Source organism: Sturnus vulgaris, chromosome 2, assembly GCF_052056855.1.
Source record: "Sturnus vulgaris isolate bStuVul1 chromosome 2, bStuVul1.hap1, whole genome shotgun sequence".
Lineage (NCBI taxonomy): Eukaryota > Metazoa > Chordata > Aves > Passeriformes > Sturnidae > Sturnus > Sturnus vulgaris.
The window spans coordinates 114,299,922-114,370,521 of record NC_142244.1 but is presented as its reverse complement, the minus strand read 5'-3'; the positions used below and the strand labels follow the sequence as shown (position 1 = coordinate 114,370,521).

General features: G+C 42.7%; 3 protein-coding genes across 11 annotated transcripts in view; 1 reads left to right on the top strand and 2 right to left on the bottom strand.

Moving 5' to 3' along the window:
• The first annotated feature begins 13,813 nt into the window (after positions 1-13,813).
• PKNOX1 (PBX/knotted 1 homeobox 1) lies at positions 13,814-52,579 on the top strand. Of its 9 annotated transcripts, none has more exons than XM_088160447.1 (13): positions 13,814-13,977; positions 24,566-24,643; positions 25,645-26,052; positions 28,810-28,911; positions 30,969-31,096; positions 32,279-32,450; positions 39,685-39,855; positions 41,203-41,302; positions 42,141-42,238; positions 44,240-44,368; positions 45,441-45,517; positions 47,047-47,219; positions 48,148-52,579. In XM_088160447.1, exons 4-13 carry the CDS (start codon positions 28,861-28,863, stop codon positions 48,357-48,359), a joined length of 1,311 nt encoding a protein of 436 aa, XP_088016573.1. In that variant the 5' UTR covers positions 13,814-13,977; positions 24,566-24,643; positions 25,645-26,052; positions 28,810-28,860; the 3' UTR covers positions 48,360-52,579. The 9 variants fall into 9 exon arrangements, with proteins under 9 accessions (XP_088016573.1, XP_014732303.1, XP_088016574.1 ...); XM_088160448.1 differs by having other exon boundaries at positions 13,882-13,977; positions 25,708-26,052; XM_088160450.1 differs by lacking the exon at positions 25,645-26,052 and adding an exon at positions 29,754-29,880 and having other exon boundaries at positions 13,885-13,977.
• Positions 52,580-60,077: 7,498 nt separating this feature from the next.
• Positions 60,078-60,584, bottom strand: LOC148224981 (fibulin-2-like). Its single transcript, XM_088159357.1, has one exon. The coding sequence runs from the start codon at positions 60,582-60,584 to the stop codon at positions 60,078-60,080; it is 507 nt and encodes a 168-aa protein (XP_088015483.1).
• Positions 60,585-65,175: 4,591 nt separating this feature from the next.
• The window catches only part of LOC106853516 (cystathionine beta-synthase-like), a 20,267-nt gene continuing 14,842 nt past the window's right edge, over positions 65,176-70,600 (bottom strand). The window contains exons 11-16 of the mRNA XM_088159356.1: positions 70,228-70,333; positions 69,636-69,707; positions 68,340-68,474; positions 67,681-67,789; positions 67,270-67,354; positions 65,176-65,466 (exon numbers count right to left, since the gene is read on the bottom strand). Coding sequence (XP_088015482.1) covers positions 65,252-65,466; positions 67,270-67,354; positions 67,681-67,789; positions 68,340-68,474; positions 69,636-69,707; positions 70,228-70,333 — 722 coding nt within the window. The 3' untranslated portion in view covers positions 65,176-65,251. The remainder of the gene's footprint in view (positions 65,467-67,269; positions 67,355-67,680; positions 67,790-68,339; positions 68,475-69,635; positions 69,708-70,227; positions 70,334-70,600) is intronic.

The window sequence follows — 70,600 nt, the reverse complement described above, 5'->3', positions numbered from 1 at the left end:
TCACCACAAGAGATGCCATTGCTTGTCTGTTCCAAACAGTTTGAATTCCTAGTGGGTCCAGTCAGTGGCTGAAGTGCAGTGAGTGAGCAGAACACACACTCCCAGTATCCTGTGTAGCATCATAACATCAGAATTGTGCAAACTGAGGGTGGCAGTCCTGAGATGGTCACTCCTCTGCTCTGCAGCAGCTGCAATTAGATCAGGTTTTCTGGACCTTGTCCAGTTGAGTCCTGAATATACCCAAGGATGGAGATCCTACAGGCTCTCTGGTCACCTTCTCCAGCATTTGGACATCCTTGTGATATAAAAGACAAACAAAACCCCTTTACCTGTTGTCTAATTGGAATTTTTTGTTTCCTGATGCTGATCCTTACTCCACATTTCTGACAAGCCTGGCTTTGTCCTTTCTGCACCCTCCAAGGAGGTGATTAAAGGTAGGAATCCCCTTCATTGTGCCCTTCAGACCAGGTTACTTCTCTATCACCCCAGTGATTGACTCCATAACCAGAGGACCTCTCAACTCTGAGTAACATTAATTAAACTCTTGGGGTATTAAACAAAATATCCCACCAAGTTTTCAGATTGTCCTTCTCCTCTCATGTGGCTCTTTTTAATGGAATTGTAAATATTTTTTTCTATAATTCTATGGTTTCAATGCTTAGATATTATCCTCAGTGTTCAGTTCAGGATCACTCCTAATACAATCGACAAATATTTTTCAGCTCGTCTTTTGTTTTTTGTTTTTACCTACACACATTCAATTATACTTGGAAATTCATACCCACCTCTGGAAATCTTGAATATGTGGCAGTTTTGGAGTAGAATGTATTAATGCATATTAGAGACATAAGTTTAAGTACATGTATTTATAATGAAATATCCCAAACACTTGGGCTCAGTGTGTGGAGTCAGTGGGTCAACTCTCAAAATTTATTTTGGTCTCTCCTGCCCTCTTTACAAACCTTTAACTGCAAAATAGATTGAGAGGAACATGTTTCTTTGAATCTGTAGCATCACATTAACTTATATCACTTCACAGAGCCCATGCCACATGTCTTTATTAAAATCAACACCTACAATTCTTAGTGGGGTTTTGTTACTCCAGTCTGAAATGTGGTTCAAATGTGGTTCAAATGGCAGTGCCCTTTCCCAAACAGACACTTCCTAAAGCAGCAATGTAAAAAATGAGCTAATGTAGATTTATTTACGCTTGCCTTTTTTTCTTTTGTTGGTTGAGATTTTGCTTCATTTTCTGTTTCTCTCTCATGTTTGTCCATGATAGTGAGGTACTCTTGCTATTCCATTTGGCCATGGTGGTGCATTTGGTTTCTAAAATGTGTGACAGCATCTCTCTGGCAGGGGAGAGGGAATGTGCAAGCCAACACACCTTGTGCTACACAAATGCTCGTGTCGTGCCTCAAAAAAGGGAGCAAGATTTACTCTTCCCTGGAAGCTTGTTAAGGGACATGAGAGCACCACCCCTCCATGCTTCCATTGCTCATTTCCAGGTGCTCCTTTTCCAAAAGGCATCTTCCATGCTTTTTTATTTAGCTTAAAATCATGCCAGACAAGGCCATTCTGATGTTTCCCAAACTCTCCTGGGTATTCCTAAAAGTGAGCGGCATCCTATAGTTTGAGGACTGGGAGAAATGTGAGGGGAGCTGGAAAGAAACTGAGAATACAGGAGGAAAATGCAGGAACTGAGTGCAAGGATGGTCCTTATGAGTCAGGCATTGGACTGGATCATTTGTGAGACCTCTGGCTGCCTGGCAAGTTGCATAATTCCTTAGGTTCTCATCCTTACTTTATAGATGAGGAGTTAGTGGTCCCAACTTTCTCTTTGTACATCACATGTATTTAGCGAGCAACTCAGAATAAAAATGAGTAAAAAATGGGAAAGTTTTTTTTTCCTTACAACTTCTGTCTTGGGGCACACATACTTTAAGAGCTCTGAGCTAGCTGAGGTTCTCCCAGGAGATGCAGTGCTTATTAACAGTGTGACAAAAATACACTTCAGATAGGCTGGGCAGAAAATGCCAGAGATTTTGAAACTGCATTCAGGCAATGGCAAGGCCGTTGAGATACAAAAAAAGCTTTACAACTGTTCCAAATACTTACTAGGGGAAGACTGTTAACAGACAGGAAAAAATGGGGAGGTGTCCAAAACCAGCAATCCACCCTGGTGAGAAATCCAGCTGCTGGGAAGTGGAATGGTGCTGGAATTCATACCAGGTTGTTGTCTCTGGACACCAGTCAATGGACTCCATCTTTTATATCACCCTCCCGTTAGCCATAAGAAATCGGTGTTTTTCAACTTCTTTTCTCTTGGCAGCTGGATGTGGAGAAGGAGCTTTTTCTCTCAAGTCCTTGCTGAAGAACCATTTCAAAGCTGTTAGATTTTGGAGTTCAGGGAAGGAACTTCACTACTCTGCCCCACTCCTGCCTCTTGAAGGTCACCATTGGACTGAGAAAAATCGACCAGTCTGCCCTTCCTGCAGCTACTCAGCTCCTGCTGTTGGGGTTTTACTGCTGGGCCCAGAGCTGCTTATCTTCATATCTCCCCTCTGAATAACTTCAGTATTTATCTCTAGAATCAATGGCTGCTTTCTTCTGCACAGTCATGGAAAACCAGCATCTTTAGAGATCTCCAAAAGGACACCCCATTCCTCCCCCCTCTGCTTCCATTGCTGCAAATTCGAGATGACTATAAAAAAAGAGAAGCGAAGAAAGAAATAATTGCGGGCTCTTTCCTTGGTGTTGGCTGCACTTTTATGATTGTGTTTTTTGAGATTTTCCATGTAGCCTCGAGGAATGGGGAAGCTGTTTATTCGGACCTTAGGATTCCAGGTAACAGCTACAGGATTCCAGCTGCTGCTCGGGCCTCAGGCTCCGTGATCCTCGCCGATTTATGTGCGCTAATGTTAAGAGATTTGGCAGCACTTCAAGCGAGCGGGTGAAAACAACGTGTTTATTCTAAGCTTTGCTCTTGCCCTTTGACTTGACAGCGGCTGTGCAAGTGGCCTGGCTGCTCCAGAGCATGGGAAAAGCAGGAGCAGCAGCAGGGAGACAGCTGGCTGGCTGCTGACTTAGAAAGGCATCATTGCGTCACGTCGCGCTGGGTAAGTTGTCTTTGCCATCACCAGAGCCAGGATTTGCCCTTTTTTTCCCCCTTTTTAAAAAAAATTTTGTAGGAGGTAGGTGCTCCACAAATTGATGGTGGGGATTTGGTCACGTCGAGTAAAGTGTCCCATCTGTCAGAGGTAAAGCGGATTTTCATCCTTGAAATGTAATGCTTTTCTGACCCTTAAAAAAATGAATTTTGCTGGGCTCCCTTTGAATCCCCTTTTAAATGAATGGTTTGTGAACTTATTAGGATTTTAGGATATTAGGCCTTTCTCATATTTAATGTGTGGATTGTCTGAATGGAAACATTAAAGCCAACACAAGCAATAAAGATGGATTGGCAGTAAAATAAACAGTTTGGCCTCTGACTGCACAGAGGAAGCAGATCAAGTCAAGAAAACATTTCCTAAAAGTCACTTTTCTAACTGTAAGGCAATTCTAATGGCTAATTCTTACTTAAACCTACACTGTTCTCCAGTTTATTAATCCACACATTTAACTTGGTGTGAAAGTGGAAGTTAATTGACATTCTGCTTCCAAAGCAATCCTAGTGTTATGATGGGCACCAAACTGCCACATGAAATACAGAGTAAAAGTGAATGGGAAGCAGAAGGGGTGTATTTGTGAGAATCCAAAGAGTTTGCAAATGATACAAATGAACAAACATGAAATCATATTGACATGCATATGGATTGCTAGGCTCTGGATGAACTTCATGGAGAATTTATGGTCATTTCTGTCATGCCGGACTTTCACCTTGTCTCTTTAAAACTCTTATGGTGAAACTCAGGCACAGGTATGTCTTGCCCAGTTTGCATTTAGTGCTGTAAAATGTACATATGTAGAGGACTCAGTGGTAGGGAATCACATATGGGGCTCCATTCCTGAAGTCACCCAGCCGGTGAGTGCATTTTATACCTCTTTATGTGGAGCGGGCTCAGCAGGTTGCATGAGGAATGCAATGTCCTGGAGGGCTGACTTCATAATTTGTGGCCATGGATATATTTCCTTCATGAAACCACATTTATGTTTCTTTATTGTCATTATTATTTTAAAGGATTTTAACTACTTGCAACTCCAGTTTCTTTTTCCGTAAGCCTTGCTCCCCTGTCTTTGGTATTCTGATTTTTTAGATTTCAAATGGCTTGGCTGCAGTGTTGAGGATCAGGTTGCTGGCTGGAGACATCTGGATGGGTCTGAGAACTGTGCATATCATAATCAGATCTCTTCACTATACATTTTGAGTCCATGTTCTCATTATTCTTCTGCATCCTCTCTGTTTGTATGCAGTCTCATGTAATTATACAAAAATGGTTTCCTTATGCATGGTATGAGTTTTTACTGCTTTGCATTCACTTTCTTTCTTTCTTTCCATCATTTCATGGTTAAATAGGAGAAAAGTTAGGTAATATGTACACAGGGACTGCTCCACCAGACTGGAGCTCTGAGTATCTCTGTTACCATGTGCTGCAGCCAAAGAAGTTTACAGCATGCAGAGGGAAAAGGTTATTGTTAGTGTAACTGAATAAGTATTAGGGTTAATATATAATGTATAGGTCTATGTAATGGATAGTTTTTATTCATCATAAAATGTTCAAATGACTTGCAGATGTCTGACTGCTGCAGCTGTTGCAGACCTTGTAATGGCATTAGGCTCTGACTCAGAGAGCAGCTCTTTGCCAAGAGATTCTGGCAGTGGCTGCAGCTGTGATATTCCCATTGAAAAAAGGACTGTCAGCAGTGGAGGTGGTGATACAAAATGGAACTGGAGGATGAGAAAGGGGCAAGGCTGACTCTAGGTATGACAGGAAAATGGAGGTTCTGAAAGCTTTCATTTTTCCATGTTTAACTGCCTCGGTAGTGTCCTACCACTGCACTGACCAGGGAAGCAGCTGGAATTTACAGTCACCACAGTTTCTGGCTACATGCAGCTTGTGTTACACTAATTGGGAGGAAAAACCACAGAACACCAAACCTTTGATAATGTAAGACTTTTTACCCCAAGTTTTGAAAAAGAAAGAATTTCCCTAAAAGCAGACAGGACTGAATTTCACTGTGCAAACGCAGTCTGTTGCACAAACTGTGCAGCAGGGAGCTCGGCTGCTTGCTGCCTGTGGAGACTGTGGAGTCAGGGAATATCTTCCTTGGCAGCCAAAGGAATGCCAGCATCTTGAAAAAGCACTGAGGGAAAAAAAAATCCTCTAAGTGTCTCATGATTGTTTTCCTGTATCTGTAAAGAAAATAATGAAGACTGACATGCAAAGTAGGCACACATTTTATACGTGGGATGTTGTACTGAGACAAACACGCTGGGTTTGAAACAGCTTTTTGATTACTGAGTGACTGGAAAAGCAAAAGCATGACCATTTTTAGAAGAGATTTGGAGAAGGCAGTGCAAAACAAAAGCGCAATTTTGACTGGGTTTGGTGATAGTTGTCAGAAAGTAGAACTGAGGGAAGCAAACCCTGGAGGCAGCTGAACTGTAAATCCCTGAAATGGGGAGGGAGCAGAGCAAGAGTCACCTCTCAATGAAGAGTGGATTTCATTGCTGCCTTTTCTTTCACTTCAACTACTTATAGAGAGCAGTGTTTAGTCATGAAATGGACTGCAGTGCTGGTCCTGCTCCATGAACCCACAAAGCCAGAAGCAGTATTGTTTCTGGCACCTTTTGGAAGGGTCTCTGCTGATTCCAGTGTGTTCTCTCTGCCCATGATCAATGCTGTATTTATGACAGTAAAGCTGTCAGAATACGCTGGGTGACCTAATTGTGGCTTTCCAATACCTGAAGGGAGCCTACAAGAGAGATGGAGAGGGATTTCTTACAAGGACCTGGAGTGACAGGACAAGGGGGAATGGCTTCAAACTGAAGAGAGTTGGTTTAGACTGGATATTAGGAAGAAAATCTTCCCTCTGAGGATGGTGAGGCCCTGGCACAAGTTGCCCAGGGAAGCTGTGTCTGCCCCATCTCTGGAAGTGTTCAAGACCAGATTCGATGGAGCTCTGAGCAATCTGGGATAGTGGAAGGTGTCCCTGTCCACAGCAGAGGAGTGAAACCAGAGATCTTTGAGGTCCCTACCAACCCACACAATTCTAGGATTCTTTGTTACTTTGAAAAAATACATATTATTAGAAAAGAGATGCAGTCTACATGAACTTCTCTTACTAGATTTAAAAAAGAAAAATCTTACTGATGTGACTTATTCCTTACATGAGTAAAAGGAAATGAGTTGCTAACAGGCTTCTTGAGCTCTGTCAGGCTTGGAGCTTGATCACTGCCCAGAGGAGTCTGTTCCTGTGCCCAACCACTCTCTGGGTGAAAAGCCTTTTCCTGATATCCAACTTAAACCTCCCCCTACAGAGCACTGCTCCATTGTTTTCTGTGCTGATCAATGAATAAATATTGTGTGTGATGAGGAAGAATCTCAGTGCTGGATGGGCACAGCCCCTGTCCCAGGAGGCTCTACAGTAATGGTATGGGCTGTGGGGTTTCATGCACCCCTTCTGTGGGAGGGGGCTCAAGTCTCTCCCTGGGAATCTGCACCTGCTCTGGGAAATAAACAGGATGTTGCAAACTGAAAAGGGCTGAAAAGTCACTGCCCAGCTTGGTGGTCCATGGGGGAGGTGGGTGTGTAGCTGCAGGCATTGCAGAGCTTTGGGAGAATGCCATGCATAAAGCATCTCTGTGCTGCCCATCCTCAGCCCCGGGCTGAATGGGCCAGTCTTCCTCAGAGGAAGAAGCAGAGCTTGGCAGGGATACAAGCCTGGATCCCAGAAGCAGCACTGCCTTGCTAGCACAGAGCATTCAGTCTCAAGCCAATTTGCCTCACAGCCCACCAGCTAACCCAGGCACAGCGTGAGGTTGGTATTTCTTCTGTTGCTTCCAGATCCAAAGCTATTTCATGCAGAGCCAGCATGGGGATCTCTGTACCTTACTGCTCTGCAAGGTGTTGACACAGCTTTTCTTTCCTAGAATGCTTTCTTATCAGTAAATCTTAGAAAAACTGCCTAGAAAGTCTCTTGTATCTCCTCTTTCTTGTGACGAAAGGCTGACTTGGGTAATCTGACTCCAGGAGACTTACTGGCAAGCAAAAGGACATTATAGAATTGCAATCTGTTAAAAAATGGGAATAAAGGAATTAATGGAGGCGAAGTCTGCCAGTGGCCATTGAATATGATGGTCTGATTGCAATTTCTGATTCAGAGAAGAATTTCTTCATGGAAAGGGCTGCCAAGCATTGCAAGGTGCTACCCAGGGAGGTGTTCAAGAAACATCTGGATGTGGCACTCAGTGCTTTGGTCTGGCTGACAAGATGGAGATCCTTAAAGGTGGAACTTGATGATCTTGGAGGTCTTTTCCAACCTAAATGCATGCGCTGTCCTTGTACTCAGATGACAGCAGCCCTTCATGTTGAGGAAGAGCCTGAAAGCATTAATGGGAATGCTGCCCCAAACACAACCCATCAGATGATGCAGAGCCTGGTGCAGAGGCCTGGCTGCTCCAAAGATCTGGACTTCAGCCAGATGTGCTGGTAGGAATGTGTGCCAGCTCTGGGATGTCAGTGTGGATGTGGGCCTGCAGGAGATGCTGCAGTGTGGACCATCAGAGATGGGCTTGGCTACCTTCACCCCTGGGGTGGAGGTGTGTGGTAGTTTCCACAAATCCCACCTTGGCAAAGACAAGAAGGGGAATGTTAGTGGAAGGCTTCTGCCCTTGGCATTTCCTATTTGCTTTTAGCTCTGTGCAGACGTCTGTGTGGAGCTCAGCTTTGCTTCTGCTTTGTGCTGGGAGCTCAGGTGCCTGGCTAGACAGTTGTATTAGGCAGCAAAGCACCTAATCCTCACTGAAGGCCACTTAATCCTCTCAGCTTAGTAGCCTTCTGCTCCTTCAGATAGTCCCTTCTTTATTCCTTCCCAATTTGCTCAGCAATTGAATTCTTTCCTCTTCCATCTCCAAAAGAACCAGCTCTGCTGGCCAGCCATCCTCATTCCTGGTTACCAACACCTCCCAGTCCTTCAGGGCTCCAAAATGCAGAAACCCATAAAAGCAGCTGGAAGTCAATGACTAATGGAGAGGGAAGTCACGTCTCTATGGACTGAAGAAAGTGTTCTGTAGACCAGTGTTTGAGAACCTTTCATTAGTGCTTCCTGGTTATTTTTTCTGCATTTCACTCTGCTGGATCCAAATCCTGCTCAAGCCAGTGGGAATTGTTCCACCGACTTCTGCGAGAGTTGGATCTAACCCCTGGTCTGAAAAGTAAAACTAGTCTCGCTGGTTTTATTTTATTTCAGTTGGTTTCACTTTCTGCTTCTCAACTCCCAGAGTAACAGGAATGCATTCATAGTCCTCCATGGTGACATTCACACAAAATATTATCTTTTTATGTTTTTCATAAAATAAAATGTGTATCAGCAATTCCATCTCTGTCCTTCTGACTCTGTTTTTCAACCCTGTTTTTTGCCCCCTTCCACCCTCCTGACCTTCTGCACAGAAGTAAATAAACATTTCTTTTTACATATAGCACATTTTTGAAGAAACTTTGAACAGTAAAATACCCTCAGTTTTCTACATCATTAAAACCAGACAGTTTGCCCTCAGAAAATAACCTGTTTGAAGTATCTCAAGTGGGAAAAAAGATATGCTGGGTTGTGAAAGATGTTTGTTCCAGCACCATGGAACTCCTTGCACAGTTCCTAGGGCAAGACAGGGAGGTGACAGTGGATTTCTACATCACAGCTCGATCTTCAGCTTTTATTCCTAAAATAGCCATTTGTTCCAATTAACATCTTCCTGGTAGCAGAAAGGGAGCAATGAGTGGAGTATGGTGCTACAGAACACAGAGAAGGGAACATTATCTTACAGAGCTCTGGGGGGTTGTCCTCCAGATCGCCCAAAATTCTTTCCAAGTAGCGTGTTAAAATATTGGTAATGCAGTGACTCAACCATATAAACAGATGGAGTGAGTAGTGTGCAGCCAGTGATTCAGCTAATGTACAGCTCTGGAAAACTCCAATTCAATTTAACATGAGGAGAAATACTGAATAAGAAATTTCTAACTTTTCCTTTTGTTTAAGGAGGCTTTAAGTAGGTTGGTTTTTCTACTGAACAGAGAGGGTGGAAAAACATAAGCCAGTAACAGCTGATTCAAAGGATGACATGCTTGGTCCCTGCACAGGAACTCCTTGCAGTAGTGCTGCACTGCAGTGCCAGTTCTTGGTCTGAGCCCAAGTCCTGCTGTGGGACACGAGCTCCTAATTTCTCCAGAGGGAGTGTTCCCAGCCGAGTCACCCAGGTCTCCATGATCTAGTTCAAGCTAAGCTTCACGTTTATTTAGACTGAGTTAACTCATTAATTTCGGCTTTTAAATCTTAAAAAGCTGTATCCACTATAAAGTAAATCACACGTTCTTTCCAGGCTCCTCCTATGCTATGGAAAGTTGTGGCTGCAGATGTGAATGTGCTGTGCCTGCAAACAGGGCACACCAAGGCTGTTCTTGGGGATGCTCTCCAAACAGCCAGAGGACATCTAAGTTGTTGACATATCTTACTACATCCTTTTTATTCCCTCCGAGTGACGAAAGGAGAAACTGGTTTTCTGCAGAGGCCTCCCATTATCAGGAGATCAGCACTTAAAAACTCACCTGGTTTTTATGGAAATCTGGGGGAAAACCTGTTCTCTTTAGATTATTCCAGTCTTATCACTGCAATTACAGGCCTTATTCCACAAGTTATAACTACAGATTACTGCCACCTGCATGGAAGCCCATCCCTTCACCTCTATGAAAATGTTGCCTTTGAAAGCTGAATTATGAAAGAGTTGCCACATACACAGTCGAGAGGCATGAGAAGTGATCTGAACAGGTTAAATGCAGGTGAATGTTATGTTTTGCACACAGCTGTAATATTCATAATGTGGTAATTGCTGAAGGATGTCAGAGTAGGCTTAATTCCTCTAGCAGCTGTATGTAGGATAGACTTTTGTCCCCCAATACACTTACACAATCCTACTGTGCCTAAATTGATACTGAAAGTGGATTTCAGAGAAGAGATTTGGGAAAGTGCTTGTCTCATTTGATGAGGCAGGACCTCAACAGTTCAGTGTGTGCAATTATTTGTGCTGGCTGTGAGGAGTGCTCTTATATACTGGAGACTGTTCTGAGTAGTCAGGTAAGGTCCTGACCCCACAAATCTATCTGGGCATGCTTTAAATAATGAGCTATACTTAATAATTTTATTTAATATGCACATGTGAATAAGGTAACAGAAGTGAGAGGATCTGAGTGTTCTGTTATTTGCCTGAATATTGCCAAACCCCATTTTTATGTATTTGTAATTTGCTATTACAAAGTATTAAAGTGATATTTCATTCACCCTGGCATGTGGGTTTTGCTTTTTAGAAAGAAAAGCAGCCCTCTCACCACTGCATTGAAGTGAATGCACCCATACCAATGGGAGCTCAGAGCATAAAACCTCATCAGCTGTGTAATAATCCTTGTAAGATTTGTAGTATGGAGAATTTCCTCAGGAGTGCTGTCTTCCATCCTATGGATTGGATCCTTGTCCTTTTGCAGAACTGATGAGGGACAATACTTTGTTTGGACAACCAAAAACAGAAAGTAAAGCCATCTGTCCTTTCTCTTTCTGTTTCGTTTTGTTGGGATTTTTTGTTGTTTGCCTTTGAATCACTCATCTCAGTTACTTCTTCATTCTTTTCCCCTGCTCCTCCTGTTTTCCAAGTTGCTGGCTTCTCCTGTAATTTTTAGGGCTTCTCTTAAGTCCTCATCTCCTGGAGCCATTCCAGCTGTGATATTTTAAAAATTAAGCTTAAGTTTTAAAAATTAAGCCTGCAGAAGCTGTATCAGAGATGGCTGAAGACAAATCGAAAAGCAGAGAGTGAGCTGGAAGTCACGAGTTTGATCGAGAATGATTTTCAGGTTACTTTCTTGTGGGAATGAGGTTTATGTGGTCATGTCATGGAGGTAGAGGTATATCTGACAGTGCATCCATGTTGTTTAATAATGTTTGAATTTACTGACTTACTCCAGGATTAAAGCTGACAGAATAATTTAGTTCCTGTGACTTTGATGAAAATAAGTTTTTGAGTAGGGAGGATGTATCATGTTCTCCTCAAATCATGGAAAATCTGCAGTGGGAACTTTTGGGCAACAGCATGCACTGACTAAAGAGAAATCTTAAATAAATCACAACTTTGGAAGAGATTTCAGTTAAAACTTGAACCTTACACCCTAAAGTTAACAAACCACGAGGCACAGACGTGTGGGAAACCAGGCTTTCCTCATTCAGATCACAAGCTTTAAGATCGAGGGAGTTAAAACATCTACTGAAATCACAAAAAGAGCAAGAGGCTGAGGAGAGTAATGGATGGAGTAACTTTAACTACAAAGGCAACCAAAATATGGGATTACTGGGGTGAGGGCGAAACAGCAGGTGAGGAATTTCTACACCTGTTGTGCATGGAGGGGGGGGGGGGGGGGGCTCAGGAATAGAAAGTGGCAGCCAGGAAGGGAAGGAAAAGCAAAGGGAAGCAGGATGAGAAAAGAAAATTCAACTTGGGAAAGGCATCAAGAAAGGCTTTGAAGATCACCGGGAGGAGAGATTAAACAGAAACTAAATTAGTTTTAATTTAATCTGTTCGTTCTCAGAAGAAATCAGTGAACTCCTATCCAAAGAAGTGCAGGCGAGGCAGAAGGAGAACAAAGGGGTTGCAGGGAGAATCAAATTTGAAGAAGAGGCAGGTCTGGACATGGGAAGCAGTTAATTTTAAGCACTGTTTAGTGAATGTGTCACTAATGAATGTGTCAGGGATAATGAGAGCTGAAACTTGTGAGAGAAGCAGCCAACCTGGCCACAGGAACTGTATGAGAGGTATTGCACAGCACAGGAGCGGAAACAGGGAAAGAAGCTCTTGTGAATGAGACAAACTAAGAGGTGTTAGGGTTTTTTCCCCCTCATCTTATTTAAATAAATCATTCCCATTAACACTGAGCCATGATTTACCCTTCTGAGCGCTCTGGATTATCACAGCTCAGTTCCACCCTCTCTGCTTGGTGTAGAAGTTCCCTCTCTGCTCACAAGCCCTATGTCCATGTGGTTGTGACTGTGCAGGAAAAATGGCTGGAAAAGGAACTCCTATGAAGGCTCCAGGCGGTCTGGAGGGGACGGAGCAACTGTTTTGTCAGTGGACAAATGGTGGCAGTGTGCACAGGGTGACAAGATTCCTAAAGCAACTGTGTTGGCTGAGCAGGGTCTGGACACAGCAGTGACGCACAGGACTGGGGGCACACCTGGCTTGCAGGAGCATTTAAGGAGCTGATTCTATTGCCAGACTATTAGCCAGATCTTTAAAAAGTGGCCTGGCCCAGGAAAGTGTTATATAAAACCAAAAGAAAAAAAGCTGATTGCTGCTGTTAAACCAGGAAGAGAGACATGGACCATGAAAAAATGTAGGGTATTCCCAGTTTATTGGCTTCAGGATGATGAAGTAGATTCCCAGTGGCAGCTTTGCAGAGGGACTACAAGACCTGAAAGTAAAGCTGCTTTGGGTTTAAACTGAGCTTCCTAAAATGAGATTTGCTTTTTATGTGTCACCTTCTTCCTCCCCTTACAAACCTTTGCTCTCAAAGCCAGGGAGGGGTTGTGGGGATGATCTTTCAAAAGCCTCGAGAATGAGGAACAAGGTGGAGACGGCAGATCGATCACCTGTGACATGCATGACTCAAAGGCATTCCAGCCCTTTTGCACAGCAGAGACACTTTTTAAATATCCCAACAGCAAAACGGACAAGCCACAAGGCACCCGTCAGAAAGCACATTCCTGACACTTTCCTGCCCCTTATATAGGAATGGTTTGGGAAAAGGGGGAATAGTTAACAGTGGTAACTCATAGGGGAAGAAGCTGTGACAGCACTAGTTCCTCCCAAGTGGAGTTTCAGTACAAAAGAACCATGTGTGGTCAGCATCTTTATTTCAGGACATGGCAGGATCCTGAGCAGCCCCTGATCCCTGGGCAGGATCCTGATCCATGGGCACCATTCTGAGCAGCCCCGGATCCACGGGCAGGATCCTGATCCAGGGGCAGGAACCTGAGCAGCCCCTGATCCATGGGCACCATCCTGAGGGACAGAGGTCTGCCCCCACTCAGATCCAGCAGTTTGGGGCTTTGAGGAGAGCAGGGGGCGCAGGTTTGGGGCTGGAAGCGTCACAAGGATCAGCCGGGCACTTTCACCCCACACAGGCTGGAGCAGAAGTTCCTGGCACAGCCTGTGAGGAGCCTCCAGCGCGGCTCCCGCACTCGGGGCTCGCCGGAGCAACCCCCGCCCGCCCCAGGCAGCTCCCGAGGCCACCCCACAAGGCGCGGAGACTCGCAGCTCCAACAACCGAGGCAAAGGACTCCCCCAAGCCCGGGGAGCAGCGCCCTAGAGGCGATCCCAGAGCGAGCATCAAGCGCTGCCGAAGGGACCGCGGCACGAACCCGCCATAGCGGCCTCCGCCTCTCCCCTCATGGCGGAGCCATTTGGTACCTCCCTCCTCCCCCCACCCCCAGCAGTGGTTTCACCCCGCCGCCTCACACACGGCGAGGGGCGTGGCCTCACCCTCCCGGCTTTCCCCGCCCCTCTTATCCATATTCATGAGGCAGAGACGGGCGGCCCCAATGCGGAGGGGCGGTGCGCTAAAGCCCCGCCCCCGAGCGATGAATATTGATGAGGCGCGCCGTGGCGTCGGGGGCGGCGCGGGCGGCGATTGGCCGGGCGCGGCGGCGCGCGGTGACGCGCGCGGCGGCGGTGCGGGTCCCGATTGCTGCAGCCGCTTGTCAGTGTGACGAAGATTGGCACCCGAGGTAAGCGCTGTCACTCAAACCCCGCTCCAGCCCCGCCGTCCATCACGGCGCGCCCGCCGCCCGGGCACGGCCGCACCGGGGAAGCGGGAGAGCGGCTGGGGAAGGGGCGAGCGGGGCGGCGGCGGCCAGGGGAGAAAGGGGCACCCGCGCTCCGCCGCCGCTCGCACGGACCGGGGGGTTTAAGGGGCGGTGGCGGGCGCGGGGAGGGGAAGGAGGAGAAGGAGGGGAAAAGCGGGGAGGGGTGGGGGGGGGGGGGGGAGCGAGGCGAGGAAGGTTCTGGAACGGCCGCCGTGCGCCCGTTGTGTCCCGGCGGGGGCGCGCGCGGGGAGGGGACGCGGGAGCGCGCGCGGGTCCGCGCGGAGGAGGAGGAAGAAGAAGAGGAGGAGGAAGGAGATGGGGGCGATGGGATGGGGGGGGGAAGGAGGGAGGGAGAGGAGAGGAGGCGACGCGGTGCTTAAAGGGGCAGCGCCGTGCTGGCCGCTCCTCGGAGGCGGGGGGGGGGGAAATCGGGGGGCGCCCCGGGGGGCTCCAGGCTCCGCCACCGCGGGGCCCGGGGCCGGACCGCGGGCTCGCCCCGCCGCGGCAGCTGCACCGCGCTGTCCTGCGGTCCCTCCTGCCGTGCCTCTGCCCCTCCACACCTGCCCTGCCCCGGGGGCACAGCGGGGAGGGGATGCGGAGATGCCCCCCGGCCGCTGCCCCGCTTTGGGGGATGCTCCCCCCGCGGTCACAGCAAGCGGAGCCCGGCCGGGGCAGTGCGCGCTGGGCCGCTTTGGGATTTTCCCTCGTTGCCGTCTCTTTTTCGGTGTGACCCCGTGGTCTCCCGGCTGGGTTGTGAGCAGACACCTTCCCCACAGCCAGGCCCGGGGTTGCCGGGTGTTTTTACGCGGCCGCAATTAGGAGCTGAGACTTGACACTGCCCAGAGGCCCTGCTGGGGATGTGTGTAAACAATAATAAATCAAGCGCTGGTTTTATCCCCGAGTGTTGCCTCAGTGAGCCACATGTCCCAGGTCTCATGGAGCAGTCCATGGCTTTCCCTCGCTCCCACCACGCCGGAGTTCGTCAATTAATAGTATAGCAATATAAGTAGTTAACACGTTCATGTGATAATTCTCTGTATAACTTACTGCTATTTTTAAAAATACAATTTACTAAATATTTTCTTTAGTCTTAAATGGTGATATGTAGTGTAATTTTAGAGGCAGGTCACAGTATTTGCTTATTTTTTTTAATCTGCTGCTGAAGTTTTTTAGTCCTTTTTTGCAGTTTTGTCTGAGTAAATGACTGGTGTGGTTTAGGGAGGGAGATTCACAGAATGGTTTAGGTTGGAAGGAACTTCAAAGATCTTCTTGTTCCAACCCCCTGCCACGCGTAGGGACACCTTCCACTATCCCAGGCTGCTCCCAGCCTCATCCAGCCTGGCCTTGGACTCTGCCAGGGATCCAGGGACAGCCACAGCTTCTCTGGGCACCTTGTTCCAGTACCTCAGCAGTCTCACAGTAAATAATTTCTTCCTAATACGAGACGCTATTATCTGGTATTAAACCCTTAAAATTGAATGAATTACGGTTTTGTTGGCTTTTTATTTTTTCCCAATTCTTTTTTAAATTTTATTCTTGCACTTGAAAGCTGCCCAGGCAAGATGCATTTTTTTTGTCCTTGCTCCTCTTTGGAATAGGTTGTGTGCATTCCATTAAACAGATCCCAGGAACAGGGAACATGAGCATTATGTTCTGGATGTTGGAAAACGCTTGGGCCAAGATCCTGTGGAGGAGAGCAAGAAGCTGTAGGTCACTCTCAAAGTATGCTAAATATCTCAATTTTTATTTTTTTTTAAACTAAAAAAATCCTTTCTCAGTTTTTACAAAAAGTACGCACTTCTGGTCCCTATTTTATTCTCAAGTGTGCTCTTGCACAAAATTTTACTAGTGTAGATTGTTTAATGAGAATTGTAATAACTATGGCTTAGGATATCCACATATATTGCTGTTTTCCATACTGTGAATGCACTCCCAGGTTGTTCCCTGTCCTGTATGGGATTTAATCTGTTTATGGGCTGCCTGTGCTATGGGGTTATGTCCCTTCAGCTGGATTTGTATGTGTGGTTGAAGCGAGATGGCTTCTGCAGCTGGATGGAGTCCTGGTCAGTCCCTGTTAGCTGCATGTGTGAATTTTATGGATTATACTGAACCAGGAAACAAGTTGTGATTGTATCAGAAACCCATCCTTCCGTGTATTTCCAGGCTCTGGCATTGCTACAGTATCAAGCAACAACAAATGCATTTTGAGTGCATTTTTTATTAAGTAAAATTGCCGATTTATCCTTTTCCAAGTCTCTGTGTAATCACATATAGAACCATTACATTCAAGTTTTCGAATCCCCCAAACATTTCACATAATCTATTCAAAATAATTTGAGTTACTTTTCTCATGTATGTTCTATTTTCAGTTTGTTTTATGAACTGTACAGTACATTTTTACTCTTGACTGTCACCACTTGACATATTTTTTTGTCATCTCATAATTAAAGTGTCCACAGGAAAACTTCATTGTAGGTTTTGCTGTTTTCATACTCCAGTTCAGTGGTGAAAGGCAGAGCTCAGTGTGCTTCAGTCACAGGATGAATATGGGAAGTCACAGAGTAAAGCAGGGGCTGTTGTGCTGCACTGGGATTTTGGAGGCTCAGATAATTTCTCATGGATCTCCCCAGTGGCTTTGGGCCATGCTTTTTTTTTTTTTTTTTTAATTTGTGCTTATGTGTTTTGCTAGGCTGAAATTTTTTAGGGTTGGTGGGGATTTGATTTTGTATTTGGAAATTTCACTTTGGCGTGTAAAAAGTCAAGCTGGTATTAAGTACTTACAGTTTGAGTTCTACTTTTAATACATTTTGTAATATTTGGGTTAAATAAAAATAGTATTTTAAAACTGAGTCCTTGCAGTCTTCCATGATAGGACTGAAAGGAGTTTAGAATGAATGAAATACAAATTTAATTTCTTTAAAATGGTTAGTCTTCTGGAAGCTGTTATTTCTTCTTCAGAATTTTGCTTTCCAGCTGTATTTTTCTGTGCTGTAAATGCAGTGCTCTAATAAAGCCCTAATAATTCTGATTGTTACCAAGTTTGGGAGTGTGCAGGAGCAATTCAATTTCCTGGAAAACAGTAACTCTTTGGTGAAATTAAGCCGTGTGTTAGTGGCCGAGGGTGAATAATCACAGAACCACCACTGTGGCAGTGGAACTGCCTGTTCTAATGGCCATGTTAATGTCCTGAATGAAGCAGTCCAAATTGTATTTCAGAATATTATGTCATGGTCTGGGAGCCAAATGTTGCCTCTGCAAAACTGGCACATATGTGAAAGCTTACAGTAAAGCAGATTAATATTTTTATTTTGGTCTAAGTAAGACCAAATGCAATTTTTTGTGCGAAATTAAAAATGTTGCAAATGTTACTTCCCTTGCAGCAGCAGCAGCTGGTTACTTCACTTCTCACCTGTTCAAAGAGTCTGTAGGTTTAAAAATGAGAAGTCTCAGAGGGGTTTGTTTTGCCACAGCTCAGTGCTGTACAAAATATAAAACAACTTACTGCTTTTCTGAGCAAGAGGATTCCAAGAGCAAGGAGGAAAAGCTGCTGATGGAGTTCTTTAATTTGCTTATTTGATGCCAGATGTTGCCAAAATCTCTTACCCAGACCATTTTATGTCTCCCCAAGGGAATTGAACACTGAAATATTCACACTTGTAGCAGGTTCTTCACTTTGTGCACTGAGGTGAATTCATGCCAGAGCTGTGGAACACGGGGTTCATTGGCTAGAACTGGGGGTGGGATAGAAAATAAAATAATGGCACCACGGATCTGGAAATGCCAGTTTTGTTGTTGTGGAGCCGTGGCACCTTTTTATGAAGTTGGTAACTTGGCAGTGACTTGGTTCCCCTGCCAGCAGCAAGGGGATACCACATCATGTATGGCACTGAGAGGGAAACAAAACTCAGAAATTGTTCTCCCATGGTTGGTTCTCATCCATCACAGGATCACATTGTTTGGAGTTTGATGTGGCAGCTGCTCCAGGCCGTGGTGTTCTCATTTTTTAATACTTAGGTGTACAAAAGAGGTATTTGCTGTTAAACCTGAGGGCTGTTTAAGTACACAGAGTCAGAAGGTGATTTTTGAAAATGGGAGCTGAGTGTGATGATCACAGACTGTCCCTTGCCCTGCTGTGCCCAGGGATCTGCAGCTCTCTCTTCTGCAGCTGATGGGAAATTCAGGCAAAAAAGTAGAATATGGCAGCTTACTTCTGGAATACTGAAAGGGGGATCCATTTCTTTTAAACCTCCAAATTCCAACTTTTGTTTTATTGGTGAGGTTTGGAAATTGTCAGTGTTTTTTCTTGAGGGCAGAAGAAGCTAGGAAGTGTGGCTGTACTTCACATCCTGCTTGGCTTTTTATGAGTTACACAGCAAACAAAGGGAAAAGGATATTATCATACTTGCTGAAAAATAAGGTCCAAGCCTTTTATATTCCAAGGAAACAGAGGCAATTAGGGAACAGAAATTGGATCTTTACATGTGCTTAACATGCCTAGAGAACAGGGGAATGAAAATGTGTGTGCTGTATTGTGTGTTTTTGTATCTACAGAATTAATGAGTCAGTCTGTGATCACTTAATTTATGTTTTCTAGCCCATTTTTATGTGATCTAGGCTATGATAGTAGCAATACCGAAAGGGAGATTACCTGGTTGTCTTTTTTATTATTATTATTATTATTTTGAGGTGTTGATTTCAGTAGCCTAATTCTTAATCCTACTGAAATTTGCCATGATGAATATGTTTGAGCAGGGTTATTCTGCCAACTTTAAAATTACTCAGCATCTTGAGAATGACTTAAGAGAAAATAAATATGTTAATTTATAAGAGAGGCAGGATTCTTCTTATTTAGGAGCATATCAGCAGCTGAGTTGTGGATTTTAGTGTTGCAGAGGGGAAAGGAGCATAAGCATTCACGTGGAGCATATGGCTGTTCCTTGAGAAACTTCAACAGATCTTAACCTCTTGAAAAACCTGGTTTATATGGTTCTGGGCAAATATTTATTATCTAAGTTACCTGAATATTCTGTGTAACACGAGTGTCTTCCTGTCTGTTGGTCCTTGCATGTCACCTGCCTGTGCAGTCATCACCTGGACCAAGTAGTTCAGCATGATGCAGCCCACAGCAGTAGGTGATGGGTAAGTTTAATCCTAAATAGTCTTTCTTTACCTCAGAACATTTAGGCAGCAGTCATAACTCCTGGAAGGATGGAGACTTGTGTTTGGGAGAGGTGGGGAGCAAGAATGGAGCAGGAAAGGAAGAGTTTTTATTTAATCCTTATTTAAAAAAGAAAATAACAATTACTTAAGTTGATTTTAAGACCTAAACTTAGTAGCAAAACATAGTTAATTGTTCAGGTTTGACCAAATTTTAGAGTCAAAACAGGGAAGATTTTGGGAAAGTTAGTGATGTATTAGAATTGGATTTCACAGAGGGTTGCAGGACCAGGATTTTGTGTCACTTTCAGGTTTTTTTGGCTAGTCCAAGTTAATGCTTGATTCATTAATGGGGTTGTTATTCCAGAAATCATAAAATATATAAAAATGAAATAATTGATAAGGGAACATCTTGATCTTAATGAATTGTTTAAATGCCAGAAATGTGGAGAGGGCATTTTCTTACCCATTCAACATCCAAAGTCCGTCTTAAATGCATTTATTATTTAAATAAAATTCCCATTCACCTTTCAACTGTACTTCAATAGCATCAGGAACTCATGCCTTCTTAGAATAATTGGAAACTTTTATGGTTTTATAATAAAAATGTTGGAAAACATAACATATGCTTACACAAACTGCTCACATTGTAAAATATTCAATAGCAATAAAGGCAGAGAGACTGGTGGTTATTCTGTGTCTTCTTTATGAAACCACAAAGTATAAACACAAAACAAGATTCATTTCAATCATAGTTTATTGGGTGCTGATGCAAATCATGATTAAAATAGGATTTCCTGTTGCTTTGGTTTAATTTGCCTGGAAGGAGATGGTTCCATGAGTGGTTCTCCAAAAGTAAGAAATTTGGGATGTGCTTGTGTGGATATTCCAAGGGCTTCAGTGGCAGGGGGATGGGTTTGTGTTTAGGACATAAACATCCCTGCTTATCCATGTGGGGAATGCCAGGGAAATGGGGAGGGTGGTGGAATTGTCGCTTTTTTCTGTTTACTGATTTTATTTATTTTTTTTTAACGAAATTGAGTTTGAAAAAGTAATTAAATATCAGTAAGTTGTACAGGATCAGTTCCAGCTGTGGAAGTGCTGATAAACATCCTGTGGGATGTAAGGAGTGTTCCAATGCCACCCTCTTGCCACGAGAGCAGCAAGGCAGATGTGACACCATCTTCCTGATTTTTGGGTCCAACATGTTCTGAAAGCACATTGGGTAAAAACTGAGGGCAAAAAAATCCTTCTCTGTCCTGTAACAGTAAATATGTTGTGAGGATTCTCATGCTGGACCTATAAAGTCCTTCTGTGTGTCATATTAAGAATACAGGAAAAAAAGCAATCTTCATTTCTACTGTGGTGGATGAGGGAGTGATGGGAAATATTTTTGTTCCCTAATACCCTAATCCCTCAAGAGTCTTGGAACAATTAAAGAGGGAGGTTTCCTTTCCCCCAAGTTTTGTTTTTCTCTTGCCAAAATTGCTGTTTAGTCCCCTAAATTCCTTACTATTACTTTATGGGGCTAATAAAGCAGGGTCCAATTACAGTGTGAATTGGGTAGGAGAAATGAGATGCTGCAGGAAGTTCCTTGAATTTGAAGATCTTTCTGTAGTCAGAAGAATGAAGATTCTATTTTGCAGAAGGTAGGAGAACAACCTGAGGATTTCCTTCTGGAATTCCAAGAGCTACCTGGAGGCAGGATACCTGGCATACATCCTTTTATGGCTGGATTGGGTAGAATTCCTCACCTTTCTCATCCTTGTTAAGAAGGACTGTGGTAAATTGATGACGACGTGGAATCAGGAATGTGTCCATGATTATGCACCTTTCCCTAGAAATATGCTGGTGTACACACCAAGGATGTGTGCAGAATTAGGAGCTGGAGTTCTTCACAAGACCCAGATTCCCTCAGTTTTATTTCTCTTGTTGTGCTTAGAAGAATTCCTATGATCTATGCATCCTTAATATTCATTTTATCAGTTAACTGCATATGCAATTTTAGCTTATAAAGTGCCACGTTTTTTATTCTTTTTTTTTTTTTTTTTAATTTGGTACTTGCAAATAGGAGAATTTATAGAATTAAATGTGCCGAAAGCAGAGTTTAAACAAAGAGTGAGTTGCTAAAGGAACACAAATCTTTCAATGAGATGGTTTGTTGTTGGTCATGCTGTGTGACAATGTGTGGTGGTGCTTGGGAGGTGGCCTGTGGTATGAATACTTTGTATGGATTGTTAAGATCTGAGATGGAGGAATATAAAAAGAGGATGCTGTGAAAGATTAATGGGACAACAAAGCAGTAGATACACTGTTGGAGAGCTCTTGCTGAATAAAGTCACTATTACATAGTATGTATGTTCAAAATCCTACATGTAAAGAAAGGTTGATGGTGGCTTGGAGTGCAGTCTGTATTTCTGCAGAAATTCAACTTTCGTTGTGAATTTTAATTTATTTTTAATTTTCAGTTTCTTAAAGTATAATTTGCATTCATTTTTTTAATGTCATCTCATATTCATCAAGATTAACATATAAATAACTCTATTGCACCACCAAACAATAAAGGGAACAAAGTGACACAAAATAAATCTCATTTTACTGCAGCCAGAAATTGGTTTTGTGGCTTTTTAGGGCTTGACTCCCAGGGCAATTGACAGCATAGCTGTTGTAGAGTAACTGAGTGGCTGTATCTGTGTGATGGAAATCCCTGAGGCTGGTGTTATGTTCCTAACAGGAGCACTGTCTTTCTTAAAAGCATAATATTCTAAATAATGGCTGTACTTTTTAAGTACATGAGACAGAGGAAATGAAAGCCACCTTGGTGCTGAATGAGGAGAACATTCTCACTGAGCACAGTTTTAATAAACTTATCTGCATCAACTTCATATTGATTTGTTTGTCTTAATTTCTGTGAATGACTCTGCGTGGGCAGGTCAGTGGAGATGGAGATGGACTGCAGCAAAGGTGGAATGAATCCTGGATGTTGGCATGTGTGCTCTGCTTACTGCTTCATTATTTGAAGCAATTACTATTATCATTATTTGAATCTATAAAAATACATGGATCTTAATGTCTGCTCATATTTGTAGGCTTTTGCTTCCTGCAATCTGAAATGCAGAATGAGAGGATGACTCAAACGAGGCTTCTTCAGTGCTTGAATGAACAAGTTCCTATTTTACTTTGTAGTTAAAACCTCAGTGGTGATTCACTTTCTGAGAGACAAAGCAAGTTGCCCTTTGTTTTGGTTTCACAGTTAGGTATTTTTATTACATATTACAATTTTTATTGTTGTTATTGATGGCATTACTTTAAAGCTTGTCTGCCAGAGGAATAAAAGGAAAAGAAAAATTGGCAATAGCAAGTCCAGGTTATGACTCCACAGTGCCTTGGTGTTGTTTCCACCTTGTAACAGGTGCATCTGCTCCCTCTTCTTGCCCCCACTGAAGTGTGCAAGAAGACATCATCATCTGCAAGCTCAGATCTCTCTTGTCTGATATGTTTTAGGGTAGACAGAAGTATTAAATGTTGTCCAGTGTCTCTTTGAAGAGGGCAAAATCAATGCAATATCCTCTGGCTCCTTCTCAGCCACATCCTTCCCTCTGCAGCATCTTTCACCCAAGCCTGCATTTCTTTAGCACCTCTTTGTTCCTGCCCTCATATCTCATAAGCTCTCTAGAAATTTGCTATTTCCATAGTTTGAGCTGAAGGCTTTGCAGGCAAGGGCTACTTCTTCATACATTGAATATTTGACCAACCAGATCTGGCAGCAGTGGCCCCATCAGTTCTTGGCTGCAGTTATTTCTGGGATTTTCCGTTTTGCAGTAGTTCTCCTTCTGTCTGACCAGAGATAAGGAATGGATAATTTATCTATTTATCAATCCTAGTTTATCTGTCAGTGACGTCTGTTCTGAAGATGCCATAAATAGTGAGAAGTCGTTTATTTGAAGGTAGCCCAGAAAATGGAAGTGAGAATGAATACCAAAATGCATGGTGTGTGAAGAAGGGAGAAAAGAGGGTTACACTGTTCTCAGAATTAAGAAGCTGCAGAAATGAGAGGAGCCCATTTTCTGAAGACACAGATATTTGACAGTTTAAGGAGAAGTGGTAAGAACTTCTAATGTGCCATCTGTTCCTTGAACCTACAAGACCAGGTGTATCACTTTGGACTGAAACTCCTTCTTGCTCAGTGTTCAGTCTCTAACCAATGTCTGAAATTTAAATTGCCTTACAACTCCTCAGATACCTTCCCTGCTCTGTTTAGAACCAGGTTTCATGAACCAGAGGTGGCATCTAGATTGAGTGGCCCTTCATATTTTGTTTTTCTGTGAACTTGTCTGAAAACCATCACTTCTTGGAAAACAGCACATACATAGATTTTAATAAGTTTAAAAATCAGTTCAAAGACCAATTTCATCTTGCTTTCAAAACTGTTGGACTTACTTTCTCTCTGGTTCTTATTGTGAATTTTGTCTATGTGAGAAATAGAGATAATCAGATTCAAGATCTCAGCTGTGTTTTAGCCATAATTTAATTTCTGGTGGCCTTTATGCAACCTTAGTGTCTGGAACTTCCCCTGAGATGGTTCTTTAATGCTTTTCAGCAGTTGTGTTTTCTAAGTATGTTTTCACAGTCTTTGCTACTTTGCTTTCACAATCCTTGCTACTTTTTAAAAGTACCTTCAGTGTATCAAATGGGTGCTATTAAATGTCATTAAGGTAATTTTAAGTGGTAATTTTTGGAAAGCTTTTTAAAATTGACGAATAATCCTATAGCAGAACCTGTCTTCACAGAACGCAGGATCCTAACAATGGCTCATTTCTAGCATCATGCTTTGATTTTACCACGGATTGTAGTCAAATTATTATGAAGGAGATTTAAATGGGGGGAAAATTCTCTCACCTTTCTTGATTTCATGCTTAATTTTCACAACAGTGGTGAGTTATTCCTATTTGCATTTCATGGTTTTATTTTTGGGATGTGTCATGTCTAGTCTTGGCAGACAGACACCAAGCTAAGGAGTAAAATATGAAGGTTGAACAGTGAGGGAGTTATTATCCAAATGGAGCCTTCTGTTAGAGGTGTCAGCAGAGACAAAGGTGAATGTAAAGAATGAATGGAATAAGATGAGAGAAAGATCAAATAATGGGATAAGAAGTTCAAGCGTGGGATAATGGGTATGATTAGAGATTATTAACAATACAAAATTTGCAAAACGTGCAAAGAAATTCCTGTCTGTTCATTAAAACTTGATGAGGGAACCACATAATAAAACAATTTTTTAAAAAATCATGTTGAGTCTCAGAATGTGTGTTCTATGGTGTTTTCTTCTGACTATTTCTCTGTTTGTTTTTAGGTTTTTGTCTTCCACGTTGAACATCGGTGGGATCTCTGCTGGAACAAGATAATGTCTTCAACTCACTGAAGGAAAGGGGTGAGCAGCTTTCTCACGGCCAATATTTTATCTTTAGAAAAGAGTGTGCCCTGGAAATAAATATCATCCTGTATTGTGTTGAAAAGGAAGCCAGTTCTAGTTGCTTTTCATGTGTCAAAGGGAACTGATTTTTGTTTCTTTTTAACTTGGTGTGTGGATGTAAGTATCTAACGTTACACAGTGAGTGCCAGGACTAAAGTTAAACAAGAATGAACAAAGAGCCATGCCAAATCTGCCAGTCATGCATTTCTCTCTGAAGGACTTCAAAGAAACATGTTTGAGGGAAAATTAGAAGGAATGATTACTTGTTAACAAGTCTGTTAGGTAGTTCCTTCACAACCCTGAGAGGGTTGGTGGTTAGCATGTAGCCTGAAGCATAACTATTTATATCTCTTACAAACATCTGTTGTAGCTTGTGTATGTTAAAAATGATACCACTGATCTCCAGCAGCTCACTTGCACCTTCTGTTAAAGTTACTGGGTGGTCCCTGTGCCCTTAATTATAAAGGAGTAAGTGGAACAAGGGAGGAGTGGAGTGATGAATGTGAAGTGATCACTTTGTGTGTATATTTCAGCTCACATTTAATCTCCTCTCTTACATGCTCAGCTCGCACAAAGTCTCCACATTTCTAATTATGATTACCCTGCTTCATTTAGCTTCCTTTCTGCTTTACATTTTCCTTTCATACCTCATTTTATAAAAGGCTTCTCTTTCTTTTCCCTTTTGCTTTGTAGACCATGATATTTTATGAATTCCCTTTTGCCCCAGGTATCAGTGGAGTTTCTGACTGCAGGTCGTGCATGAGCTTCCAGTTACATGACCTTAAGTTTTTCCTTGGGTTTTCCACACGCTTTGCTTTCAAAATAAATAGAATGAGAGTTACTTCTGTTCCATGTGAAGCAGACTGGCAGACTCACCCTCCGGTTATTTTTGTTATTTGTAAGTCTTTGAATGTAACACAAACACACAGTTTTCCCTCTGCTCTCGATTTCTTTCACAGAGAATAATTGGCATTTTGAAAGCTGAGATGTCCAGAAGTCATATATTCTTGTGTTCACCTCAGATACCCAAATACTCTGTGTCCTGAGGTAGAGTGTGCTGCTTGGAGATGGTCCTGCTGTGAGCTGAGAATCGACACACATGAGCCAGAAATTACCACACCAGTAGGTCAGCCAAGAGCAGGGGCTGTCCGAGTGCACTCCAGACCAAGTCAGCTGCTTTCCATCACAGCCACCTTTAGCAGGGAGAGGCCTGAACCAGCCTGGATGTAAAAAGGATCAGAAACCATCCACGTGTGGAGGAGCTGTGGAAGTAATTGTCTGTGGCAGTGATAAACATCTGGGAGCGATAGCAGCATCTGCTGAGGCTCTGCCTGCTAACGAGCCCTGGGTGCTGCATCCCCAGCCAGGTTAGAAAAGCCAAATCTGTTCATTCCTCCTCAGTCACTTTTCCTAAAGTTTAGTGTAGTTTGTTTCTTGCCTCTACTGAGCAATGAGGAAATGTTTCTTTTTAGTGAACAGAAGTAATTCCTCAGTTAATTGCCTCAATTTAAGCGTGTGATTAGCTCAATTTGTTCTTCTTGATTTGCAGTGGTTGTCTTCACTAAATCTCATCAGTTCCTATCTTGCCTAATAGCTTAATCTTTTTCTACTGTAATTATAAGTCAGAGGGGAAGCTCTTGTGGGAAATAAAGGATATACCCATATAGAATTCTTTCCAGTCATTCCCCTGGGAGAATATATGGCAAAAGTCCGTCTAGATGAAATAATCTAGCTCAAAGCTGTGCACCTCCTTTCTTCTCTTGTGTGGCCTGAGGGCCTTCCAGATGTGGAACATCTCTTCATTATGGAAAGCTGGAAGGAGGGGTTAGTCCAGCTTGTCGTGTTCTCCAAAAATTCTTGCCATGTCCTACTGTCTTTACCAGTTTACATGTGTTATCTTTGTGGCCTCCCTCTGCAGGTTTTTCTTCGTGCCACAAATATGATCTTATGTCCCTGTGAACTCTTAAGACTTTCTTCCTCTTCTATAACTGTTTTACTTTTATTTTCTCATTTTTGCCTAAGAATTTCAACTTTCTCTCACAGTCAAACAATTTCTTTAGCAGAGTTTTCTGTGGGATTAGATTTAAAATAATAATTAAATAGTGTTTGCTCTTTCTTTGTTTATCTTTTCAACTGTTCTGCTTTTGTTTTGAGGGTAGTCTGGTCCATGCTTTGGATGTCACAGTCATAAATTAAATGTATGTCTTTTGAGAAGGAAGAAAAGCAGCATTTTCTATATGCCTGTTCACTCTATCAATACAGACAGGCACTTGCACTGGCTGTCAGCTGCCATTTATGAAAGAAAATAAATGTTTAAACATCAGGCAAATGCTTACAGGGCTGATGCTTTAGAATGTGTTCTCTTAAAGTATTTTGAGAGGTATTTCACTTATTTGTGGCAGATGCTAACTTAACTTTTAACACTAAATGACTTATAACTGTAAAAAAAAATTAAATCTGAGGTACTTCTATCAGTAAGTGCACTTAGGTTGTTCTTGTATTTTTAATTTTGGTGGAGAAATCAGTAATGTTTTTGGAGTTTCAAAGAAAGAATACTGATATTCTGTAAAAACAGGTGTAACCTAGTTTGTAGAGGAAGCCATGCTTACATCATCTTGGTGGACTTCTCTGGTCTTTGAGCTGTTTAAAAAAAGATTTTAAGAATTGCACTCACACTTAGGAATTACATTGAATGAATTTGATGCAAAGTAAGGCTTGAGGTTTCTCCTGAGGAGTTTGGTTTGTCTCTGTGCCTGAAACTGTTGTCAAAGAAAGGAACCTTGAAATTTGTCCTGTGTCTGCAAAATGAAACACTCACTTGAGACTGTTATAGTCTGTAGGGGAAAATATCCAGAAATGTAAAAATTGCTCTTAAAAATGGTCATATGCAGTAGTAGTATGCAATAAGAAAAGGACTTAAAAATAGTTGCAAAATGTGTAGTGATTGAACACATTGCAAAAAAAATTCTGTTTCAGATCTTCAACTGGTGAAAATTTTAAAGCTTAGTTCTTCAATACTGATATAAGTGAAAAAGAGCAGAAAACCTGGAATTATTAGCTGGATGTAATGATTTTCAAGATGTGAGCTCTGACTTCTTTTTTAATATGGATTTTTTGAATATTAGCTAAATATTAGGACTTCTATGTGTCAAGGAAAATTGACTTCTGTGTTAATAGTTACTGGTAATGGCTTAATGAGTTACATGATTTCAGTTGTAATGGCTGCAAATCTGACAAGAAAATGAAATGTGAACTGATAATTAGTTGGGTACCCTGTATCTGGTGGTGGTGGTTTGCTAATTTATTATTTTTTAATTATGGTATGTCTTAACTTAAAAATATTTAACTCATCTGGGCACCAAGCTCCGGCTAATGCCTAGAGAGAATAACATGATGCATTTAGTTGTGTTTAAATCCTATTGTAATTAGTATTTCCCAAAGTTTCAAACGTGTCTGAAATTGAGACTTCTCAATTCCTAGGTCCCTTTTGAAACTTTATAATCACGTGGGCCTACTTGCTTAAAAATTGTTAAATGTTGTTCCCTTCTTTGTTGAATCTTAAATGACTTGGATCAGGCAAATTCCTGATGTCAGAAGTGATTTGAGGCTTGGTCTCTGGAAGTAGTTTCAGACCCTACTTTAGTATCTGGGATTCCCACCCAAATGTGAACAGGATATTCCTTAACATTTTGCATTTGATTCACCATTTTAACTATTATTATTTCAATTAACAGTGATGCTCAGTGGGTTGGGAGCCTTTTCAAAACATAGAAACACAAACCTGCCCCTTTCTAGATTTCATCTATTACCTTAGAATGTCAGTTAAGTAGTGCAGAAATGAATGCTAAAGTTCACGTGAATCTTGTGAGTGCAATAAACCTCAGCCTCTTATTAAAAATTTTACTTTAAAATATAAAAAGATACAATAAACTTTTTGCTGATAAAACCTGTTCTATTTCCAAACTGAATTTATTTCTTGTTTGAATTTGGACGTGGCTGTTGTTGTCAATAAACTCTCTGAGAAGTGTGCATAAATCTGAATTTCTACCTTTATTTTTTCTTCCCCCTCTAGAAATGGATTCTAAGTGGCCACTTTTTAACTGACTTTTTTTTTTTCTTTAAAGAATATTTGTTCACACTTATGATGATTTGACACGATTAATGTCTTAATAACCATGATGGCAACACAGACATTAAGTATAGACAACTATCAAGATGGACAACAGGTAGGTGTGTTTTCCTTTCTCTAGGAACTAAATATAATTAGGAAGAGGGGAAAAAAACACTAGTGACTTTATCCTTAGTGCCTGCTTTGGCATTGTTTAAGCTGGAATAATGAAACACAGCCATATGTATTTGGTCATGATGTTTCTTTTTTTGTACAACAGGCTGTGTAGTTTTACACTTTAAATTGCTGAATTAAAATGCTGGTAACTGGAGGCAAGTTGTGAGGTGGCCTCTACTCTGAAGATCCATTTTTCTCTTACTCTGTGTCAGCCCTAAGCAAAAGTACTTCTGTCAGCAGATGGCAACAATGGGGAAAAAAACAGCAACTTTCCACATCTCCTGAAAATGTTCATCTGAAGGCAGTCAGATTTTTGATTTTTAGTGTTTGGTTTTTTAATTTCAATTCTAATTTCTCTCTCTCCTCTCACCTACTTCACATATTTGACTTTATTCCCCCAGCAAATACATACCATCCTATGGCAGTGAAACTAAAATATGGGGTTTTTTTCTAAATAACAGATTGGGAGAGAGCATTTTTATCGTATTTGTGTGTAATTCAAGCTCTCAGTGTCCAAGGTAGACAGGTAATTCAGCTGCTTGCTGTTTTTCTAGTTTGCAAATGGCCCACAGAAAAAAAACTTGCAGTTTTAAGTGAGCTGTTTCTTCCTCCTAGGGAGATAGAACCCTCACTGAACACACTCCCTCCTTTCAAACCCTGCAGATGTATGGCCAACATTTATAATCACTTGTCTGAGTCATCCCTTTTTAATTTGCTCCTCCTTCCTGTCATTAGCCAAGAAATTAGTCCATTAGTTACATCTTTGGTTTTTTTTTTTTTAAGCATTCTGGCTTGAAAATCATCTCTGCTTGCTGAGGGAGCTCTCTGCAAGGCAGGCTGCTCTGTTGGGTGGGAGATGCTGAATTTTCTGCGTTTCTGATTTTTCTAGGAGATGGCTTGGCCCCAAAAGGTAATAAAGCACAAACCTTTTGGTTCTCCCAGACTGTTAAGAATACTACAAATTTCTCTGCTGCTGTTACATGGAAATAAATTAAATTCTGTTAAAGTCAGGTTCTCTAATAGTTTCTGAAGGCCTTTGTCTCTGCAGCTAGGAGATACCTAGAGCACTGTCTGTCTTCTACCCGAGATAAAAGAGAATTAAGAGAAAAGACTGCAGTGGTTTCATGTCCTTGTGCAGATGCTCAAATGGGAGAAAACCAAAGAGTTTGGGCTGAGGGGTGGAAACTGTGACTTTCACAGTACAGGTTCCTGGAAGACCTTTCAGTCCAAAAGATATTTAGCTGGAGGTGGTGGAAAAAAAACACTTGGAACACCTTCAAAGCACCCCACAGGTGTGCCCAGCCTCCTAAGGCAATTTAGGAGGTGCTCAGGTGAAGCTGTGGCTCCGTGTCACTTCTCCATGGTATAAATGTATATTAAATGGATGTGCAGAAGGAGTTACTGCTGTTCTCCTGTAGTTTGATAGCCCTAAAATACTTGGTTCTTACAATATGTTAAAATGGAGTGCTAAAGGTCATGGGAGGTTATGCTCCTATAATTGAAGAACTGGAGGGACACAGAATATTTCAGATCTTCTTACGCAAATGTGCATTTTAAGGCACAAGAAAACCTAGAAGATCCTTTTCCTTCAGTACCCTTATACAATGCACAGTAAAAAATAAGAAAGAAAACATGGAGAATAAACTTTTCTTTATTGATTTAATACTAAAGGATTTTTATGCACATTCCCATGAACTTCTTGGAGCAATGCACCGTAGGCTATTCCAAAAACAGCCATTTCAGAGACAAAACGCTTCAACAATTTACTAATATGTCATTCCCATTTTAAAGGCAAATGCTAAAACTTGGAAGTGACCTTTATCCATCAAAAAGTGTCAGGGATTAAAAGAGGGGTTTTGTTGCTTGTACAACTTCTTGTGTCACTGCCAAGTCACACCAACCTCCTGGCAATAGAGGAGCCCTTTGCACTGCTCTTCCCTTAGAACACAGCATCCTTATTTTACGTCAGGGCTACAGATTTACTCTTCTCTTCTACAGATGCAAGTGGTAACAGAGTTAAAAACTGAACAAGATCCCAACTGCTCTGAAACTGATGCCGAAGGGGTGAGTCCTGCCCCTGTAGAATCTCAGACTCCAATGGATGCAGACAAGCAGGCCATTTACAGGTAGTGATGGACTCGTGTTCTGTCTTTGGAAGGGGGAAGGATAGGGTAGAGGATTTGGGGTTTTTTAATAAATAAATAATGAGGAGCTTCAAATCAGGTGATCTCTTGGCTGTCTCCATGGTTTTTAAGGGAAAGAATGAGACCAAATAGGCTTCACTGTCAGTCATCAGCCAAGGAAAAACCTCCTGAGCTGGTGAGATTTTTCAATTTCAGCAATTTTAAAGCTGCCAAATCTAGAAAGCTACCTTAGACTTTAAACTGTGGTCACTATTTGTCATATTGTAGTGTTTATCTTTAATAAGAGCTTTTACTTTTATTGTAATTAGGTCAATCTTTACTCCGTTTTCTTTAGGGTTAACAATCTATTCCCCAGTAATTAGCTCAAAATAGATTAAATATTGATGTATGAGCACACTAATTTGAGATTTTTTCAGTGAAGTGCTGTGCTAAGCAGTTTGCTCAGTTTTCATGGGGTTAAATGTCCTTTTATTTCAAGTACTTTATAAAGACACACATTACTGGTTTTCAGGTTAAAAAAAACAAACAAGAAAAAAAAACAAATAAAAAAAAAAAAACAAACAAAAAAAAAAAAAAAAAAAAAAAAAAAAAAAAAAAAAAACCACCAAAACAGGAAAAAGCCAAACAAAATACAAAAAACCCCTCAACCTGAAGCAGAAAGATGTATCCATTCATTTACAGACTTGAGCTAACAAAATCTTCTCTCAGAGCATGATTTCACAGGAGGCCTCTAAGCCTGAATACTCTTCTCAATTTTTTAAAGTTATTTCGTGGTGTCTAAGTATGGCCCACATTGAAGAATAAATCAATTTTATCAGGCTTCATTTAAATCTGCATTCATCCTCTTTGTAAATCCTAAATCTCATTTCTAGTGCACTGTATTAATCTGTCTCAGTGCCACTCAATTACAGTGCATTAAACAGTCTGAGCTTTTTTGCTTGTGATTGTTTTCTTTAATTAAATATATACATATTTTACTATTGCATTTGCCTCTGGAGTGTGGTAAATCAAAATGAAAACAAACTTTTATCTTATTTTTCTCTAGCCAGTGGTGTTACATGCAGTCTCTTCCAGAACTTGTCACACTCACATGAGTGACTGTGAGCTTTTCTGAGCTGGATGTCTTAACTTACTTATTCATGTATTTAAACTTTTTTTTTCTAGGCACCCACTATTTCCCTTGTTAGCACTATTATTTGAAAAATGTGAACAATCTACACAAGGCTCAGAAGGCACAACTTCTGCCAGTTTTGATGTAGATATTGAAAACTTTGTAAGGAAGCAGGAGAAAGAAGGAAAACCTTTTTTCTGTGAAGATCCAGAAACTGATAATTTGGTAAGTATTAGCTGTTTCTTTCATTTCTGAAACAATCATCACATTTGCAGCTTCTTCCTAATTTCTGATCTCAACTGGTCCTTATAGTTTCTCTTCACATTTTTCTGCCTGTGAGAGATTCTTCTTTATGTTAATGATTAAAAATATATTTAAAAATTCCTTCTGACCCCCCTTTCCCTTTTATCTCTAAATTTACATTGGGCTCTTCACATTTGTTTCCTGTTCTCATCTGATATGAGTGTATTAGAGACAAACAGAAGCAAATCCTTTCCATAGCCAGATTGACTCTGAAAATTAATTTTAGAGTGTCAGATGTTATCAAAAACATGTCATGGACGTAATTTTTTTCCAATTTTATTTAAATCACGCTTCATCTCGTTAATGTGAGAGAAGGGCTGTTATAAGATGATCTTAGTCTTTAATATACACCATTTTTTCTTTCATGTCATTGACTCCTTTAGGCTTTCTGAAAGTCATTCCTGTGATGAAGCTATGATTTCCCTATTTTGAATAGAGCTGCCATCAATATTTTACTCAAAAATGAGAGTTAGTTGTGTTCTGCACGAAGCAGGTCTGCTGACTTGTTAAGCCTCAGGTTACATTCTTCATTTGTGGCTCTCTGAATCCAACACAAAAACACTGTTTTCCTGTATCTCTTTAATCCCAATTTCTTTTCAGAAGCACATCTGAAATCTAATCGTTGGAATGCAGTGGCTGTATGGCTCAGTGGATGAGAAAAGAGCAGTGGTTGTGGTTTACCTTGACTTTTGATGTCTCTTACAATGTTCTCATAGACAAACTGATGAGATAAAGGAGCAGTGAGGTGGACTGAAAAATGGGTGAACCCTGGGCTGAAGGGATTCTGGTCAGCAGCATGAAGTCCACTTGAGGGCTGTTCTCCAGGGACTGATGGTGAAAGCAGAGCTGTTCAACATCTCCAATAGTGACTGGGGTGATGGGGCAGACTGAACCCCCAGCAGGTTTGCAGGTGTTAAAAACTGGGAGGAGGGGCTGATCCTGATCCACTCATGGCTCTGCCACCATTCAGAGGTTCTCCATTGCTTTTGGAGAAGCAGAAAAATGGGAATCTCATGGAATTCAGCAAAGGGAAATGCCAAGTCCTAATAAGGGAAAAGGACAGACTGACTCTTCTCAGTGGTGCTCGGTAAAATGGGCAAGAGGAAATGGACATGAACTGAGACACGGGAGGTTCCATTAAACCTTTTTACTCTGAGGGTGATTGAATACTGCAGGGAGTTGAGGAGTGTCCATCCTTGGAAAAACTCTAACTCAGCTGGACATGACCCCAAGGAACCTGCCCTACCTGACCTTGCTTTGAGCAGGGGGTTGGATTAAACAACCTCCAGGGATCCCTTCCAACCTCAGCTATTCTGTGGTTTCTGTGAGCCTCCAAAGATCCTGCTTGCCTTGGCCTGTTCCCTGTGCTGTTGGTCATACATAAACACTCTCTCAGATCCAGCTTGCTTTGGTTGTAGTCGGGTCTGGTATGTTCCAATAGTCCTTCCTGTCATTGACCTGTTTACAGTTTTAGTTTGTGGTTCCAGTGACAAAGTCTCTTGGTTTATGTGGTGTTCCCCTTTGCTGATGGGCTGCACAAATCTGGCTGATTGTGCTTGAGGTGGGTAAGGAATTATTTTTTTATGTCCTGGATTCCATGGCTGCTGAGGTCAGTAGTGGCTTAAACTGGAACCACGTTGCAAAATCAAAAATCCTTGGCATTGAACTCCTGTCCTGTGGTCGTATTGTTAGCTGTGACTTTCTGTTACTGGATACCAAATGAAACCTGAGTGCAGCTTGTCCTCTGCCTGTCCTGGAGGCTGGGAGCTCTGAACAGCTGACCTCCTGACAGGCTCTTCATTTGGTATGGAGCAGTGAGCACAAGTTTCTGTCAAGTTGTGAACTGGCTAGCATGGCTTTCAGCCTCTTTTCAGCTTGAAATATTGGTGCTTAGCACAGAGAAGGCTGCAGACAGGCAGTTTTTTCTGCCTCGTGTCATATATATTTTTTTAATAGAGATAAAAATAAAAAGTCTGTCTTTAGAAGCAAGAAACACCATTGTGCGCCTTTGTTCCATCTTCTGCTCATGCTGTCCTTCCCTTTTTAACTCCAATGTTAATTCAACCATTCATCTGAAAGGAGAAGCTATTAAGACTGATAATTAGACTGGGCTAGAAGGGTGGAGCAGAGTCAAACAAATAAGGTGTAAATGTTTGCTCAGTAGGATCAACTCAGAGCCAGAGCTAAACTGAGATGAACTGAGCATCACAACACTAAAGAGCCGAATTCAAGTCCTACCTGAGAGTCACAGGCCTGTTACAGTAAGAAAATTGGTCAGCTGTTTCTTTTTTTTTACCTTTTACCTCTTTGAGATGTAGAATTCAGGACTGCAGTTTCTGTGGCAGACCTTCAACTGACAGCTCCAAAGCAGCAGAATATAATTCCATGCTCCATGCTGTCTGTGGGCTAATTAAGTAGATAACAGAAATTATGAAGGGTCACAGATAGTGATTGTAGGGTCACTTACAGTCCTGGCAACTTTCCACATTGTGCACTCACTTGAAGTGCCTTGAATGCTCCAACAGAGGAGTTTGGAGTTCATCCAGAGGACCACAGAATGTTAATCTGGGTAGCTCAGGCATTAGATCAGTTTGACCAGAAAGGAAGTTCATTAAGAGCAGTGGATGCTTGTTCCAATTTGAGTAGCTCTTACTAAGCTATGGTCTAGATTATCTTGTTACTTTGGTATTATAATTCCCATTCTAAATTAATTGGTGGCTTCCTGCTTTGGTATTAAAAAGGATTTCAGCATCAAGAAATATAGGTAGCATCCACCTGAAACTTAATTTTAAGGATACTCACTAAATTGCCTGTAAACCAGATTTCAAACCCTTGTTACTATCTAGATGGAAGGATTCTGTTCTAGGGATGCTGTTCTTCCCAGTTAAACTCTCCAACAACATCAGCTGGTGATGTTGAATCAGCAGGGCAAAGGGTCATAGTCAATCAGGAGAATTGTTACCAGGCCTTTTTTACTTCTGCAATGTCTTTCCCAAGTCTGGGTGCAATCCTGGGCCACGTGCTCTGGGATGACTCTGTGGTTCTGTCCTGCAAATCTCCTGTTTTCAAATCCTGTGGGAAGGACGTGGAAATGTAGACTGGAAATGGAATGTGTAGACTGGAAATGTGCTTTCCTAGAGTTGTAACTTCCACCATATCTTCTTGGAATGTTGTTTGGATCTCTCTTAGTCCTTTTACCAAGCATCAGTGTCAGAAGGTGTGGGTTGGTGTCAATAATCAGATTTTGATGGTCTCTGTTGCTGCTTTCTGCAAGTGTGCTCAGCTTATCCATATGACTTGGGAGTATCATCTCTTGGAGCTCCACACTTTTTTCCCCTTACACTTTGGTATCCCTACCTCCTTTTTACAGATAAAATAGATCCTGGAATGAACCAAGGCACCAACTGCTCTTTGTTCTCCGTTTGTGCAAAAAGTCTCCTTTTGTGCATAGGACATCCACAGACAGACTCCTCTGTGTCTAAGAAGTTGTTCAGCATGGGTGCTTGCAGAGAGTTTTTTTAGACTTTTCACAGATTATTTCATCTTTTAAGACATTCATTGCTTTACACCTTTTTTGTTGCTCACTGCTAACCCTGCAGAAATCCCACGTTGCCTCAGGGTGGTTCCTGCCTCTCGTGTTGCTTCTGTTCAGAGTAAACTCTACCCACACATGGGTGCATTTTTAAATTTCCTGGCATTCATAGGACCAAAGGATGGTGTGGGCTGGACTACAAACTCAAGAGGTTTGTAGTCCAACTTCCTGCACAGAGTAGGGTCAGCTGTGAGGTCAGAGCAGGTTACTAATGGCTTTGGCAAGTCCAGACACAATACAAAACAAGGAGTGTTAAATATACTCTCCCTTTTGTATTTGAACAGGACACTGCCTTTTTTGAAGACTCCCTGAGTTTTTTGTTTATTTGGGGTAAGGATTTTTGGTTCAGTACCCTCTTTTCAATTCTCTTGCATTCTAGTTGTGTCAGGAACCCGAGCTGTAGTGGTGAAGCCACCTGATGTCATTTGAATATTGACTGGCCAAGCCTTTCTGAATAGTGCTTTTGCTGTTTTAATTTGCAGAACTGTCCCATAAACCTCTACTTACACCTTTTCTAACTATGTTTCATAGCTGAGGACTCAAAATAGAGGAGTGAGGTTATCAAATCAAAACAAATGAGAATAAAATAGCTTTTCTTCCAGAGTTTGTGTTCTTCCACTGGAAAACTAAATTGCAGGAGGATTTGGGTCAGGGAGGTAGGTGAGCTGTGAATGTAAAGATAAAATTTCTTAAATTTGGAGACATATTTATACATGAATAGGCTCTGGATAGTAAGAACTGGGAGTTTTTTCAATAACTTTTCTTCCTCTGCTTCATAGTTTACCATTATCTTCACTTAAAACAATTTCAACAATAAGGAAGGTGTCTCTACCCATGGCAGGGGTTAGAACAGGATGATTTTTAAGGTCCCTTCCATCCCAAACCATTCTAGGATTCTGTGAATATATACAAATCTCATAGTTACTGCATTTTCATGCATTTCTCTGAAGAGATACTCCAGTGCTATTGCTACAGCTGAAAAGACTGAATCAGTTATAAAATGTCATTGTTCTGTGGCATATTCTATGCACCAGCACTGAATAAATGAAATATTACAACTGCTGTGACCTGTCTGAAAACACTTCTTTGTATTACCTTTGTCCAACTTAAGTTATTTTATCTGGAGTTCTTGGTTCCTGTAGTTTTAAGGAAAAAGTGAACTTTTGCTGGCATTAAGTTTGGTCCACCTGTGCTGCAAGAGAGCAGGAGCCATATGGCCACAATTAATGTAGCTGTAAATGAATTAATAAGTCCTGGTGACAGGCATGGCATATTTGCAAAGTTTTGTTTTCCTCCTATCCACAGCAGCACAGCTTCCTGCAACGAGCAGTGTGATGGAGAGGGGCTCTGCAGAAACCTGGGTAGTGTTACTGAGTCTGGGTTTGTGGTTAATTTTGACTTTAATTCAATTTTCACCTCAAGTATCAACCATCAATTTTAAACTAAGTCTAAGCTGAAGAAAGGACTTTCATTTTTCCTCTGAGCACATGTTGATAAATAGTACAAATTTGGCTAACGTTTAAAAAAACCCAACTGTTTTGACTGAGTAAAAATAAACTAATCTCTAATATGGTCAAATATTATGTATCCAAAAGCGTATTTTGTTACCTCAGTTTTAGCTGAATGTTTAAAGCACTCACTAATATGATGTACAATTTGCTGATCAGTCACACATGAAGAATTTTATATTTTAAGCTTTTTTGTCTCTGAAACAGAATTTCTTGAAACACAGATGACCTTTGTTTTGTGTTAAAATTTAGTTTAAGTGCTTTAACTTTGTTGTGTTTAAAGGTGCTTAAGCACAGTTTAAACAGCAACCTGGGCTGGGTTAGAAAATCACTGGTTTGTGTCTCAGTGCTGGGTCACTGCACTTCGTGTTTCAAAGGCTTTCAGTGTCATTGGCTGAAAGAGTTACCAGATACTGGTTTGGATCAACTCCCCCAAATCTACAGCTCAGATTTTTCTGCAGCTGTTTTTTGAAACATGTAAGTTTGATTTTTTTTGTAATTTTTTTTACATATGAATTACGTAATGAAATATGTATTTTTTTCTTTTTATCCCTGTGAAGTAATTTTTAAAAAATCATGTAATTTCTTAACTTTTTTCGTCTTATTTATTTGAACACACAGTTGTCTACGCCAAGTGAGTGTCCTAGAACTTTTTGCTGAAAAAACAGGGAAAAGATCTGTCTCAATGAAATCTAAAATGTCATGATGGACATGGGAGCACACCCAAAAGTTTTCCTGCCTTGCTCTCCTTTGAGCAAAGGCATCTTCAGCTCCCAGTTGTCTCCTTGAATTGGAAGTGACAGATAATTAGTTTGGAGGGTATCATTTCTGTTCACTGGATTCAGTGCTCTGCCCCGGTAAATAACTTGTCGTATAAGACAGATTTTTTCCAAATAATTGCAAAGTCAAGCTCTGCACTGTGCTTCAAAATTACAACTGTTCAGTTTCATAAAACTGCAGGATATTTGTCTCAGAGATCCAGCACAGCACAGAAACATTGGAGGTGGCATGTTGTATAAAAAATAATTACTTTGCTGGTGTGTTGTGTACATATTTGAATGTCCTGGATTTCCTTTTAGACCATCTGGATTTGGTTTTAGCTTCTGATCTTCTGCCATGACCCTTACAATCACCAAAGCTATTTTTATGCAGTATGTAATACCATTGGTTATCCAGGCTTACAGTGTTTTCCTCACAGTGAGCATGACAAGTATTCTCCTCACATATGTATCTCCTGTACCTGGATTTTAGCTTAAACGTGGATTTTTTTTTTAATTTGTTTAGTGCTCTGTATTTAATGTTTTGTATTTCAGAATCAGTCTCCTCACCTGAAAGTTCTTACAGAATTTCACCTGAGAGTTGTTCATCTTTGACATACAATCACAGAGGAACTTAAAAGCTGTAGCACTGAAGAACTGTTTGATTACTTTAAGCTTTGTTGAACAGCGTGATTAAATTTGGGACCTCTTTATTCTAATTTTATTGAAAAATAAAAGCCTTCATCTTCCCTAGCAGTCTGTGGGACAAATTTATGCATAATCACAGGAGTATCTTCTTTCTCACTGTATCTCCAACTCCTCTGTACCCTCTGGTTTCCTTGTGTCAGGGTGTAACATGGAGCTGAACCTGGTGTTTCTGATTTATAGAGCTCCAGGGAGCTGCTACTGGCCAAGCCTGTCCCAGCCCTGCTTTCCACATCATTTGTGTGGATGGGATTGCTTTCCATCACCTCCAGTCCTGTGTGGTCTGTGACCAGAGTTGTACCAGGGGGTTAGAGACCACATGGGCTCATCCTGTGCCCTGTGACACCTGAACTGCTCTGTCTTCCTGGAGTGGCACATGTGACAAAGATCATTTTGTTGTCTCATTTTATTTCCCCTGTGTGGCAGTTTACTTGTGTTCCTTTCACATTCCAGCACTTAGCAATTAGTGCCTCTGCTTTAATTGGGTGATCTTTGTTGCTAGAAAATGATGTTTGCTTAAATCTTACATTAATTTTTTTTTTTCACCAAGAGTTATTTTGTTTCTGATTTTTTTTTCCAATTCTCTCTCTCAGATGGTAAAAGCAATCCAAGTTCTGCGTATCCATCTGCTGGAGCTAGAAAAGGTTAATGAACTCTGCAAGGATTTCTGCAGTCGTTACATTGCCTGCCTGAAGACAAAAATGAATAGTGAAACTCTATTAAGTGGGGAGCCTGGAAGTCCTTATTCACCTGTGCAATCTCAGGTGTGTTTCAAATATTGTTCAGTGGGTTTTTGCTTAGATTTCCTTTGGAAGTTACAGCTACACTTCTGTTGCCATCAGTTTGCAAACAGAGTTTCTGCAGTTTCCTGTATTCTCTCAAATCAGTTATTAAGAGTAGAAAGAGCTTTTTGGGGGTTTTTTGGTGCCACTGTCTAATGGACAAATTTGTTGAAATGTGCCAGAGCACAAAGTCAGTTTTTTATTGTCTGCCTTCCTTTTATGATTTTCTCTCAGTTTAGCAAGTGGAGATATTCCAAATAGCCTGGATTTGCTATTTGGTTGGAAGGAGGATAGGAAACAGAATAAACAAAGAAGAAAAATTTTGCTTGTTAAGGCCTCCTTAGTTTTCCTCCTTCATTAAAATATTGAGATGGCTGATACATTTTATACACAATCTCTGTATTCTGAAATAAATGGACAATATCTGATGGATTAAAGTTGCAATATTGCATTTTCTGTATTAAATGGACTACAGTTAATAGGTTAATAATAGATTATGGTTGATGTTTTTGCTGTCAGATGTTGCAGAGTAAGCCCTGCCACCCCAGTACCCACTTGATCCTGAGTCTTAGGGCATTGCCCTTCTCTGAATTATTCATCTGTCTGATGCTCTGTATTAAAAAAAGCCCCAATTACTTTTAAACTTCACTTTTTTGACTCCTTGTATAGGTTTGATGTCTGGAATTGTGGAAAGGAGATTCTAAAATCAGGCAAAACCAGCTTTTAAAAGTTTTTTTCTGTACATCTCTTCTAGTTTTCTGTAGAGACATGAGGGATCCATTTTGCATTTGCTATCAAAAGAGATTATTCATACATAGTAAGGAAATGTGTAAGAGTTTGCACGTTCAGGGTTGAGTAAAAGCTATCTTGAGCAGAATAAAACATACTGAATATTTAATACATTATGTTCAAATTGAAAGAATGAAGGTAATAATTAAAAATCTAAAGCTTTGATGCTTGTAATAAGAGCATCAAGGGTCATTTCATTTGTCCTTTTTCCCCTCTTAGCTTTGGAAACTGTTTCTTATTCTTTATATACCTAGAACTAAAATTTCTCAAAATTGTTTTACATCTTTTCTAGCAGTTGCTTTCATGAGGGTTTTCAAAGGTAATGGTTGGTGATAATGAGGAAGTTAATGTAGGTAATGATGAACCCCTAATGAAGTATCTTTCTCTTTGAAGGTAATCCTGTGATTAAGCTCCAAATGTATTTTAGAGCCAAAAATACCTAATACAAATTACAAAAATATACGAGCGTGCTTGATCGCCTTACATTGAAAAAAAAAAAAGTTAAAAAAATGTAAGCAACTAATTGTTTTGTTTTTCTAGCAAATTCCAAGTGCCATTGCAGGCACACTCAGTCCCCAAGGGATCATGGTGCCAGCATCAGCATTGCAGCAGGGAAATGTAACTATGGCAACAGTAGCAGGTATGACACACTAAAAACAACTGGCACCTTGCTCTTCATCTTGATTGCTTTATGGTTGTTACAAAAACTACACAAACACTTTAGAAAATGTGCTTGAGTACCTGAAAAGTTGTTGTAGTACAGTCAAGTGCTTTACTGGTTTATGAATGTTTGTGTAATTTATATGGTTTCCAAGTATGTCTATGGGAGTGGCAGTTACATATATAATATTAAGAGATCTTAAAGTGCAGCACTATGTTTGTTAAAAGACATTTCCATAGACTGGTGCTTTACTTTTTTTTTCGTCCTTTAAAAAGAAGAACTCTTTGACAAAACCATGCGTTAGCTGAACCATTGCACTTGTTGGCTACTTCATGCTCCTTGGAGTTTGGGGCCACACTTACAAGTCTGTGAAATCCTTGATGTCCTTGTTATATGGAAATTACATTTGAGATGAAATGTTTAGTCTTGCTTTTCAGCAAGGTTTTAAATCAAACCCAGCTGCCTGCCCTAAGCACATAGGTGTGATTTTGGTGTTGTGACCTTTGTTGGTTGAAGACTTAGCTCATTTAAAACAATGTGAAGAACTGTTTTATAGCCTGATAATCATGACATTTTCCTTTGAAAATAGATTTAGAATGCTTAAAATACAGGGAAATATAATCAAATTTTGTATAGCTTTTTGTGAATGGATGAAAATTTTAGTGCAGCAAAGAGCACATCTTGCATGCTGACTAGAAAAGAGTAATTGATATATTATCAAAAGTCTTGTATGGTGTGCAGTGCTGATGTGTTTAAAGAGAATAATACTTGAAGGGCTTTTTCTTGCCCATAATCTGTGTTTCTGTTTTGCTTCCAGGGGGGACAGTGTATCAGCCAGTCACTGTGGTCACTCCCCAAGGACAAGTGGTGACACAGGCACTGTCACCTGGCACTATTCGCATCCAGAACTCTCAGGTTTGTGTCATAAGCTCCACAGGATGGTGTTCTGGGTGGAAATGCATCTCAGTGGATTTAGGAGTTTTGATTTAACACACTGGCAGAATGAGCTCTGTGTACACACAGAGTAATTAATTATAAATGGGTGCAGCCACTGCTGTGGGAGTTACAGGTTGTATAATATGTCATAAAGTCCCCCGTGCCACAGCAGCTCATCAGAGTTCCTACCTGTTAATTGTCTGCCTTTACTGATGCCAGAACAGTACAGGTACATGAAATTTAAAAAAAAAACAAACCCCAAACTAAAATTTAAAAAACTCCACCCCTAAACCAAATGAGCAAAAAAAAATCCCCAACAAAACCACCAATGCAAACCAAAAACCCCTCTGAATTAAATGAATACTTTTTCAGTTATTATAACTTTTCTAATCATTGAACTATGTTCATGGCTGTATAAATGTAATGTATTGCATTAAGGATCCACACTGCTAATGTGAAAAATTTGACTTTTTATCACAATGGCAACCACTAGTACTGTGAAACCGTATGTATTTCAGAGTTTATCTATTTTGAGAAGCATTTTTCTATAAAACCTTCAAAATATTTAGTTGAGACTCTGGGAGATCCTCAATTTTGTCACCTTACACCCTAAAATATAAGGGCCAGCACTCTTTTGTGGGAGACTCTTAAGAGCTGGATCTGAAGAGTTCAAAGAAACAACTAAAGAAAAAGAGACATGAAAACTAGACCATCTTCTGGTAAAAAAAAATACAAAACCTTGCTAGCTTTCTCTGAAAGTGGTAAGCCAAATCTTCCTGGAATCTGGATTTAATTAGAAATGTGAATGAGGAGCTCCCATCTCCACAGCATAAAATCTGTTGACAATCACTGACTCACTGGCTTCTTTTCCCCCTTATTCTGGCCTTCCAACCAAAAAAGTGTGCACAGAGTGTTCTTTGAATTGGCAGGAGCATGTCTGTACTCAGCCATGTTCTCCCCTAGAACACTGACAGCTCTGTCCTCACACACCTCTCAGAAAGAAATGTGTAAAATTACTCTCCTGAGGGGATTTTGAAGAATTGGGGGTTTTTTAGCTTTTATGGAAAAAAAAAATACCGAGAGGAAAAGAATGCTTCTAGCCTATAAATAAAAAAGGACTTGACCTTCTGTATACATCTGTGACTACTCTTGATTTTAGTAGGAGTCTCCAAACCCACCTATGCAAAGGTCACTAATGGAAAATCCTTCTTCAATGTCTTCTTTTTCAGTGTTTCAGAATGCTGTGGAGGTAGGGAAAAACACTGTAAAAAAGCTATTGAAAGTTCATTATAAAGCCTCTATATGCTAGCAGGTTATTTAGAATGTAAGACATTACTTTGGAAATCAAAATGTGCTCCAAATATGTATTTGTAGTAATTTGATAGCCTAAACCTTGTTTAAAACTCATTTCCTGCATATTGATTGGCTTAAGAAATTGCTCCAATTTGTCTGGAAAACCTGATTTAGAATTATTTTAGTTACAATTGTCTGAAATAGAATCTTATATGCAATTGATGTACTGTTTCTTTCTATTTCTGCATAAGCATTTAAGAATGTATTCCCAAATGTTCAGATAAACAATGTGAAAATGATTTGATGAATCCATAGGAAGTGAAAAAACCAAGAGAAAGAAATATGAATATTTAGGAAGTAGTATGAATGTTGTAAAATGAATTATAGGTTCTGCTGTATAGATCTTAATGCTCTTCGAGAATTTAATGCATTTATTTAGCAGGACCTTTAGCATCTTCGTTTGCAACTGCAGCCTAAGAATTAATTTTACTTTATCCTTCATTTAAGTCTTAAATCAGTAATATTTTACAGCTTCCATAGTTGTTTATGTTTGCACACAGTGAGTATATTCAGGATATTCAAGCCTAATTTCTTTTCATTCCTTCTATAAATGAGTTGTTCATTCATTGATACAGAACTGCCATTACTATGTTAACTGCCTTATTTCTCCTAAAATTACATGTGCAGCTCCAGTTGCAATTAAACCAAGATCTAGGCATCTTGCATCAAGATGATGGCTCATCAAAAAATAAGAGAGGAGTTCTTCCCAAGCACGCTACAAATGTGATGAGATCTTGGCTTTTTCAGCACATAGGGGTAAGGACTGAGCATGGTCATTTTTTTTGTGTAGCTCTTTCATGTGGTCTCTTACAATTTTTATTCATAAACAAGGTGAATTTATTCTGTTCTCAGTTATGGAATCTCAGTTCAGTTTTCTCTGGAGTCATTTGGAGTAGTTCCACAGTCTAATGCTGGTTGACTTTTATTAATATATTAATAAATAATACATTTGTACTGCATGGTCTCAATAAGTATTGTTACAAGGAGCCTTTCTTCATTTTTTTGTGTTGAGAGCTTGATGCTCTCTACACCCTGGTTCATGACAGAACGAAAAATAATTCCACCTATATTTTGCAGTGATTTAGGGGTGTTTTTGACTGAGAAAAATTTCAAATTTTCTGTCTTTATCTCCTTTCCAATCCTTCTCATGTGTACCAAGCATGTCACTGTCTCCTTGTGCTTTCAGTTGTCTTCCCTTTGCATGAATACTTTGAAAGGATAAATGGCTCTCAAGCTATTACAATGCTGAGTTGATTGATATTTTGCCTTTTACAACTGTTTTGCACAGAGAACTGATCCAGGGAAGCTGCGTGTGCACTTCTTGTGTTACATGCCCCATCCTCATCTGCTTAGAGCAGCTTTATTTAACTCCAGAGTGCTCCTGAGTTCTCTGATTTATAAAAATAAATATATAAATAAATATATATAAATATATAAATAAATATGAGAGCTCCTCAGTTCTCTCATATGACACTGCCCTGGCCAGCAGAACTAATCAGAGCTGCTCACATGCTGTGCTGCCCAGGGATCATGCTCTTTAATAAAGACTGTCAGCCATGAGAAGCTTTTTCTTCTAAATTACACAGCAGCAGCTTCATGGTGCCACAGACACTCTCAAGGATAAAATCAGTTTTTGTGTAGTAAAGCACTCTTTGTTGAATTATTTTTGTCTATAAAAGTTTGTGACGTTTCTAAGGTTTGTGTTTTAATGAGTCAGATGGCCTTAATCCACCCTCTTTAATCAGATGTAATAAAGGAGTTCTTAGTTTTGATGAGGAGATGAAAAACAGGCTTATGCCTTTTTTGTTTGCTTTTCTGGCCTCTGTAGCATCCATATCCAACAGAGGATGAGAAGAAGCAGATTGCAGCACAAACAAATCTGACACTACTCCAGGTTAACAATTGGTAAGAGCAAAGCCCTTAACTTAATATCTGTCCTTGTCTCCAAGTGCTTACAGCTCAGAAATAGTGAGGACGATAACTTGGACATCTGGAGTTCAACCTAAATGTTCTACATATGTTACAAAACATGTATAGAAATACAAGAGTTATGCACTGGCACACAAGCACATTATTTTTATAAGGTGTAATAATACTCATGCCATTTAAATTATATAAGGACTCCAGAAAACATTGCATTATTAAGGAATTGTGTTCTGTTCCAGTGCTGAGAGAGATGGAAGTACTCTTATAGCTCTTCTGCAAGTAAAGAAATTGAAGTCTAAAGGCATTTAGTGGCCTGGTGGCTGCAGATGTTTAAGAAGTTACTGCTAACAGATTCTGTTCTTGTACCAAAGGATGCTCTCCTGAGCAGTGATGGCTGAATGGAGAGGCAGTTCCTCAGCTACACCAGTTCATGGTTCAGCATGTTTTGTCATGTCTGATCTTTCCTGGAGGTGTCAGATCAGACACCTGCCCTGCAGAAGAGAGGAGGGAAGGTGGTGACACGTGTCCTACTCGCCTTGTGGCACCGGTTCCTAAAATTGCTGCAGCAAAGTCCCACAGGGTTCTGTCTCAGATTTCAAAGATGACACTGGCTGGGAGGCTGTGGAGGGGTCCAGGGGGGGAAATAGTCAAGATAGTGACAGAACACTGGTTCCAAAAGTGGAACAGGGTGACTATGCCTGTGTGACATGTGGCCATGGAGCTCTGTGCACTGGGATCTGACTGCTGTCTTTGCAGAGCATTGTATTACAACTTAGGAACCTGCCAGCTGCACCTGATTTCCTCCCATTGCAGGTAAACTTGGGACCTGGATGTATTTTGTGATATTTAGGGATGATGGCTTCAGTCACAACTCCCTGCCATAGCTCAATGTTGAAGTTGATTCAGTTTAAATATTTTTCCTGTTCACTAGCAGAAAGGGGAAGGGCAGCAATTAGCATGCTAAAGTAAGCAAGTGAAAATCAGAGAACTAAAAGGAGCCAGGACAGATCTGTGAAATGTGTTTGCTGTCATCTCCTGCATCAGGAGCCAGCCCTTGGAAGGCCAGGGAGCCTGTAAAATAAGTAATGCAGAAGCTTAAGGGAGTAAATGAAACCAGACCAAACAAAGCAGGTTAGGCAGGGGCTAGATTTTAGGTGAACCCTAATGAGAGGAGTGTCAGCTTTCTGAGCTGGGCTGTCAGCAGGTTTTCTGGTGCTTAGTTTTTAATAAGATCCTGAAGTGTACATCTGTTGTGCTGTCTGGAGAATTTTTCCTTCTGAGGTGGGGAAAAATGCTGTTAGCTGCAAAGTGATAAAAGTGCTTTCTTAGCTAGTTTGCCAAAATTGAAGGATGCTGGTGTTCTAGGAGTGGTTCTACACTTTAAAAAAATGTGAAGCCCAGCTGATAGATTTTATATTGCTTCTTTTTTTTTCCTGCTGCATACTTTGTGAGAGACAGAATTTACAGCCAATTGGTCCTAACTTCACCTTGCCCTCGATTGTGTTTAGGTTTATCAATGCTAGAAGGCGAATTCTTCAGCCAATGCTGGATTCCAGTTGTTCTGAAACTCCAAAAACAAAGAAGAAAACAGCCCAGAACCGACCAGTCCAGAGGTTCTGGCCTGACTCCATTGCCTCAGGAGTTGCTCAGCAGCAATCAAACGAGCTCACGATGTCAGATGGTGAGGAGAGCTGCCTGAACATGGATAACAAAGTTAATTCCTCTCTGACAGGGAAATGGAGGGTTTGATGCCTGTGGTGGGAGGGAAACTTCTGGATATTTCAGTATAAACATGGTTTTAATCTGGAAAAGCATAACAGAAATGTGTCACTTTTCCTCTCTTTAACAGTTTTCTGTGGATTGAGCAAGGGTATTATATTGGAATTCATGTTGATAAACTTGCTTTTGTTTCAAAAGTTATGAAATGACAGAATAAAAGCTGTAAAACTGAGATGTACTGAGTTCTCTCTGTGTGCATGGCAGGAGTGTCCTGTTGGATAAGCAGCACTGGGCTGCAGCTTCAGCTTCATGGCTGAGCAGCTGCAATTCCACATCTGCCTCATGGGCTTCAAGCTGAACAATGAGAGGCAGAAAAATGTCACAGAGCCTCCACAGACTTTGACTGAAGTAACTTCCTCAGTGTCAGATCAAACAAAAAGATTTAATTTAAGAAAGACAAGTAACTGCTTTAATGCCAGGATCATCCTTTCTGTCCTGCTGCCTGGTGCTTTATTCTTTCCAGTTTGTGAGAAATTTTCCCTCAGCCTCTGCTGGCTCTGACAGCAGCTTTATCCATTGAAGTTACCTTGAATCTTAACACTCCTCTTTTTCTGCAATGAATTAAGCTGGAATACTTTGCAGAAATGGCCTTGTGATGACTTGATTGGAGAACTGCTGTAGTTGGTGTCCATAAGACATTTAAGATTCACAACACAAAGCTTAAGATTCCTGACCAACCTAATTCTGGCATTTCCTGATATTTAAGTATATGACAACCTATATATCTTCTATTTTAATGTAGTTTCCTAACTGCTGATTAGAAACCAGCTCTGTTATGTATAAGCAGAAGGAAAGCAAGGTGCTGAAGTGCTGTGACTGTGCTTCTGCAGGTGCTGTCGTGACCATCACAGCTCCAGTGAACATGAATGTGGACAGTCTGCAGTCCTTGTCCTCTGATGGTGCCACCCTGGCTGTGCAGCAGGTGATGATGGCAGGGCAGAGCGAGGATGAGTCCGTGGACAGCGGTGAAGATGATGGGGGAGACCTCTCAACAGCAAACATCAGTGGGCTGGTCTTGGATAACAGCGACTCTCTGCAGTAGGAAACCAGAGAGCCTGGAGAAAAACACTTAGGAAAAAAGAACGGACTGACTGACTGACTTTTTATAGTTTGCACAGCAAACATTTTACACAAGTTTTATTTCTAATATGTTTTATATGTAGATATAGAAGGGTGCACTTTTTTGTATTTCATAGTAAGCTTAAAGAGTGTTTTTGCAGGTGCAGCAACTTCTTTCAAATGTGTTTTGTTTTTTTTTTTTTGTTTGTTTGTTTCTTTTCCTTTCCTTATTTCAGAAAATTATATCTAGTAATATAAAGAACCACGTAAGCACCCCTTTGTTCTCTGAATTGGAAGTGCTGCAGTTTCTGATGAATTATGCAGTTTCAATTAGTGCTGTTATTTAACACAGCTTTTGATGGGCAGGTGATGTAAATTTAAAGCATGTGACACTAGTGTGTGAAACTTGATTATTGAGTTAGATGCATATATTTGAAAGATGCTTCTGCACCTTAAAAACTGCTAGTCTGAGGTGGACAGCAACACACATAAAAAAGAAACTGTTGATGTGTGATTCAGTAGAGAATGTATGGCAATTTAAATAAGTTTAGTTTCTCTCATAGTCCATGAGCCTGTTTATCATTTGCTATAAAAACTCCTATTTTTACCTTGCTGGGGTTATTGGATAAAAAAAAATATTTTTATAAATTCACTAGAAATTGGGATGACAACTGTATTAAGCAGGAGGAAAAAAAAATAATTTCCAGAGGGGAAAAATAAATGTTTAGTATTCCTATTTGGAAGGTCTGAAAATTGACCCAATTTAATAAACAAGCCTACAGTAGCATTCTATGATTCTCAGCTATCCCACAGTGATATACTATATTTGATAATAGCATAAGAAGGGCCCACTGTTTGATGGGATTTTGATATTGTCAAACATTGATTTATATTATGTGTAAACTAATATTCAAATTGCATAACTCTGTATCTAGACTTGTATCTGAAAATATTTGCTAAATGAGTATTCAGGTAAGTAAGTTCAAATACCCACAACTTTTCCAATTATTAGAGAAATTTAACAGTTTATAGTTTGTACAACTAAATCTAAAAAAATGAAAAGTTGCCTACTATACAGTCATGAATTCTGCTATTTTGTTGCATTTGAAATATTTTCCCCGAATACAAGAAGAAAAATATAACATGGATTTATATAAAATTTCTTCAGATCTGAAGTTTACTACCAGAATATACAGCAGGCTTTGTTAGAGTAGGAAATCCTTGTGTGTCATTTAAATAACGAAGAGCTGGTGATGAAAACAGCTGGGTTTTGGTTTGGCTTTGTTTTTGGGATTTTTTTTTTTTTTTGTGGTAACAGTTCATTTCTTTTATTTTCCCAAAATTTGAAGTCTGTGATTGTCTATCCATGAACACTTGCTTTTACATGGAACTTTGTATTTCCCGTTGTTGAGTACAAATAAGAGACTCAAGAACCTCATGGTATGATCAACACCCTCTTTTGTCCCTGTCCATTTGTCACAGTGTTCAAAGCCAGAACTTCCTTCTGATTTATTCCAAATCTGGGGGTGTTTCTAACATGATAGGGAGAAAGGTGGTAGCCTTTAGAATCTTCAGACACTGTATTTGAACAAAGCCCTTGGGCAGATGCAAGTATTTGATTGAATACTTAATTTCTGCTTCTCAAAACACTCAGGCACATGCTGAGGTGCCTTTGATTTCAGGAGGATGAAGGAATTTAATGCTGGACATGTTTAAGGGGTTGGAAGCTGCTCATGGCAGATTGTCTTCCAAGGCAAGGTTGAGTTGGTAGGAAGAAAAACTTCAGGAAGAAATACCAGCCATTGCCATACATACATGGAGAATAACACAAGTTTTCAGTGACTGGGGGTTTTGGCGTTTTTTAAATGGTTTTTACCCAACACAAGAGGTGTTTCAGCTCTGTCTGTCACTGAGTCCTGGCTGAGCATCTTCCTTAGTTCAAGTGCTGTAATGATCTGCTCCACTTGACTGGTGATTTCTAAAGAATTTGTTTTCTTCTGACTTCTCTGCTTTGCCACTGATGTGCCATGTTTGTTAAACAGCACAGTAAAAGAATAATGAAAGATGTAATTAGGAAGGCTCTGACACAGCATGGCTATCTCAAAGGCTGTTGTCAAATCCAGTTTGACCCCAAAACACTTAAAAAGACAAACCATGTACAAATCCTGCTCCCTTGGAAGCATTCAGCCCACTGCCCTTACAAGAGATAGCTTAGATTACTGGAGCTCAGATTCTGTGGTTTTGTTTTTACTTGTTTTTAACTCCAAGAGTGCTTCATCACCCCCACCATCTCCATTCAATTGCAGGTTATATTTGTTGGTTTGTTTGGGGTTTTTATTGGAAACAACCAGGCCTCAAAACCTCAGGGTTTGCTAACTTCTGAAAGTTTTATTTTTCAGAAAGAAGCCATTTTCTAGTTAGCATTTTTTTTTTTTTAATTATTATTCCCCCCACCTTACATGCAGCATTTCTACTCTTCCAAAACATGACCTTGTCTTCAGCTACTTTATCAATTCCTGGAGTCTGAAGCTGACAGAATTTACTGTGAAAGGGGAATATGGAATAGTCACTGTCAGATTAGAAATAAAAAAAAAATATAGGAACATGAATTCCTAAAACTGAAAAGGCTTCACCAATGTAAAAGTATTGTTTCACATATGATACTCAAACCTTTTCTTTCAGTTCAGTGAGAATTCTGTAGTGTGTCTGAACTGCAGGGAAGTGCTTGTTCTTTTATGATTTAAAGAAGAAAAAACAAGTGGAGTCCTTTTTTTTCCTGTGTAGGAAAGATTGCTGGTTTCAGCAATGCATCACCATTCAGGAAAGGTACATGTTTACATTAGTTAAAAAGTATTTATAGGGGACCTAACTTCAAGTCTGTGTATAGTTCCCTCCCTCCCTGCTCCCAATTAAAGTCATATTTGTATGCAATAGAACTAATTTGGTTTTTGAATCAATGTGATTCTTCTGCAAATACGATTATTGAAACTTTTTTTTTTTTCAATCTAATCCAAAACAGAGTTCTCAGTCCAATTTTTTCAATATTCCTGGAACAGGCAAGGCAATTTTCTGTTGTGTTTTTTTTTTTTTTTAACTTTGGAAGCATTACAGTTCAGTAAATCAATTCCAAAACAATCAGGATACGTTTCGGAATGACTGTTACAAAGAAATAATCACGTTGGAAAATACTCAGAATCAACTCTGGCTCTGCAGAAGGTTTTCTCCATGTGGATATTTTCTCACAGTGGAGTCCTGCTGACCCCGGGGAAGCTCCACGTGGATCCATGTCAGGCTGCATTTGCCTTTTTCTGGTACCTGATCTCTGTCAGAATCTCTTGGAGACGCCTCCAGCTCTACCTTGCCTGCACACCTGGGTCTTCTTCCAGTGGAAACCTGGGTATGGGTGAAGGGCTTGGCAGGGCAGGATTTCATGGCGACCTGGGGTGCAACAAATTTTTTTTTTTTATGTTAAAAACGCAGCCAGGAGCCAGGCCTGCAGTGAGGAATTGCAGATGCCAGTTCCTGTGCTTCCCAAGCAGCTTTAGGTTTGTGGATGTTGGAGGGGAACAGGAGCACAGGTGGCTCAAAGCCCAGCTCCTGGCCTGAGATGGGCTCAGCTGGTCAGAGCTGACACCCAGGGCACAGCTCTGAGCCCCTCCTGGGCCATTCACTCCTTGTGGGTCCCTTCCACCTCAAATACAACATGGATTTGTTTCTGGAAGAATCACAAGTCCACTTTCCTGACTTCAGGAACTTGGCAGCCCGTGGGATAAAACAAAAGCCTTTCCAAGGGATGATTGTTGCACTTAAAAAAAAATCCAGAACATCCTGGTGTTTTGAAAAATTGGAACACATGCATTTAATTGTAATTAAAGTTGATTTAACATTTTATTTTCTGAAGTTGAGTCGTTTTGGGAGAAAAAAAAATGAATAAGTATTTGTCTATGCAAGACACAAATGTCAAAAATGTGTGAATTACCCATTTTTAGGTACTGTATTGTTATTGTCTTTCTGACTTCTGTTCCTTTGATTAGTCTCTTCAACCTTTCAGCCTTACATTTGGCTTAGAGTTGAATAGGCAAAATGTAGTTTTGAAATCCTGTTGGAAATGTAACTAACCTTCGTTCCCTCATGAAAATCTCGCATGTTAAACAATTAAGTGAAATGTTTTGGTTTCCTAATAATAAATTCAAACTCTCACCACCTCCTGAAAACAGCATATCCGTGAACATGCACGTTTAACTGTGGTGTGCAAACCATCCCACAGCAGCTGGGTGCACTTTGCTCTTCACTCTGCAGAGGAGCTGAGGACAAAAGCAGCTTCATTTTGCCAAACTCAGCGTGGATTCCTTCCCCCCTCCTCTCCTGGCCTTGGCATGCTAAACTCCTTCTGTGTTGTTTAATTTTCAAATCCTGCAGTAAGCTGATGGTCCAGCACGAAGTGCAGTGAAATTGGCACTGATGTGTTTTTTGGTGATCGCCCACATCAGGTAATTTGTTCATTCCTGTCACCTGGAAATACAAAATCTGTTCCTTTTCTGTGACTCAGTTCTTTAGGACCTGCTGAGTGCTCACAGTTGGTTTTGCCAGAGAAAAGCAAGGTGTGAGAAGGCAGGGAAATGCCTTTCCAACCTTGTAGACACCCATAAAGATTCCAAGTAGGTGTAAATAAAATGCAGTGTTTCAGGTAGGACAGAAGCTGTCCATAACCTGCCCATGGACTAGCAGCTCTGAGTCGGTAAAATCGACAATCTTTAAAATGTGAACCCTGCAACTTTTCTTTCCTTGGTTGTTAAGGGATTTTCAAGCAACTGATCTATCAAGGGATGAAATTAAAAATGAGAATTTGCTTCATGGATGATTTGTTTTTACACTGCTGCTCTCTGTGAACAGAAAAAGCACATTTTGGAAGCAAAGCATTTACATTGCTTTAACAGTATTGTTTGGCTGAAAGACAAATACGTTTTCAGGAAATCTTGAGCATAGTTTCAAACTATTTAACCAGTTCTTGGCCAGGGAAAGTCCTTGGCCCTTGTATTTGTTTGGGGTTTCTTGTTTATGCAAATGAAGAAAAATGTTTACTAGTTCTTAACAGTGTGGGGATTTTTATTACACTTCTGTAATGCAGAGGCAGCTTTGATGAAAGAAAGAACTAGCAGGAAAATAGTCCATAATGTTTGTGACATTGGGTGGGGGTTTTTTGTTGTTGTTTTGAAATTATTAATTAAAATGGCATGGACATCAAACTTCAAGTAATGGTTCCAAGCATATATGGTAGTGACTTATTTAAAAACACTTCCTCCCTGCAAATCTCATGTGCTAATTTGTTTAGCCGGATTGTAATACATTTCTAAAATTACCAAATCAAAAATCTTCAGGGAATGAGCAGCTCCTTTATTACAAGATTCTTCTCAAGCAAGAATCTCAAACTCATTTCATATCCAATGTGCCAGTCCTGCTCAGCAGAGATTCAATCAGACATGGGTACTGTTGGATTCACTTCTGCTGAGTACTGGAGCATTATTTATTCCTGCTGGAGCAGTATTTATTTCTGCTGTGCTTTCCCCAGCATCTGGCATGGTGACACCCACGTGTGCCCCCAGAAGGGAGGAGGGCAGATTTTGGATCGTATTTTGTGGTTAGAGGGTTAATCTGGGGAGAGCCGAGTAGTTTGTGTTCTAGACAAAGGAGTATTTATCATTTCCTTGTCTGGCATTAGAAGAGTGTCTGAGAGTAGTGCAAGTAACTCCCAGTGATATAACTGGAAATAATTTTAACTCCACTGCTGCCAGGGAACAACTTTTTCCTTAATCTCAAATGAATAAACAACCAAACAAAAACAATCCCTGTACCTGTAAGTACAATGGGGAATGGCTTTAGACTGAGAGAGAGTAGGATAAGATTAGATTAGATACTAGAAAAAATTGTTCCCTGTGAGTGTAGCAAGGCCCTGGCACAAGGTGCCCAGAGCAGCTGTGGCTGCCCCTGGATCCCTGGAATTGTCCAAGGCCAGGTTGGACATTGGGGCTGGAGCAGCCTGGGATAGTGGAATGTGTCCCTGCCCATGGTTTATGCTGGAATTGGATGATCTTTAAGTTTCATTCCAACCCAAACCATTGGTGATTATGTTTATATCAACTAAATTAGGTCCCATATTGAATATTTTTAGTTGAATGGTTTCCAATTTCCCTGAGAGATAAATCCCCTCTTCAAGAAGCCATTACAGGAATCAGAAGTTTAGTTGTAAATAACTGGTGAGCTGGTTTGCTTTTGTGGAACATCAGTTTGCAATGTCCTTTAGTCTGCAACTTTGGGCTGTTCCTAAATAACTCTTCATAAAAACCAGAGCAATATCCTCAAAGCTAAAACAAGGGAAAATAAACTACACACAGTGTGAAATGAGGATTCTGCAAAAACAACCCAACAATATGGCTGTGACACATATTAGGTATTTATTTATCCATATATAAATGCATGCAAGTTCAGAGTGTGTAAGTGGGATTACATCTGTTGGGTATTTAAAACACAAAATTAAAAACCACTTTTAGATATCCTCCTAAAATCTGACAGCAATGTGACCTTTGCAGGTGAACTTTGGTCTTTCTTCATGATGCAACTGAGGTGTGATCTAGGGCCTGTGAAGCAATCAGGGAAAATCTGTGGGTATTTGCCTTCTCTGCTGGACTTTGGTGTCACCACTGGCACAAAGCAGGAGCTGAGGCCCTTGGACCTACTCCTGAAAATTATTCCTTGCTCATTTTTCATTAAGTTGATCCTGAATCCTAAACACGAACTGATGCATAGACTAAACGTGGCTGCGGTAATAAAAATTAATTTAGATAATTTTTTGCTAAGATCCAAGAACTTTTCAAGTTAGATTCTTAGTAGTCATGAAGAAATACACAGATCACACTAGGCAGTGATTGTGCCTCTGTGCTGGGCACTGCTGAGGCCACACCTCGAGGGCTGTGTCCAGTTCTGGCTCCTGCAGGACTCAGCCTCAGAGGATTTTTCAACCTTAATGGTTCTGTAATTAAGAAACCAGTGATTGACTTCTATGCCACTTTCATCTCGAGAGGTGTGTGTGTCCCTCCTCCTGCAACCTCTCACTATGAGCTACAAACTATGGACACTTCCCTTAATTTCTTAACAATCAAATTCTGTTTCCTCGTGTTTCTGCACAGCTCAGCTCATGGCCCGGTTTGGTCTTTAAGATTTAGACTCCTTGCTCTCAGCAGGGGCTGGCACACAGAAAAGACAAGGGGATTTACTGATACGTGCCATTGCAATATTTATAAATTCAATTACTGTGCAGGTACTGATTTTTCTAAGATATTTAGCAGTATATATGGTTCCATGGGCAGGATCCTAATTAAGGCCAGGAAGGAGAGAGAATATTTCTGTTGCTTTTTTTATTTTAATACACAAAAGGACTATTTTGCACAGCTGATTCTGATTAAGTTTCTTAACTCAGTACTGTAACTGGATCGAGACCTGAAAGCTCTTGAAAATTTTGAGCATCATCATCAAATGAAACTGAGAATGGCAAAATTCCAAAGATTTTGAGGAACTAGGTTGGCATTTGTTAGGTAATGCCTATGCTGCTGTCCCAGCTTTTCAGATGCTGGCTGGAAACAAGGTTCCTGACTCAATTGTACACACAAGGACACTTCCAGCAGCTACAGAGACAATAATTTTCCTCTAAGATCCTCCATTCTGCTTTCAAACAACTGGTTTTGTATTCTTATCCTTTTTTTTTCTTTCTTTCTTTGGAAACTGGCAACAATTAATCCTTGATTACATACCCTGGATTTTTTGTGTCTCTTGAACTTCTGAACTGTGAATAGCCATGAATAATGACTCTGCAAATCACTCCAGGATTCAAAGCCAGCTGCTGGAAAAAGCCCAACAGCCTTGGAGAACTGAGTTGTGGGTGCTGCTATGGATGCAGAATCAGAATAATTTTTTTAAAAAGCTGTTTTTAGTGTAGATGCACAATGTTGACGCCAAATCATAGAACAGAATCACAGAACCAATGAAGCTGAAAAGACCTCCAAGATCATGGAGCCAAACATTTCACTGATCCCCACTTTGTCCCCAGCCCAGAGCACTCTCTATTAAATCATAAAACCCCAAATACTTGTGTGTGCAGCTCCCATCCTTGTGCCATTCGCTGGTTAATAAATGCATTGCACCTTTGGCATGTCATGGCAGCTTAAAATTTCCTAGTATGAACATATTCAGATGTGTTAAATGTTACCTCTCTCCCTTACCCCGAGTTTCAAAGAAAAACTATTCCTAGGGGGATGTAGACAATTCATTACCAACACTGAGTGAGTACGTTCTAATTAAATTCTGTTCTCATCCTGATCAGAAATCACCAGTGCAGAACCAGCCATGGATCAAGATTTCTGATCATTTAAGAGCATAATAACCAGGATAAAAACAACTGGCAGCCAGCCAGCCCCCCACACCTGGGCTCTGCAATTGTAGTCTGGGGTGCTGAAGCTGTTTGGGGAACCACACCTGAGGAATTCACTCCTGGCAGGCTGTTGGAAAAGGTAAAAGGACTTGGGCAAGCACTTCAACTTCTTGACACAGTTGTGCCCAAAGGAAGCCTCCTGATGGGCTTTCATTCATCAATATTTTAATGTTTTACAGCCTCATGAGACAGGAACTGAGAGGGCTCAGTAAAAGGGCTGAGGGCTAAAGCATGGTTCTGTTTAAATCAATCATTTTATGATTAACACAGTGAAGAAAGGCCCTGTCCCTTCCACAACTAAACATCAGTAATTATCTTTTACAAGCAACCCCTCAAAACCTGCTTGGTCTACATGCAAAATGAGTTATTTTTAGGAGCTGCAAATTTCAGGTTTGGTTTCATTTAGGGATGCACAGGAGTTTGTGTGCTGCTTTGCTCTAGAGAAATATTCATATTCATATTCAAAGTGACAGCGACCATGTGAAGGAGTAGCCACAAAACTACACCCCTGCCCAGAATGGGGAAAATCTTACCTGGAAAAATACAAATAATACCAGCAATACTGTGTTCAAATTGCAGACAAGCACATAGGTGATTAATACTGGAGAATCCAGGACAACACACATTCAAACAAAGCATGCCAAACCCCAGGACATTAAATTAAAGTTAATAAATTCTGACAACTGATCACTGTGAGTTTGTCATTTTCTCTCTGTTCATGATAAAAGTAAAACAATGCAGCTCCTGCTTTCAGTGTGATGAAATGCAGGCAGAGATCCTGGAGACAGAAGGTATCTTCACATCAGAGGTGGGGGCAGAGCAAAGAAACTCTGCACCACCTCCCAGGAGCAGCTTGCAAAGGAGCCGACAGGGACCTTTTTGCAGAGATATTTGAACAATAACTCTCTCATTGTTCCCCTGCTGACACTGGGTAGAGAAGACAAACCCAATATTATGCAGGGGCTGCCCATCTGTCGGTCATTCCCCCCTGCTCCAAGGTTATCAGTCACATAAAGCAGGGAGCAGTGAGACAGATAAGATGCCTGACAAAGGATAAACAACCTCAGCAGCCCACTACCCTCCCCAGGCAGTGAGGAGCCTTTCCAAATCCCTCATGACTCCCTCTGAATAATCCCTGTGCTTGCAAAACCCATCACTGCACCTGCAAACTCATCCTGATCTCCTTAAATTCAGACACAAAAGAGAGCCAACCCCATAGGCTCAAACACCCTCACCTTGCGAGGGCACACAGGATGTGGATTCCTTCAGCAATTTTTGTAAATACCTGGACAGCAAAAAATTAGAGACCTGCAATGGGAAGAGTTTCTTGTGCTGCTGGTGGACACATCTGGTATCTGTCTGGAAGGTGAACAGTGAGCTTTAACCTTACTAAAAACTAAGACTTTTACACTGAGAAGAGAAGAGAAGAGAAGAGAAGAGAAGAGAAGAGAAGAGAAGAGAAGAGAAGAGAAGAGAAGAGAAGAGAAGAGAAGAGAAGAGAAGAGAAGAGAAGAGAAGAGAAGAGAAGAGGGTGAAGTGCTGGCAGGTCAAACCCCCTTCCCTGACACAGAAACATGGAGCAGCTGTCCTGTGAGGAACGGCTGAGAGAATTGGGATTGTTCAGCCCAGAGAAGGCTTTGGGGTGACCTCATTGTGGCCTTCCAGTACCTGAAGGGACCTACAATGGAGAGAGACAATTTCCAAGGGTCTGGGGTGACAGCACAAGGAGGAATGGCTTCAAACTGAAAAAGGGGAAATTTAGGTTAAATATATGGAAGAAATTCTTCCCTGTGAGTGTGGTGAGTCACTGGCACAGGGTGCCCAGAGAAACTGTGGCTGTCCCTGGGTCCCTGGAAGTGCCCAAGGCCAGGCTGGATGGATCTCTGAGGAACCTGGGACAGTGGAAGGTGTCCCTTCCCATGGGAACTGGAATTGGATGATCCTTAAGGTCCCTTCTCCAGTTGATGGAGACCCATGCTGCATCCCAAAAGGCAAATTCACCTGCTTCCTCCAACCTTTTCCTGACCCTCCATCTGAATCCCACCTGCTCACAGCTTTCGTTTGTTTGTTTGTTTGTTTGTTTGTTTGTTGGGTTTTGGATGCAGTCAAACAGCATCAGAGCAGGAAAGAGAAGAAAATTAAAATAATGCAGGGGACACATCCAATGTGTCCAGGTGTACCTGGAGCCAAGGTGGCTGGAGAGAGCCTTGTGTGGCTCAGGTACCACTATCTAACACAAGAGGAAAGTGTATGTGTCCTTATCAGTAAAGTCTTCAAAAGTTCATTGGTAACACTGATTTTATTTCATCCTTGAGCAATTACCATGTGTTCATAACACAGCCTGATGAAGCTGTGGGTTTTATATATAGATATATTTATATATGTGTGTGTATTTATGTGTGTCAAAGCATTCAGAAGATGCAGTTCTCCTGTATCCAGAGGACACAGTCACTGAGACACATTTTGGGGCACTCCTGCTGAATTGGGACTGGCAGTGGGGTCAGCCCTGGGTAAGATCAGGGTGGGTGTGAAGGACTGAGCCTTGACTTCCACCATCCTCATGTGAGCAGGATGGAGAGAGGAGAGGGGTTTGCCTCCAGAGAACACAGACCTGTGCTAACCCACCCGATGAAAGGATTGGAGAGAGGTGCCAGCCAGCTTTCTGATCTGGGTCCCACTCCTTGGAACCTGGTGGAATTACAGGAAGAAAAAGCCTGGCTCCTGGGAGGAAGTTTATCCAGCGAGTTTAATATAAACAGCCTATATAAACACAAACACATACAAAAGCAGAATCATCTTCCAAATAAATAAATAGCTGTGTTTGCTCCAGTTACACAGCAGCAGCAGTCAGCTTAAGCCCTGTGGAGCAAACCTCACAACCAAGCAAGCTCACCCTCTACAGACACTTTGCCCTGGGAGAGAAGAGAAGAGAAGAGAAGAGAAGAGAAGAGAAGAGAAGAGAAGAGAAGAGAAGAGAAGAGAAGAGAAGAGAAGAGAAGAGAAGAGAAGAGAAGAGAAGAGAAGAGAAGAGAAGAGAAGAGAAGAGAAGAGAAGAGAAGAGAAGAGAAGAGAAGAGAAGAGAAGAGAAGAGGCATCACATCTCCTCCTCTCCATAACCACCCCCAAGTCCTCAGGGACACTTGGAGCCTCCCAGCCAGGATTCCCCAGAGCACAGGGACATTCTGCTGCCGCAGAGCATCCCCAGCAGGGCCCAGAGCCTCACTCCTCACTCGCAGCATCCCTGCACTGCAGCTGCCCGCCCTGGGCAGGGCAGGTACAGATTTGGGATCCGCGGGCAGTGACGGAGCCGGCGAGCACGGGCATCTCGTCCTGGTCATAGCAGACACAGCGGGGACATCCATCGGCCAGCGGGCTGCCCAGGGCACGGCAGGCGGGGTCCGGGCGGGGACACAGCGGGACACAGGCGATGTCCCCGGAGGGCTGGCAGGTGCACAGCCGGCGGGCGAAGTCGATGTAGAAGGAGCGGCCGGCGGGGACGTGGCCGCTGGAGAAGCCTTGCATCTCGCAGTCGCTGTGCAGGTAGGGAGGGCAGGGACACGGCAGGGGACACGGGGGACAGCAGCCAGCAGCAGCGGGGGTGGCTGTCCCCTCTGGGCCCCGCTCGGGGCACGGGGGGCAGGTGCTGGGGTCACAGGTGGGTTTTGGGGCTGCGCTGCAGAGAAGGAGGCAGGCGAGCGACAGGAGAAAGGCGGCAGTGAGAGACATGGTTCTGGGGGGAAAAGGGGAAATAGGAGCATATAAAATAAATATACAGCCCCATCTCCATGGGTGGAGTTTGGATCACCCACAGCTGCCTGGCACCAGGGGGGTTTGCTCTAAAACAGAATCTCTCACCCCCAAAATCCCGTCCTGCATCCTCCCAGCTGCACCATGGGCACGGGTGAGCAAAGCCCACCCTGCAGCACTCACCGAGCCCTGACTGGCGACTGGGGCTTGTTCACCCTCATGTTGATGCTAATAATTTACATTTAAGTGACTAATTAATTGTTCCTAGAAGGCATTCAGGCCTGGACAGAAGGAGGGCTCAGAGAAGCCCTGTCTGCTTTGGTGTTTTGTCCTGGGGCTGCTCCAGGCACCAGGTCTGGTGTCAGCTCCCAGCCTGTCCTACTGTGCCACTCACTGCCTGCCTGTTCCAGCCACCTCACTCCTTCCAAGGAAGCCAAGGGTGTCACTCCATCTTTGTTTCAACTGGAAAAAACATTTTTCTTAAGGGAGATGTGTTGGGCACCCTGTGGGACTCTGCTCTTTGCCTTCTCCATTTCTTTGGCCAGCCTGTTTTCAGAGAGTCAGTCCCGACATGCAATTCCCTCTCTGTGCCTGCTCCCTCCTCCTCCTCCACTCACACCTTGGATGCACAGCACCTGGCAGCCCATGCTGAATCCTTCTCCTGTTTAAAGGCTGAGGACTCTTTTTTTTTTTTCAGCTTTTCAAGACCCAGTGTTTCCTCTAAGTGCATTTTTGGATGCCTTCCCTCTGTCTGAGTGCCCTTATGTCTTGGTGTATTAAATACACCTTCTTCCTTCCTGCTCTGGGTCCTTGCAGGTCTGGTCTCTCCTCCCATTGCCCCAGTGCCACCTTTGATTACATTTATATCATCACCCTTTGATAGCCCCAATTTCCTACTCTTGCAGGCATGCAGCTACTCACAGTTATTTCTTAACGTCTCTTTGAACAAAAACATTTGCAAATTGCATAACCATAAAGAAAAAACTTGAAAGCATGGACTCTGTCCATTATCAATTTGAAAAGGAAAAAAAAAAAAATTCTGGTTTTAAAGCAAGTATTTGTTAGTTGCTTAGGCCTGCTTTATCTTTGCTGGAGTTTACTGTTCTGCCCCTTCCTTTCATTGACACGTTTTAATCTAGTGGTTGTTTGTCATTCCTAGAGGGCTGGCACAGAACCCAGACATTGAAAAGCTGCTGCTGGGAAGGATCTCCAAGCCAAGAGCTGCCCAGCTTCAGCCACCCCACACAGACAGAACAGGACACCACCACCAAACATCAAATCAAAGGCTCCTCACACCCCAACCTCATCAGTCCCATCCACTGCCAAAACATCTGACCCCACCCAGCCGTGAAATTGGGCATCTTCAACAGAGCTTTTTCCAGCAAAACCATGGGTCTGTCCCTGAGCAGCATCCTGCTGTATCCTAGGGAAATATTCATCTTCCCCCTTACTCTTGAGGGCCCTGCCCCGTTCCCAGTGCCCGTGGTCCCCGGGTTACCTGCAGGGTGGCCGGGCAGGGCTGGGATGCAGTGCAAGCCCTTGGGAGCCTCTTGCCCCACAGCCCGCCCGGCTCCTCTATTTATGTGGCTCCACCGGGAAACCCTGGCTGGGGAAAGGGGAGGAGGGGAAGCCTCCAAGGGGCTGGGCAGGGCCAGCAAGATGCTTATCTTGCTCCTGGTGTTGGTTCAGTCTGAGCTCAGGCTGATCCAGCGCCTGCAGGTCTGTCCTGGCTCCCCACGTCCCCCTGTGCAAACTCCACCAGGGTTTCTGAAGCATCAGCAGCCCTCTGTGCTCCACAGACTGCTGGGGACAAGGATTCCAGGGTCCACAGGGAGAGCAAAACGAGTTAAAAGCTCTAGCAAGGCAGCACAGCTGAAATGCAGCCAGCTCCGGGGTGATGCACCCCAAAATGCAGGAGCCGGTGTGGGCATGGACCTTCTCAGAGCACAATCCCTGTCTGCACACACCTCCCCAGGACAGGGCACCCTCCCCTGCCACACGCTTGACATGCACCCTTTAAAGCGCTTGGGGTTTGTTTTCCTCTGGATTAAGCTGCAGGGAGCCAAGGCCATGGATCTCAGCAGAAAAGGGGTGCACGAGTTTCACATGCCCTGAGCAGCATGGGCAGCCCGAGCTTCTCCCTCCCTGAGCCATTTGGTCCCTGGTGTGCAAATGTCTTGCCCTGATGTAGTCATTGGAAATGTGTCCCCCAGCCTTGCAGAACAGGGGGGTGAAGGGCAGAGGCATCTTGGGGCAGATGGGGCCGGGCAGCACTGAGGGTTTTGGGAGCACACACCCGCTCACCCTTTGGAGCAGGAGGGGTTGGGAGAAGAGCACGGGCTGGAGCTGCAGAGGGAGCACTGGAGATGGACACTGCACTCAGGACAGTGGGCTGGGATGCTGCCTGGCCTTCATCCACCTCCTGCTTCCCTCTCATGGCTCCTGAAACCTGGACACCCCCATCCCTCTGGTCCAGAACCCCCAAACCCCACAGAGCTCAGAGCACTGAGCTGTGCCAAGCTGGGCAGCTGCCTCTCAGTGGAGACATAAAATATTGACAGGGTCCCAGTGGCAAGGGAAGGAAAAGGAGCTCAAAGAACCATTTATCCAGAGGGGGTCATCACTGTCAGGGGAGAGGCCCAGGGATATGTGGAGAAGGGACAGAGGGTGGTGGAAGGGACACTTGGACACGCTGCTCCTGCCACCAATGCTGTGTATGGACACGTGCTTGTAGGTCCTGCAGGGATTTCTGCAGTCAAGTCAAATGAAAACTCCTCCCTTGCTTCCTGAGGCCTTTTCCACACCAGAGACAGGTGGGCAGGATGGCACCAGCCAGTTCCTGTCATTCCTAACCCTGCACTCTGGGGTGGTGGTGGGGCCATGCCCTGTGGGACATCCTCAGGGACACAGCCTGGCAAACATCAGGAGACACAGCACCAACATCCCAGGGCAGGGCAGTGCCACTGCTGGATGTGCCTGCAAAGAGCAGGCCCAGGGACAGGGGAAGGAGGCACCAGGAGCACCTTGGTGAGCCTGGCTCCAGCCCAGATGGAGCAATCCTGAATATCTGGAGCTCACACCCAGCTTTATTAGCTCCCACACTCATGGTTAACATCCAGAAGAAGTTGTAAATATTCAAGGTTAATACTCAGCAGTTTCTTCACCTTTGCTGGAGTGCACCTGCCTGTCCTGGAGCCTGTCTGCAGCTGGCAGCCACTGCCCTGCAGCCCTGCAGCCCTGCAGCCCTGCAGCTGCTGATGGAAGCACTGGGCTTTGGGTTAATCCATAACAGTCAGGCTGGCCCAGATTTAGACTCAAATCTGAGCTTCATGTGAGTTTGGAATACATGCATGGACTAACATGCTTCACTTTGCAAGAGAATTGCTAAAATAAATATGATACTATGAGGGTTGAGCTAATCAGTTTTTGTTTTTCTGGACAAATATGGTTATTGCTCAAGCAGAAACTCTCAGAAAATCTGATAATAGCTCATGTCACTCAGGAAACAACACAGGCACTCAGGCAGCACAGACACTTTTCCTAAATGTAAATACTTCAGCAATCTATAACTTAATAAGTCTCGTACAAACAAGATTAGATTGAGAATATGGAGTAGCCACTTAGCAGCAAGCTGAAATTGGAATTGGTTGTTGCCATCTTGGAGCAGCTCCTGAAACTTAATAGAAAGATTGTAAACCTCTCTGTGTCTTTTGAGAGCAAGTCCCCCAAACTGGATTTCAATGGCACTTGAGTTTGGTCCCACAGTCCACTTTTGACATTTGCTTTCTTTTTTTTCGTAGCCATGTGGCAAATGGCTCTTCTGACCTTCATTATCAGTCCCCAGAACACACTGGCCTGACAGCAAAATGAGAACCAAACCTTGGCTTCCCCTCTCTTGATAAGGATTTCTCAGGATGGATATTCAGGGATGAAGCCATAGCCCCTCTCCCAGTTACTGTTCTGTGAATGAGTCTTTGCTTCTTGTTTGGGTTCCTTCACTGTCCCCTCACCTGGGAGAGTGCATGAGGCACCAGTGCCACCAACTCCCCCAGAGGTGAGGAAGGTGCTTTCCAAAGCCCAGCTGCCCCCACAGGGGTGACAATTCACCCCCAGCCCAGCACCTCATCCCCTCTGCTCATCACAGCCCTTGGCTTTTCCTTCCCACCCTTCCTGCTGGCATTTCACATTCTGGGGCTCTGTGTCCCACCCATTCCTCCCTCCTTGTCAGGCCTCTCCTGCTGCTTTCTTGGAGCCAAACTTGCCCAGGGATGAGGAGGAATGGCTCCTGGGGGTGCCTGGGGTGGGCACAGAGGGGCAGGAGGGTGCAGCAGGGACGTGACTTGTCCCCAGCCCTGCTGCTCTTGTGGCAGGAATGGCCCAGAGGGATCAGGATGACTCTCAGCAGCTGCAGCACGGGCAGTGCACAGGTACCTGCAGCTGGCAAACACACCAAAGCTCCTCCTGCTGAAATCTGGGCAGTGACACCCAGCCCCTTCCCATGCTCACCTTACCACATTCCCTGCCCAGCCCTGGGAAGCTCCATGTGACCATGCATGGCTATTAAACACAATTTCTTTAATTATCTCCTCTTTAGTGATGCTGTGGGTGGCATTTGGCAGACAAATACAATACATCACGATTTTCACCTAGGCATTTTGAGAAACTATTGGCTGGGTTGGGCCAGAGGCTCCCTTGCCCAGGTGATTTGGGCACAGGGGCACACCTGGACCTGCTGGAGGAGGGGAGGCAGCCGGGCTGCTCTGCTTCTTCTTGTCATTCCTGCTGACAAAGGTCAGGAGGTCCATGGCTGTCACCACACCAAACACCATCTGCTTCATGAAGGAGCTGCCATTCCCATTGACTGGAAGCACAGAAAATTCCAGAAAAAATAAAAAAAGAACACCACCACCCCCACCAGCCCCCCCCTCAGCACCCCCCAGCTCTGCAGAGGCTGCTGTTCATTTATTTCATTTATTAAAAGAAAACCCTAAGAGGGACAGCATCTGCCTGAGCTCTACCTCCACAGAAATGACTGATGGAGCCTCAGTCAGGTTACTGTGATCACACCAGAGAGGCTTTTGCTGTAAATAATGCACCTTCCCCAGAGCAGGAAACTTAATTTCCCAGTTGTTTTAAGCCAACCTCTGTTCCAGTCCTGCTCCTATCAACACAAAACTTTTCAGAGTGAACTAATGAGACTCTCTAAAAGCAGCAGTCAGGCACTTTTCTCCTCTGTTCTCATAACATCCTACACCACCATTAATGAAACAGCACTTCAATAATTGCTTTAACTGTCTGATAAATGTTTTCTTAAATAAAACTAAAACTAGCCACCAGAGTCCAAACACAAGATAAAATGCAAGCTCCAAAGGTGTGGGAAGAAAGTAAAAAATAAGGGGGTAGTTGTGACAGCATTAAAACAGCAGCTCTGGAAAAGCAAGTGGGTGTTGTTTGAAAATCAGAGCAAGAGGTGCTACAGACAGTTGGCTGATATTTTTTTGGTGGGTGCCATTTAATTTGCTGATACCCTTTAATTTTTATCAAAACATGATACAAAAGGGATATTCCTTATTTTATGGTGACATAGCTGAGAAAGGAAATTCCGCCTGGCATTAATTTTGGTGACTGGATTGGAAATGTGCATCAAAGGCAGTTTGGAGTGACAGATTTTTGTTTGCAACCTGTTGTGGGAACATGGATGGACTTGCAAGCTTCAGAGCTGGTGGGGCACTGGGGGAGCAGGGCCTGGAGATGGAAGGTTTGGGTTTTTTGGGCATGGTTTGGGTTTTGGAGGCCCCTTGCTGGAAGTGTCACCTACTGCTCACCAGGGATGCTTTGCATGCTGAGTTTGTAATCCCATCAAATCAGCATAATTACACCCTGCAGCTCTAATCCATAAGACCTAAACCTGGCTCTTCTGGCTGCTTTTTCATGTTGCTCACTTTTCCCAGCCAAGGTCAAACCTGTACTCATGAAGTCTTTTGGTGTAATTGCACAGGAAAGGTGTGTCAGGTCAGATGTGCTGAGCAGCACCTGCCACCACACCTTTTTTTGGGTCAGAGGAGGCACAAGGGGTGATCCCTGCTGCCACTGATGTGTCAGCAATCCCCATGCTGCTGGTGACTCTGCTGGGCTGGTTTGCTACACCAAGGAGAAGGTGGCTGTGCAGGGGACTGGGAATAGACCAAACCTGCTTTAATGGTGCTCCCAGACTGCCACAGCATCCCTACACCCGGCCATGGTCCAGGTAAGGCTCACACACAGCTGCCCCAGGCTACACATCAGTGCCCTGATGACCTGTGCCACAGGGCTTGCTCATGGCCCAGCCCAATTCTTCTCAGTTTTCTCAGCTTAGGTCCCTGAATTCCACCCAGGCTTTACCTAATGTGGCCAAATGCTCCTTCTGGCCTTGCCCCTGGTCTACAGAAATCCACAGACATCCCCAATTTCCCCCTTGCTTGCTTTGCCCCTCTGGCCTCATCTCTGTGGTGTCAGGAGCAGACACATGGGTGAGGAGTGGGCAGTTCCAGGGCTTTGCAGAGCAGGAACCCCTGGTGCAGAGCTCAGCAGCTGCCCTGACACCTGTCACAATGGGACTGGGGGTTTCCCTTTCCCCTCTCACACACTTGTGCCAGGCCCATGGAGGGCTCCTGCAGATACCTACACTGCATCTGCTGGTGCACAACAATAGCAAAGTGGTCGTTCTCCAGGATGCAGGAAAGCTTCCCCAGGCTGTCCTCCAGGCCGATCTAAACAGGACAAAATGGAACATTTAATGTTTTACATCACCTGGCAGTGGCTGAGCTCTGATTTTGGTGCTGATTCTCCAGCTGGATGAAATCCCGTGTCAGTGCTTGGCTCCTGGTGAGAAAAGCTCCCATGTCTGAACCCTGCTGGCTCAGCAGAGCTTTTACAGAGCTTGTTCTTACCCTCATCTCCAAGGTGTCACCACTGCCCTCCCCTCTGCTCTCTGCCTTCTCACTGAACTCTTCTCCCACCCCAGGGTGGTGCTGCTGCCCCTCTCCCTCTGTCCCTGCCCCACACAGGGGTGACACCAGCCCAGCCTCAGTGGTACCTTTGAGAACTGGTCGTAGGTGACCTTGGTGACAGGGTCTGAGAACTCTGCATTTCCAGCCAGCACGGAGCTCAGGGTGTTGCTGAGGGTCACCATTCCCAAAATAAGCCTGTAAGGGAACAGGGAGTTTTCTAGAAGGTCAGACCAGACGTAGAGCACACATTTTATGTAGGGGCCGAACTGCTCTGGTTGAAATTGGTGACTAAATGGTTGCTGCAGTCAGTGGGAGGCACCAGGTTTCTCCTCACTTGAGCAGAACAGGGAATTCTTTGTCCTCACCAAGCTGTTGGTTTCACTGTAGTTAACATCTGCTATTGCAGTCCAGGACTTAGCAGCTGGGAGAAGGAAAACCTGTGGGCTCTCCAGCTGTTTATTTGTGTGGGTTTCCCCCCAGCTCTCAGCACTCCCCTGGGCTTCCCTTGCCCGTGCACTGATCCAGCATCTTCTGAGTTTGGTGGGCACTGGATTGGGCTTTAACTGGCTCATTTACAGGAGTTTTATGGGTGAATCTTCACAAGGAAGCAGATGATCTTTTTTAAATTGTGCATCAGAGCCCAACACAAGAGCCCCAACTCTGAATCAGTAAATGGGACTTTAGCTTCACCATGACTGATTATCCTGTATGAATGCTGATCTCTGTAGTGAGCAGAAATAGTTACCCTGACTCAGCAACAACAGGAGCTTGGTCATATCCCTTCTCCTGGAGGATCTCAATTGCCTTTTGACAGCTGACTTCTGGGAGGAGAATGAGAGGGGCCGAGAGATTCAGTTTCTGCACCTTGATGTTCCACCACCTGTCAAAAGACAAATGGCAGCACCGAGCTGTGGCTGCTGCACAGCTGTGGCCTTGAGAGGGGGCAAGGCCAGAGGGGGTGAGGGACAGTCTGTCTGCCTGAAAAGCCAGCCCCATTCCTACACCCAAAGCAGAAATGCCACCACGGCCAGCTCTTGTTGAAGCCAAGCTTTCCTTACACCCGGTGTTCATGCAACTCCAGAGGCAGGGAGGAGACCAGCAGCTGGCAAGGTGCTGTCCTGAATCCAAGGAAGCTATTGAGGGCTTCACTTCAAGCTCATAAATGGGTGACCCACCAGTTTTACTCCTTTGTTCTGTATCCTTGGTCCTCACAAGGCAGCATTTGCAGCTCCTGCAGGAGAGAGCCTGGCAGAGATGCTCGTGTGACTTAGGAGGGACAAGCTGGGCTTGTTTGTGGGGCAACACAGGCAGCTCCCAAACATCTCAGCCCTGAGTCCTTGCAGAAAAGGAAGGGCAATGAGCCTGAAAGGGCCAGGAGCAACTCTAACCAGACACTAGAGGCCTTGGAAATGTATTCAGTTTTTAGGAAATATTTTACAATAACCTTTGGTAAAGAAGAAGGTGACATCAGTAATACTTGCTGTCTTTAGGGCGAGACCAAGAGCTTTTCTAAACAACTGGCATTTGCCCAGCCACACATCAGCTGGCATCAGCAGTTTGCCTGTGACTCCCTGCCTTGAAGGGATTATTTCCCCATGGTGTCCAAGGAACAGCAGACTTGGCCATCTTTTCTGGCCAGCAGCTCTGGAAGGTGAAAGTTTCCTGTCCCCTGCCTGAAAAGAGCTGCAGAGCTGTTTGAAAGGGGGCTTGCTATAACAGGGACTCAACCCCCAGCAGCCTTTGAACATCAGATGTGGAGCAGAGAGAGGTTTTCAGAGGGTTTAGGTGGCCTGGGCTGCCACGTGGGAGTGGATCAGCTACTTTGGGACAGATATGGCTCCTTTATAGGCTTTGATTGGAGAGCTGAGAGATAACCACTCAAAAGAGAGGAGCTGACATTACAGCCTCCCCAGAGGGGTCTGGACTTTACTGTGTTTTTTCTAAACACTAAAAGGGAATATTTTCCTTTGAAGATAATGATTTCCAGACTCAGAAAGCTGATTCCCTTAGCACAGTTTATCCCAGCAGAAAGTTGTCTTACCAAGGCTTGTGCTCCTGGACGTCATTTAGGAACCCATGTTTTATCATCCACTTATCATTCACAAATTTGGACCTAGAAATCACCAACAAAGAGAGACTCTGTGAGGCTTCCAGAAGAAGCCGTGCTTTGTTCCATGCACCAGACCACAGCACTGCCCCCGGGGCTCTCATGGTTTTTGCAGCTGGCTGCTCTCAGCCCCTTTTAAGGTCAGCAGGAGCATTGGGTGCTCAGTAACTCTTCGAAGCACGCCAGCTATTTGCCTTCCTAACTTTAGGCATGCACGCTCAGAAAGTGTAGCTTGGCTGAGTCCTGCTCCGTGCAGTGAGTCAGTGACCAGAGGAAATAAATCCAAGTGTCCCAACACCCATCCCCACAGCCATGTGCTGTTTCTCCCTCTTGTCTATTTTGCCTTTTTTTCCCGTGATCTGCCCGAGGGGGACTCCCAGCTCTTGGCTCACTCTGTGTGCCTTGCTATCAGATTTATTGGGGTGGCTCTCCAGAACCCCAAGCACCTGGGCTCAACTGCTGTCACACAAGGCCATGGGAGCTCCCTCCCTGGTGCTGGGAAGCAGGGGAGGGGCAGCACACTCACATGTAATTCCTGACAGAGTCGGGCAGGATGACAACGCAGCGCTGACCTTCCTTCAAATCCTGGGCAGCTCTCACAGCCACGGACATGGCACTGCCTGAGCTGCCACCTGGATGGGCACCCAGGACAGGGAGACAAGAGTCAGGGCTGCCCAGGGCACAGGGCAACTGTCCTGGTGTGGGAAGAACAGGCTGCCCTAGCTAAGGGTGCAGAGGTGGCACGTGGTGGCTTGGGACGCTGGGATGGGAGGACAATCAATCCCAAAACCTTGTAGGCTTTAGGGCCAGGCAGAGGCAGGGACTGATGGGACGTGTTCCTATGGTGGCTCTTGGGTTTCTGAAGCAGCACAAAAGTCACCTCATGAACTTCATGAGCC

Bases quoted from the DNA above. Each gene is read 5' to 3' on its own strand.
- PKNOX1 (XM_088160447.1), top strand. From the start codon at position 28,861: ATGATGGCAACACAGACATTAAGTATAGACAACTATCAAGATGGACAA. The intron at 41,303-42,140 runs GTATGACACACT...TTTTGCTTCCAG, and splicing joins AACTATGGCAACAGTAGCAG to GGGGGACAGTGTATCAGCCA. The intron at 45,518-47,046 runs GTAAGAGCAAAG...GATTGTGTTTAG, and splicing joins CTACTCCAGGTTAACAATTG to GTTTATCAATGCTAGAAGGC.
- LOC148224981 (XM_088159357.1), bottom strand. From the start codon at position 60,584: ATGTCTCTCACTGCCGCCTTTCTCCTGTCGCTCGCCTGCCTCCTTCTC.